General features: G+C 41.4%; 1 protein-coding gene across 1 annotated transcript; it reads left to right on the top strand.

Moving 5' to 3' along the window:
• The first annotated feature begins 21,693 nt into the window (after positions 1–21,693).
• Positions 21,694–51,421, top strand: LOC145410397 (folliculin-interacting protein 2). The gene is made up of 12 exons (XM_080280550.1): positions 21,694–22,329; positions 26,019–26,194; positions 27,649–27,911; positions 28,033–28,255; positions 28,482–28,623; positions 30,213–30,382; positions 31,378–31,501; positions 33,806–33,979; positions 43,336–45,218; positions 46,234–46,464; positions 46,712–46,859; positions 47,060–51,421. The coding sequence occupies exons 1-12, from the start codon at positions 21,694–21,696 to the stop codon at positions 47,318–47,320; spliced, it is 4,431 nt and encodes a 1,476-aa protein (XP_080136676.1). The 3' UTR covers positions 47,321–51,421.
• Positions 51,422–72,089: the final 20,668 nt, after the last annotated feature.

The raw sequence follows: 72,089 nt of genomic DNA, 5'->3' as shown, positions 1-72,089 counted from the left end.
AAGCGTTAATGTTTAAACGAGTCTATAGTAAGATGTCTGTTAGCGAGTGATGGAGTTTTGGAAACAGTTCGTTACACATCGTAAGAAAAATGACGCTAATAAGAAACGGAAGACCTCGTCCGCCAAGCAGGAGAGGTAAGCAAGCATTGGTGCAGTTGTAGCTTCGGTAAACTGAAGTAAATTATGAAGAGGAGCCAAGATATGACCTTTTGGCCAGGACCCAGACCTAGTCAGCTGCTTGTGACACCTCGGGTCATGTGAGCTGTAGGTATTTAACAGTTTATTGCTTTGCCACGTCACTTGTACTAAATTTATCAATTACAACTGAACAGTTAAGAGCTTCAGACAATGTGGAGTCAAATTCAGCCTCAACTTTTGTTATTTTATGTCATCATTGTTAGTTAAATGATATGGATCTGAAAATTGATTTTGTGAATTTTGTGGATCCATTTAGTTGGATCACATACTCTTCCTTCATGTAGTTTAGCATGTATTAAGATTGATATTTTTGTCACCACAGGTAGCTGTACTGTATGTTTCATTATTTCTCAATGATTAACATAGCTAGGCAATATTGACCATGTCGATAGGGTTGGTGGTGATAGGGACAGGTTCGATCATCGGTACCATATTTATCTATAACCCGACTGCTTAATCCCAGAGGTGGTGGTGCAAAACAAATTGCATCCATGAAAGAAGTTTTTATAATGTATAATTTTGAAGGAATTAATGATAACCTCCTCAGTTTAGCACCCAAATAGCAGGAAAGTTGCTGCCTGCCATGGTGAGCATTGAGGTTGATGTAGCTCCAGGGCCAATGCATCACCAGTCATTTTGTCCCAGTTAACCCAGTGTAACTTAATGTAACCTCCTGATTATGCCTAACAGCTTAACCTAATTCATTTGAACTTAACCAAAACGACTTTGAGACAAATGAGTTTTGGATCCGAATTGACCTGTTGACCCCAACAGGATGCCACTGCAGCCACTTAGTAAGGATGTTGTAAGTGAATTACCTAATTATCAGGCAAAATCCTTGATATAAACTTATTTGTTAATGGCTGCTCTCATAGACTTTGTCCGAAGTCAATGCACAACAGTATTGTGCTCCCCAGTTTGACGTACCAGTTCCTGGTATGGAAAGTGAAGCTTGGAATCTTTTGGAAGGACCCTAGTCAGAATGAGGAGTGAAAATGGCCTGTTGTAGAGTAGTAGAAATTAGTTAACTGAAATTAAGAACATGTGGAGTTATATCCCTTTCAGCACGATAACGTTCTCCATCGTCTTTACCTAGCCATTTGAGTCTAAGGAAATATATCTACATCTGTTCCATCTGTCTTTCTGTCTATCTGTTTATCTGTCTACCTATCTATCTAATGCCACCTAGAACTGAAGGAATAAGAGACCGTCTTCACTAACCCTTATTCAGTACAAATGGATTTCCTAAGACATCTCAAATCGTCTATGAATAATAAACGTAAGAAGTCCCCGTGCTGAAGGGGATATGGAGAGACTAGAGAAGCGGATTACCAAAGAGATATTATATATGGGGTGTTGTGGAGACAGGATGAGATGGAAGGAAGGGGTGGAGAGGTGTATGAATGTGGTTGGAAGTTGCACTAACAAAATGTCATGTAGCTATATCACAAGCTTCTTCAGTATAAGATTTGTATCTGCTTCACTATGTTATTTATTTATTTTTGAATTATCTTAATTTTTGTAATAATTAATTTTAAAGTGTTTTATTTAGATGTGTGATGTAGGTTATAGCCTATAAGAAATTTCCGAAGGATAAAACTGCCTCATTTTTTTTTTTTTTTTTTTTTTTGGTCAGATCGTGAGGATTCATTTGATAAGATTTCCGAAGGTGAACTGGAAATTGCATGCTTTTTGTGAACACTGCAAATATTTTGCTAGCCAAAGTGTGAGTGAATGCTGCATTTGTGTGTGTAATTCACCGGGTCGGTCAGGATCACCTGATGGTCGTGATTGTCAGCTTTTACCCTCCCGGAAGGGAGCTGAGAGCTCATATAGTCCGATCTAAGGGCAAGGCTGTGACCTTCACACATGCACACACCCGTCCCCTTGCTCCAGGGGGACAGTAACCACCCACTTCGTCAGTGAAACTTTTCGCAACCTGAGCGAGGCGCGAACTCCCGTCTACCAGATGGCAAGCGAGAACGTTACCACTGCACCAGCGAGCGGTGTGTGTGTGTGTGGAATTGCAGTATGCCCTCCATGTATGTGGATTTGTTATTTGTGATTTTTATTTACTGGTCAAAGTTTTTGGGAGGGCACCAGTTATTTGTGGATTTTTGTCATTTGCTGGCACATATGTAAGACTGTATATGCCTTTACTGTGTTCATTCAGTTTCCCGATTGTTGTGTATATTTTTCTCATTCATGCTTTTATACAATGATTGTTTTCTTGTTGGTGCTCCCAAGAAATTTCCAGTTAATCATACCATGGATTTTAACAGGAGAACTTGTTTTAATAATGATGGCGTGTTACTGAAACAAGCCCAGGAGCCCCAGCTTGCCAGTTAAATTGTGCCAGGTTAGGTTACAATATGTAAGGTTATTGCAGGTTGGGTTGTTCTATATCCAACCTTTGGTTGAAAAACATATCCAAAGCAGAATTAAACTGTCAGATGGTATGGATAAAATGCAGAGTTGCTGGCCCAGCAGTTGATTCTACAGTGTACAGTATTTTGATGCTGGAGAAGGTTGCCTTAATCTTGTGTCAGTGATGTTAGGTGGCAGATCCCCCCCCCCGCACAGTTAACTCAATTATCCGACGTAATTCAGCCAAGCCCTATGCTGGTTAAAGCAAAACATTGGATATTGCATACAATGTATAGTATCCCCCATCAGCTCAATATTCAGTGTTGAACCAGATATTGCGTTATTATCCATCTTAACCCTCTATCTTAAAAACTTTCCCATGAGTAAATGTTGAAAATTATGCATAAAATACAATAAAGTAATAATAAAATAATGTTATACAGTAATACAGGTCAAGTTGGCTATTGTCATTGAGCCAGTTGATACACCTTGACACCAGGTATAGCATAGAACCACTGGTTTTCTCGTTTCGGTATCGGATATTGCTTTAATAGAGTGAAGCCGCAGCGCCGGGTATTGCGACAGCAGATAATTGAGAGTTTATCATCCACATCCGGACCTAGTTTGATGATAAACTCTTAATTTATGTTAATTTTTATTATTTGGATTATAGTAAAACCTCACTATAATGGACTGAGGCCCAAGCCATTCGGAAAAAAGAAAGCAAACGTCCAATAAAAGACACATCTGGACTTCCAAGTGCTAACCTGGAGTTTTTCCGACATGTCAGACAGTTCGGATCACACCAACGGTTTTTCACTACCACTGGAGTATTGTACTGTATTATACATTCACTACAGTAATCAAATGGTATAATACACAGTACAGTATATAATAATACTGTACTGTACACTGATAAGCATGTCTTTTATTTACCTTATTGTGGTGAACATAGCTGAAGTGGTCAGGCAATGCAGACCGCTTCTGGCTTTATCGATCTTTTTTCAGTATTCTGTATGAGAATTTAGTCCAGTCAGCACCTGAAGTCTGATAAAAGCAAATTCCAGTGTACTGTATTGCAGTGTGTTATATTGAGGTTTTACTGTGGTTATTTAGCCTACCGTATATGTACATTTGGATACCGAATATCAAAATAATTTTCAGCATTTCATGAAGGCAAAATGTAATGCTGGTACAAAATTTAGGAAAGTGTTAGGACAATAAGAGCAAGAGCTTCTGTGTTTTTTATTTGAGGTTGATTTGGCTTATAAGTTTATGCATAAGAATGTGAGATTTACTTCATTCATTTATTCATTGCCAGACGCCATGTATCCCAAACGGGGTGGCCAAGGACTTAGAGTTAATTGTTTTGCAGGGAGGGGCACTAATCCTCCACCAACCCCACTTGACACGTAGGGATGCCAACAGCATCTGGTGTTCCCAGGCGGTCACCCGTCCAAGTACTTACTTTTAATTATTGCAGTTATTTAACTCCTTTACCCTGAGGAATTTCTCCCCTACTGTAAGTTGAATACAGTTACCTAGCATAAGCTGCAATATAATATGCAGTATGTCCTCAGGCCGAAGGAATAAAGATTTCCCTCACTCATAATATCATATAAACACAAGATCGTTGTGTGTCATAGGGTATCCGTTTCTATCCTTACACCAAGATACTGCAGCGTATGTGTACTAGCTCATGTGATGGGTGAACTGATAACAAAGATAAGGTGGATGGTGTGATTTGCAAGGTTGGAGGAGGGAGTGAGAGCATAGACAGACCTTAGAGAGATAGGATGGGACTTTAAAAAAAAAAAAAAAAAAAAAAAAAAAAAAAGAAGAAGAAGAAGAAGAAGAAATAGTACAGTAATAAAGGAAAAGGTGTTAGGAATAGGAAGTACTGTATAAACACTAACAGACATAAGTCTACTTAGTTACAGACATCACAACATATTCATGCATAAACACAACCAGTGCATTGAGTGTGATCATGGAGTATGCATACAATGATTAGTTGAATAGCTACAATGCTTGTAGAGAGTGAAAAGAGACAAAGTGTGGACATTTGTAGTTATACTGCATGTTGGAGTGTGTGTAGTTACTTTTATTGCATAGCATGCTTGTAAAGTGTGTGGTTATACAGTATATTGGAGTATGTGTAGAGTGAATTCTAGTGCATAGATGCATGGTACAATGTGTCAAAGAGGAGACTTAGTGTGTGTGGTTGTATATGCCTGTTAAATAAGGGAAGGGGTATATGGAATTGATGGGGTATGTGGACTTTGGCTTAGAGGCAAAATCTGTAATGCAGTATTCACATTACCTGTATTGTAATTATGCAGCACTGGTAAATCCACAATTTGGGTGCATCTCATTGCCCAAATTGCTTAACAGAGGAGACCTTGTAAGTGAAGAGGCAACTGAAAAGAATGCAATTGAAATAACAAAGAAAAAAGCAAACCATATAATAGAGAATATTTTAACAGACTGTTGCAACACTCCAGATCTTAATTGGTTGTTTTTAATTTTATTGGTGGCTTTGGTAAAAATACTGTAATTTGCTACCCAATTTGTTTCATATCGGAGTTACGACATACAGTATTAAGATGTACCGGTTAAGTACTGTACATAGACTAATCTTTATGTTCAAGAAAGTGGGGTTGCTAACAGTACTGTACTAACCTGCCCCCCCCCCTTTTTTTTTTTTTTTTTTTTTTTTTTTTTTTTTTTACAAATAAATTTTATCAATTTAGCAGTCTTCAGTGTAGTCAGAAAAATACCGCACAGTATACAGACAAGCTGACATCATGCCAAGGTACTGATTTGGCAGTGTAGGGACAGAAAACCAATGTACCAAGGAGAGAGTAAAGGAATGAGAGTGTAAGAATTTGAGTGACTGTTGGGAAGCAAGAGCAGAATAAAAGTGGAGAGAGAGAGAGAAGCATTGAAAGGGGGTAACATGTAAGATAGCTGGCAGTGTGACTTTAAGACAAAGAATTGGTGAATGGAGGCAAAAACGATGGAAAGAAATGGTGTGCCTGTTTGATGAGATTATTATTAAATAACACCACATCAATCAGAAATATCTTTTGGAAAGAGAGATGGAGAGAGTGGGCTTGTAGTATCTTACATAAAAAGCCAGATTAAGGAGAGATAGCTGTAGGTTAAGGTCAGTTGGAGTTTCTGCCAAGTTATTTTACACCTAGTCTCCCTCCCCTATTGCTGTTACTGGTATTTCTCCTCAGTTCTGTGGTGTTTTTTTCATATGACAGCACTCCCTAACCGCCTTTCAGCTCAGTTAATGGCCAAATGTAAGCCAGAACAGAAGACTTATTTGACTAGTAACCAAGTAGACTCATTCCTGTCATACAGTAATAAAGGGTAATTGAATTTCATGGAACTGTGACAAGAGTGTTCAAGCTCTGTGAGTGACCAGGTTCTGTCTGATGAAAGCAGATTGACAATAGTGGAAGAGAGTAAGGTATGGAAGCCGTATGTATGGGAGGATGGTATGTAGTGGGCATGTGGCATTGAATATGAAGAGATGCCTGAGGGTCATTATGTTGTGATGACCTTGCACAGGATGTGATGGGTGTCGGCAGTAGCTAATAGATTGTGTGATTGTTACTCAGCCCAGTACTATACTTGTAGCATAGTTCTGGTAGCTTAAATGCTGTGTGCCAAATATTGCTGTCCCATTAAAAGGTTGGAGCAGTAAAGAATGAGAAAGAAAGTCAAGGCTGCTGCATTATTTTGAGACTTGCCAAGACAACACTAGAGTTCTTGCAGCAGATGTCATAGTTGGGAGTTGCTAGTTTAAAATGTTTGTTTATAATCATGACTGAGTGTGTCATGTTTGGATAAAAGTAGGGTGATTGCTTGCTCTTCCTTTGCTATGACACTGACATTAACCATGTCACAGAAACTTTGGCCAACATCAGTTGTTGCTAAGCATGAAACCCATTATAACAGCCTTGCAAATACTCTGCAGGCTTTAGAATAGAATTATGTGGTTGCTATATATGGTAGCATTCAAGGTGACATGATGAGGGTGCAAAGTATAATTTGACATTTTGTATAGTTTCATCAATACTGGTACAGACCTTCATTTGCAAACTTTTAAGGACAGGAGCTTTTTTTAAGTACAAAGTACTATATATAATATTTATCATGACTTAATGACCATGGTACTAATGATCGAGTTTATTTGAAGCAGTTGATGCATATAATGTTATGTCATGCTCTGCCCATGTTTATAATGTACATCAAGGATATATTCCAAGTCTGACTTTTGCCAGACGCCTCAATCCTGTAAGGGATGTACACAAACAAATCATCTTCGTGTCACCCTGTCCCCCGCCATTTCACTGCCCTCCCCCCAGCTCACACCCCCTTCTCATATGCCTCTCCACACCATCCCTCTTTCTCATCTTCGGCCAAGTACTGTATGGAACATATTTGGCCTTGGTTGTCAGTGAATTTTACCATGTGAATTTTTTGAAGTACTGATACAAACCAGCTTTCTGTCCCAGTTAAATTGTAAGTAAGGGAAAAACTGTATTGTGTGATAGAGAGAAATGTAAAGTGTGAAGAAAAGAAAGGAATACTGACAAAAAGGGAAGAGGTTGAAGGTGGGAAGAAAATAGAAAAAATATTAAGAGGGAAGAGAGTACTGTAAATGATGTACAGTACAGCATATCATTTTGATGAAATTCTTCCATCCAGCACAATAATACCAGTTCATTGGTTGACATGCCATAGCCTCCTTAATATCACCCCCTATTATGCCCCCTCCCTCCCTCCAAAATAATAATTAAAACACGGTAGTAGAACTTAAAAAATCAGTTAACAGAACCGTGCAGAACAGTAAGTATGAGAAGAAAATATGAGCCAGCCACAAATTGTGTTATTTTCAGTTTTTCCTTATAGTGTATTTTTCCGTATAGGAAAGATAGAATCTTGTATAGGATAATGGAAACTCATAGGTAGCACAGTGTTAAAATATTAAGAGGGTACTGTATTGTACTGGGCGTGACTGACAGGAGGTCAAGTTAGGTTTCATAAATTTTTCTGTATACGCATGTTCACACCTTGGTTTGTTATTCTTACTGCCAGATAATTCTGTGCAGCCAAGTAGAGATGTATCGTAATGAAAGATCCTATGCCGTCTTTGTTTAATGTGAATAAAATTGTTTGCCTATAGTCAGGTTAAATTAAAAAGTACAGAACATTGTTATGCTGGAGGGGTTGGCCGCTTCTGTATGATATTATACTGGTAATGACCCCCCCAGTTTATATATACTGTATATATATGTGGATATGATAGGAAGCGTTATGAGGAACACACTGAGGTGGTTTGGCCATGTGGAGAGAATGGAGGATGAAAGACTGACTAAGAGAGTGTATGTGAGTGAGGTGGAGGGGGGAAGAGGGAGGGGGAGGCCAAGGATGGGATGGGGTGGAGAGGTATATGAGAGAGGGGGGTGTGAGTTGGGAGCAGGGCAGTGAAATGGCGGGGGACAGGGCGACTTGGAGGCGATTTGTTTGTGGCCACCCCAAACGGGGTTGAGGCGTCTGGCAGTATATATATACAGTATATATATATATATGTATATATACCTGTATACACACACACACACACACACACATTCTTTCCCTGTCCTCCTGCCTATGGGTGACTTTACACTGAGTGACAAACCAAATGGTTTCCTGTACACCAGGAAACCATTTACTGCGCTGGGTGGTAACCATATAACCAAATTTTGGCACCCAGTGGTCTAGTGGGTAGTTATTGCACTCCAATCGGATTGAACCGGTGAAGGTTTATATCCAAGGGGTGGTTGGGGTTGATTGCTCATGTAATGCCACTCAGGGATGAGTGAGGGTGGTCACTCATCTTAAATATCGGGACCAACTGCCTAGCCCCGGGCTCCTACGCTGCTCATGGGGCAATGTAGGATTGGATGAGATATACAGGTGTGTATATATATATATATATATATATATATATATATATATATATATATATATATAATAAATTATACTGGTAATTCTCCCTCACCTGGTAAATACCTCATAGGGAACAAGCACCATTTTAAACCCCTTTAATATAGTAATGCTATTTTTTAAATCAGTCTATCATCAGATGATTTTACTTATCTGGAGGTATCTTCTTGAAAGTGAATGAATGAATTTTAACAGCCAACATACACATGCCTAACACAGGCAGGCATCTTTGCTATGCTTGTTCAAGCTGTTTTTTATGTTCTACCTGGCAGTTTATCCACAGGGGCAGGGAACAGCACTTTTCCGTCATGGAGAAGTGTGCCCCCACCCTGTGCTGCGGACACATGTTGATGGGAGAGGCATTTGAAAAGTAGAATGAGTATCGCAGTTGGAAATTTGTTGTGAAGGCATTAGTCTGTTATGATTATGCATGATTTGTTATGGTTACCACCAGACGAGTTTATGCAGCTTGGGAAACACTTCTTGTGAAAGGGCTTTAGAGTATCCCTATTAATCACTTTAGTGTGAAATGATTTATTTCATTGTCGTGGCTACAAAACTAATTTAGTTTCGGAGAGACGTCACAGTGAAGTAGGTAGGGGGATCCAAGTGTGGGGTGTGATGGGGACATAAGAGGTAGGAAGTGGTAGGAGAGAGAGGAAAATTGAGAAGAATGTTGATTTAAGAAGAGTTTGAGTGAGAGGGGTGGAGAGGGTAGGTTAACTGAAGGGAAATAGAAATTACAAAGGAGGCGAGTGGATATGAGAAATGGAGAGGAAGTGAATGAGGGATGAGTAAGTGCCAGATGGTAGGGAAAAGACATCGGGAGAGGGGAGAGCGGAATGACAGGAAAAAATGGATACGTACAAACAGGAGGGGGAAAGGGCAAGCAAAACGGAGAGAGAGAGAGAGAGAGTACCGGTAGCTATTTAGGAAGAATGAACGAAGAGAAAGAGGGAGAGCAGGTGAGGGGGAGGAAGGGTTTGCCACACTAAAACCACATGATCAGGGAGTGAGGGGGAGCAGTTACAACAGCAGTGGGGCCAGGGGGGAGGGCTTGGCGTCAGAAGCACGTGCTGCCTCCCCTCCCCTCCCCTTCTCTCACCTTCCTTCCTTCTCTCTCTCTCTCTCTCTCTCTCTCTCTCACACACACACACACACACACACACACACACACACACACACACACACACACACACACACACACACACACACACACACACACACACACACACACACACACACACACACACACACACACACACACACACACACACACACACACCTGTTCGCTTCCTCACACCTCATAATTATCCCACCCCTTCCCCCTCATTTCGTCATGATTCCACTACTCACACCCTCTGCTGTTTTCCTTCTCCATTTTTGTCTCTTCCTTCCCCCCCCCCCTTACCTTCGTCCTTGTCACGTACGCTGCCCATACCCTCCGCTTCCCCCTGCGTTTTGTATCTTCCATTCCTCCTCCTCCCCCCTCTCCCTCTCTCTCTCCGTACATTTTTTTTTTTTTTTTCGCTTTCTTCCATTTCCCTAATTCTTCACATCTCTCCCCTTTTCCCATCTTTTGCCTCCTTTGGACACACACACACACACACACACACACACACACACACACACACACACACACACACACACACACACACACACACACACACACACACACACACACACACACACACACACACACACACACACACACACACACACACACACACACACACACACACACACACACACACACACACACACACACACACACACACACACACACACACACACACACACACACACACACACACACACACACACACACACACACACACACACACACACACACACACACACACACACACACACACACACACACACACACACACACACACACACACACACACACACACACACACACACACACACACACACACACACACACACACACACACACACACACACACACACACACACACACACACACACACACACACACACACACACACACACACACACACACACACACACACACACACACACACACACACACACACACACACACACACACACACACACACACACACACACACACACACACACACACACACACACACACACACACACACACACACACACACACACACACACACACACACACACACACACACACACACACACACACACACACACACCTTTTCGCCTTTCCCTACTTCATTCCTCTCCCCCTTCCTTTCCCTTCCCTCCTTTCCCCCTTCCTTTCCCTTCCCTCCTTTCCCCCTTCCTTTCCCTTTCCTCCTCTCCCCTCTGCGGTTCTCTCCATCCGGCTGTAATCACCTCATTATTGCTTCCGTCAACGAAGTTGGAGGAGGTTATGTATTTGCTTATGTTTGCTGTTTTCCCACGCGATATCTCCAAAAATTCTCAATGAATTTCAATGAAATATTGTTGAAGGGTGGGCTATGGGCCAAGAAAGAATTTATTAAATTTGGGGGTGGATTCGGATTCTGTGTATAATATCTCAAAAGTTCTCAGTGAATTTCAATAAAATTTTATGGAAGAGTGAGTCATGGGTCAAGGAACAATTGGTTAAATTTGGGGGCGGATCAGGGTCCTCCACACAGTATCCACGGATCCGGATCTGAATTCTTTTTTTAATGGCATTGGCGGAGGTATGTGATTTCTAAATGCTTTCTGGTTCATTCTTATTCAGTATTCACGTATAATAGGTAGGCTTAGTGACGGGAATTATTAATCAGTATCTAGAACTAGTCAGGAACTGTCGTTACTCGATTGCCAACATAATTGCCTTTCAATTAGTGTCTTTCCCGAGTCTAGGGTTTGAACCTGAGCCTTGGCGGACATTTAAGTGGGCGGTGGTGGTAGTATGTCCTTTCAGATGCTCGCTTCCCACCCAGTCGGTTTACTGGTGACATACATAATCTGACGCACACAAATGTAGTCGTTGCAGCATAGATTTTCGCATTCGTTTCGACTGTCACTGCCCCTCCGACAAGAATATCCTGTCGTGCAGACGACCAGATAATGACATTATACACATACAGATAACTAGCCGAAAAGTGGTAGATGTATTCCATGTAACTTTTCACGTGGTAAAGACGGGTAGTAATATTGGTATGCCTAAATTTATTGAATATCTGACGAAAAACTAAAATCTGACAACTATACCTGGAGTATCTGATTTTATTGAGCAGCTTCGGTAGAGTGCACTGGTGTGTGTATGCTTAATCTGGCGGGAAATTGGGAAATTCAGAATATGAGTCATGCTAGCGATGTTTGATCAGGGAGCACATGACTCCACTGCTTAATCTGATAACGGGGGTGCAGGTTGCGTTTGTGTTGCTGGAGTCTGGTAGGTGAGAGAGCATAACAGGGGAGCGGAGGAATGGCTGGGTGAAGAGAGGGGAGAAATGGATAAGGGATGTGGCTGGAGGGAAGTGGAATGGAAGGAGCAGGAAGGAGGAATTGCCAGAGAGAGAGGGGGGGGGGTTGCCTTCCTCATCCGTGTCATGTTGATAATGCGATTTTTTTTTTTCTTGTAAGTGACCGTTTCTCCCTCCCCACAAAAACACTGCTTGATGTTATGGGTGTCTGGATACCTAACCCTTCAGTTCGAGGACGTTTTCCTTGTATAGTTTTTGGGACCAGGCGATTAGTCAGCATTGAAATCTTGTATCAAAGAGATTAGACAAGGTTGACTAACTTCTGAAATATTTAAAATAATGTGTGTTTAGGTGACTATTTTCTTGTAGTCACTGGCAGCGACATTAAAACAACAATCCACATAATTACCTTAGCCATTAGCTATTTGTAGTGACTTTTGTTCTATTTCAGTATAACCCAAACATCATCTTGGCAGTGAGTCATTAGTGAAAACAATGGTGATGGGAGCTCATTAAGTGAACAGTAAATAAACGAACGTAGGCACCTCATTCCTATACTCGGTACCTCTCTGCCAGAAGATATAACCAGGTTCATCTTCTGTGGACATTTTGATTATTTTCCCCACACACACACACACACACACACACACACACACACACACACACACACACACACACACACACACACACACACACACACACACACACACACACACACACACACACACACACACACACACACACACACACACACACACACACACACACACACACACACACACACACACACACACACACACACACACACACACACACACACACACACACACACACACACACACACACACACACACACACACACACACACACACACACACACACACACACACACACACACACACACACACACACACACACACACACACACACACACACACACACACACACACACACACACACACACACACACACACACACACACACACACACACACACACACACACACACACACACACACACACACACACACACACACACACACACACACACACACACACACACACACACACACACACACACACACACACACACACACACACACACACACACACACACACACACACACACACACACACACACACACACACACACACACACACACACACACACACACACACACACACACACACACACACACACACACACACACACACACACACAGCTTTTCTCACCCTACCCTGAATTGAAAACATAATTTCAAGTTGCACTTCATAGCCAACACTGAAGTATATTTCTACGTGAACTTTCACCTAAAGGTTTTTCAAATATATTTCCTTATTCATCTCTTGCTCTGCACTCCGTCAGAAGCACATTTTCACATGCGCCTCACCGTGCGTTCCATTAAAAACATATTTTCACATACATTTCATGCTCTTCACACTCAAATCCTTCCATACCAAGGTTATATTCGTGCGTGGAACATTGGATGGGGATGGTCATTTCTTCCGTGACATGAGTGGTATTCCTCGGCCCCATAGATCAGTTACCCTTCATTTTGTCCTTGCCAGGTGTGTGCAGACAGGCTGCCACCATACGCCATGTATTATAAAATTTATACTTTAGTCCAGTACCTGTACATGTGTCCTAAGATTTTCAGTACTCAGCAGAGACACACATTTCCTAAATTTTTGTCATTGGAAAGGACGGATTTAAACCTTTACCCTGCCATTACTGCCCAATAGGTAGTGCCCATTTTCACATGGTGAAGCGCTTTGGTGAAGCTACTCCCTCATCCTCCGCCTCCACCATAACAGCTGTTCCTACTCCCCCCCCCCTCTTTAAAACATAATCAGTATAAATATATCTGCTTGTAAGATTATTGCCAGGGTAGGACTGATCGTACCGGGCATCATAGGCTTGATCTGAAATTACCTCAGTACATTTAATGTCTGTGCAGTGATATAGTACTGCAGAGTTAGCTTGATTCTTTATCGTGTTGACTTTCGTATGTCAAAGAGGTCAGTGGTTGATTGGAATCGACTGGCATTAATGAACGGGTTAAATGAATCTTCCTTTGACATGGAGTTATTTCATGGGATCTTAAGCTATCATGGACTGACACAAAGGTCCCTAAATAGAACTGAATGAAGCTGGACATGGGTGATCTAAGTAGTAATATTGTCTGTTGACTCTCTTGGCCCCCCCCCTCCCTCCCTTGCAGCCCAAGGGGGGAAAAAAAAAAGTCATACCGGTACGTCATTGACATTTTGCAGGTGGGTAACACGCAGAAGAGACACCGCCCACCCTACCGGCATTTTAAACCTTTCAGTCCGGTGACCTATAGTAATTTATTCTATCACCAGGCAATTAAATTCAGTTTAGGAGCATCATCATAGTGTAGGAGTTAATGAAGGTTGTCTCTAACCTCTCCAGTTTGAAAAGTCAGGTAAAAGCTAAGCAAAATATTCATTCTCAAGGTAGAGAGTCGATGTTTTGCACTTTGATTACCTTTTTTTTAGATACTTTTGCTGGCCTCAGACGATTTTATTTTCATTAAGAGCATTCAGGTTGTGAAGGGGTTAACAGAGACTGATTCTAACCCCATCATAACAAGGGGTTTATCGAAAGTTAAGACTTGTCAGGTTGTAAGGTAGCAAGAACAGTTTACAGGAAATACGCCATCGGATTGAGAGAAATGTTTGAGTGAATATGAATGGACCTCTGTTCACGAGACCTACATGGACCTAACTGAACCTGAAGTAGCCAGATGGACCTGTTTGTTCTAAGTTGATTTAATTGAACCTAAACTTAAAATGATGTGGCTGGACCTGAGACGAATCGTCGTAGGCTACGAAAGACCAGTTTTGCGACTGGACATGACAGTTTAGTCAGATGACGGGAAGAAGCCATTTCTGTTCAGTACAGTATTAAAGTATGTATTAGTGACATTTAGCCCTTTCAGTACCATGGTTTTTTTTTATGCCAGATAAAATCGTCAGGCGGTATCAAGACTATCGTGGTTCTAATGGGCTCAGCTGTGATTCGGCTTGTAACTTTGCTCAGTTATGAATGAAATGGCATCTTCTTTTTATGCAGTATGCTTACACTGATCGCCACTGTAACCACATTGCCTATGAACTGTATGCAGTAGGTAATATGTTTAACCATTAATATAGCTTTATTTTTTATTTAATTAAACAAGTACTGCCGCGTCTAAAAATGTACAGTGCATCCGGCGAGAGCATTTGTGTCCCTGTTACGTCACCTAGATACTTTTATGCCAACTGGGGCATAAGGTCTGAGAAAAGAACCGTGCCTATTAAGCTCCTACACCGGTACTTCATTGTATTCAGAAATCAAATTGATTTAGCTGATCACGTGGGAATTTCCCTCAAGTGAACACACAGTTCTTTGTAAACGGATGAAGATCAGAGTTACGCAGCCAGAGTTGAATAACATAATTTTGAAAAATTTACAAGGTATTTTCAGATAGATTTGAAATAGTTACCGTACTCAAGTTAGCTACAGTATATATAAAAAAAAAAAAAATCTAATGTACGGTATATATCAAACTTGTAGAGTAGCTTGCATAACAATAGTTACTAATTCATTTCGTACTGGAGATTGATATTTTATTGTGTATTAACATTGTTTAATTCAGTCAGATACTCGAAATGCATTATTTGACGTACGGTATGGAATCTAGTGTGCGACTGTTTGTATTTATTCTTTCCGCAGTCTTCCCCCTTCTCGCTCCCCTCCCCCCACCAGCGTCTCTCCCCACCCTCTCCCCCGCCCCATCACAACTGTCACTGGTCACATGATTATCCCCCTCCCTCTCCCTTTCCTCCTCCTCCTTCCCTCTCACCCCTCCTCTTCCTCCTCCTCCTTCCCTCTCACCTGCCGCTCCCTCTCCCCCTCCTCCTCCTCCTCCTTCCCTCTCACCTCCCTCTCCCCCCCTCCTCCTCCTCCTTCCCTCTCACCTTCCTTTCCTCCCCTCCTCCTCCTTCCCTCTCACCTCCTCTCTCTCTCTCTCTCTCTCTCTCTCTCTCTCTCTCTCTCTCTCTCTCTCTCTCTCTCTCTCTCTCTCTCTCTCTCTCTCTCTCTCTCTCTCTCTTTCACACACACACACACATACACATTCTCGACATTTTCCCTTGGGTAATTAAGTTTTCCTACGTTCCTCATGGGGCGAAATAGGATTGGGTGATGGACGGATGGATGTAATTGGGTTAAAGAAAATCACCATTGGGCTTCCTCTGGAGTGATGTAGGGGTTCCGAATTCTTAGATTTCTCAAGAGATTTGTTTTGCACATGGTACCACATTATCGCGCAACAAGGTTATTTATTTTTTATCATCATTTATTGTTATTATTATTTCATCAAAATATTCGTTATACATTCTCATGAAGTTCATAGCAAGGTATGTTTTCTAAGTTGAGTATGTGAACACTGTAGCCCACCAATGAATTTTGTCCATTCTCACGTGTAGGTTAACTTGTACGTATATGCTCTATGTGTGTATACGTGTATGTGCACATCTGTATGCCTTTTTGGACTACGTGTTTGAACGTTTAGCCTGTGGGGAGAATAGTTATACGGGTGCCCTTCCATGTCCGGACATGCAGTCATGGATTGTGTGTGTGTGTGTGTGTGTGAGAGAGAGAGAGAGAGAGAGAGAGAGTAGCAGTAGTAATAGTAATAGTAGTGGCAGCAGCAGCAGCCGCAACAGTAATAGTGTGTGTGTGTGTGTGTGTGTGTGTGTGTGTGTGTGTGTGTGTGTGTGTGTGTGTGTGTGTGTGTGCGCTATTTCTGTGAGCTCAGCAGGAGTCACATGAGGCCTGTACTTGGACCCCTGCCGCCCCAGTCCACCCTAACACATACCACTACTACCATGCCTACCATTATTACCACCATTACCATCACTGCCATGCCTACCATTATTACCACCATAATCATTACTACCATGCCTTCTGTTATTACTACCATGCCTACCATTATTACTACCATGCCTACCATTATTACCACCATTACCATTACTACCATGCCTACCATTATGACTGCCATTACTACCATATCTGTTACTACTACCATGATTTCTCCCATAGGCAGCATACTATTATTACCACATTAGGCTGCTGCCATACCACCAGTATATCATACCTGCCATTATTGCCTCTATTACCATTACTGCCATCCCAACAATTACCACCACCATTACTACCATAGCCTGCCTATCATTACTACCATCATTACTCCCATAGGCTACCTTCCTTTATTAATTGATCATGACTTCCATAATTATTTATGGTACCATTGTTACCACCTTTACCCCCTTATACCACTCTTCCTGCAACACCTAATGTTATTACGATCTTTACCTCTACTAGTGTTATATATATATATATATATGTGTGTGTGTGTGTGTGTGTGTGTGTGTGTGTGTGTGTGTGTGTGTGTGTGTCCAACTGTGGGCATAGGCTTTACAGCCTGCTCCCAAGGCCCAGTAATCCTCCTACATACCATACACCTCTACATGTCATCACTTCGGTGCTAACACCCATCATCCATATTGAATACATGCTAGGGCTCTCATACAGGACGGGTGTGTTGGTATTAGTGGGGGTATTTTTACGACATATCAGCGGGTCTTCTGGTAGATCGGTAAAGTATGCTTTTATGAAATTCAAATCCATAAACTGTTCCCTGCCCCAGCAGAGATTTGAGCCTGGGCCCATTAGGACTGCAGGCCACCTATCTACCGACTGAGCCACCATCTCTCCCATACCTATGATTATTATCACTTACCACTACTACAGTTTACTACCATTGTTGCCACACTTTTTTATTTTTTATTTATTTTTTATTTATTTATTTTTTTTAATGCAAGGAAGGAGAAACCAAAGGCCAGAAGCCCATAAGATTGTTCCCTCCAAGAAAAAACAAAACAGTATAAGAGAGAGCCAAATCTGTTCATTATTTCCACCAGTAACTCAAGTGGGGTTGGTGGAGGATTAGTGCCCCTCCCTGTAAAACAATTAACTCTAAGCCCTTGGCCACCCTGTTTGGGATACATGGCGTCTGGCAATGAATGAATGAAAAAACCACCACACCTTCTGTTATTGCCACCATTGCTGATGAGGAGCCTGCACATGGTGACACTGTGTACCCTGGGTGGAGGAAAACAGTTGTGGCACCCACCCAGGAGCCAAACATTTATTTCCCTGCAACTTGCTGTGGGGAAGGACCATGGTCCAATCCTGGGGAAGCTGGTTCCCTACATGGTGCATATATAGTACGGTACCTGTATTGTACAGTACTGCACTGCACCCACAGGACAGCCCACAGGAGCAGTTCCTTACATGTGGTCAGTGGGTCAGCTTGGCCAGACAGGCCAGGTTTAAGCAGCAGCAAGAACTACTATTGCCACTAGCATTACTACCACCACACATACCACTGTTACCACCATTCCTACCACACAGAGGCTACCAATATTACTGCCTTATTACTTAGGGTATGCAGCCAGAGCATGTGCCTGGCTCAGGGAAGATGGGCACCCCTGCCCTGCATAGTCTCTGCTCACCTTTGGACAAGGTGTAGCACCTGTTGGTCCACCAGAAAGGTAGGAGGTGCATGGTTATCATAGTCCTGGAAATAATTACCATGAGAGAGACATGGGGCCAAGACTCAGTAGCTGTCCTTGCATAACTTTCCCAGGCAGGAGATTCAACCACATTTACCTAAAACCTGGTGTCAGGTCCAGGCTGGCATATAACTATACACATCTCCCGTAAACAACTCATCCTCTTGGGAGGTTATGCTTCCTCCATTTTCCTTTCACCTTGCCATGTGAAAGGACAATGTTCCAACCCTGGCAAGGTACTTGTGGTCGATAGGTCTGTTCGTCCGGACACACTGGTCAAGCAACAACAACAGCAACTGTCAAATTAGTATACCTATTATTATCACCACCATCTTACCACACCTATCATTATTGCTACCATTACCTCCACATCTGTATCAGCTAATATAATTATTGTATCAAGTACCTTTACCTCAACCTCAGTTACCTGTAGTACAACTGTAAATCCATCTTTTGGGCAGCAAGAAGGGAATGGGACCTCATTAATAGGCTTCATTCTCTTTGGTTTGGAAGATATTTATATAAAATTATGGATGATCTAATGCAGATGTGTCGACATTAATTAGTCCATGTACTCTCTCATTCTTGTTCAGTGGTTGGAGAGAGAAATAAGCTTATTAAGAGATGAATCTAAATGTGAATTTAGCGAAGAGTAAAGTGATTGTCTTTGAGAGAGGTGAAGTCAGTGAATGTACAGTGAGGTTGGATGGTGAGGAATTGGAAAATGTGAGTACGTTTAAGGACTTGGGTAGTATGATGAGTAAGGATGTAGGTGTGGAGGGTGAAGTGCTTGAAAGGGTACAGCAGGGAAGAAAGGTAGCTGGTTCCTTGAAAGCAGTGATAAGAAACAGGGAAGTGAGCATGGAAGTGAAGAAGTTACTACATGACAGTATTGTGATACCAACTGTAACGTATGGAAGTGAAGCTTGGACGTTGTTGGAAGGGCACAAGTCAAGAGTGAGAGCAGTGGAAATGAGTTATTTAAGAGGAGCCTGTGGAGTCACATGGAGAGACAGACTGACAAATGAGGATATAAAGGAGCATTGTGGTGTGGATGTGGATGTGATAGGAAGCGTTAGGAGGAATACACTGAGGTGATTTGGCCATGTGGAGAGGATGGAGGGTGAAAGACTGACAAAGAGTGTATGTGAGTGAGGTGGAGGGGGGGGGAGAGGGAGGGGGAGGCCAAGGATGAGATGGATGGATGGGGTGGAGAGGTATATGAGAGAGGGGGGTGTGAGTTTGGAGCAGGGCAGTGAAATGGCGGGGGACAGGGCGACGTGGAGGCGATTTGTTTGTAGCCACCCCGAACGGGATTGAGGCGTCTGTCAATAGATAGATAGAAGAGATGAAGCCACTAGCTACAGTGTTATAGAGAAACCTTGTTTATATCTTCTAGGCTTTAAAATTTTAAGTCCCAGATGATAAATAATGTGAACTCTCACTTTGATAGAAAATGTAGTTTCACATGGTAAATTTTGCAGTTACTTGTAAGAGAAAATGTAAAGTTTCACTGGTTAATAGATGTATCATTGCTTTGTAACCACTGATAGTTACATCACAACTGAATATATGCTGTGGTAGTTTTCAGAGTACAAATCATATCAGCCAGGTAACTACTTGCATTGTACATAAAGAAGTGTCTTTTTAAGTAATGCATGAACTGTGTTCTGTAACTTGAATAACCATACTGCTACATGGGAACTCTTAAGTACATATATCTTTCTGTTAAGAAGGGTAGCCTAGCAGCCAGACTGAAGGGGTAATGTTCAAGTGGTTAGAGAAGTGGTTTGTTGTCTAAAAGTAATGAAAGTTTGGTCCTAGGTTGGGGCAGGGAACAGTTGGATGATTTTAATTTTGTTAAAATGGACTTTACTGATTCACAAACCCACCAGATTCAAAGAAAAACACCCCCTTTAATACATCACCATAATCTTGAATGAGCATGGCACAAATGAGACGAAGCAAGATATAGGAGAAGGATTATCTGTTGTACATTATTTGTAACAGAGAGAGAGAGAGAGAGGGGGAGGTGGGGGTAAAGAACTATAAAATGAGAGTTGTGTAGGAATTTGTTTGTTTGTGTGATGGCCCCTCTACCCCTTACCTATTTTTTCTTGAGGGAGAGGGGGGGGCTTTGAGTTGCATCAAGTGAGAGAGAGGGAGATTTATGTGATAGATATATTTTATACAAGGTGCATATCATCTATCTGAGGTATATGTAGCCTTGAGATATTTGTGTATAGCTACTTGTCTTAATGGTACATCAAGGTTTACAAAGGAAGCATGGAAAATGTATGGATATTGCCAGTGGGAAGTTAATGGACAGCAGATGTGAGTGTGAAGCATAAACATGCTGAGAGAGAGAGAGAGGTTTTGGTGTGTGTGCGCGCGCGTGCATGTGTGCACATGCGTGCAATCATCCACTCCACCCCCTCCCTTCCTCACGAGACCTGTGCTGGCCTGGGTGAGTGTGTGTGCCAAGTTTACCCAGTCACAGGGTCTCAGTTGCCCGCTGCACCTCACACCACCATCTGTGCGCTCCCACTCTCTCCCACCTAATGAATGAAGACATGTAGTGAACCAGAGACACTCATTTCTGGTACCTTGTAATGACTGCTAAAGATGTGAAGGATACATCCACTAACAGCCTATAGCGAATCCTATACTGAAAGCTCTTGTTTGACCTTGTACTGACTGCTAATGAATGTGATGGGGAAACACTAACAACCTGTTAACCATCCAGTGCCCTTCAATGATCATAAAGGGATACTCGAATGGCCTGTTATAATTGACCCTATTGTTGAGAATGTGAAGAGCTGCTGTAGGATGTGTGACTGATACTAATCAACATAGAAGGACTCAGTTGAGATTAGGTGGTTTCAGCAAATGGGAAAAGAAATGAATAAATAATTCTTGGAAGCAACAGAACATGAATTTCGCATATTTTTTATTTCCTGCACTAGAACTGCTCCGGTAAAAGAAGACTGTAGTAATTATTGTGTGTTGTTTAAGGAACTGAGTCATACTGAGTTGGGATGTGTCAGTATTGTCTGTATTGTGAGGGTAGCATGTCCAGGAGTAGTGATGTGCTACTGCCTCTGGTAACACGACTACACCAGGTATACCGCAAGATGTGCTGTAAAAAGAACAGAAATAAGATCCACATGACAAGAGCAAGTACAAGCAATATCCAGACTCAGAGAGCTCTTGAGGAAAGTGATGTGCAAGTATCAGATGTGACAGCTGAGAGTGATATCCAGACACAGACAGCCCTCAGTGGAAGTGTACTAAGTGTATGTGCTGTTGATTCCAAGCTGGAGGATATTCACGAACCAATTTTCCCTTCACTTGACAGCTCCCCGAAGGCAACAGCATCAGGGGCAAGAGAAACTGAGCCCCCATTCCCCCTGCAGAAGGATGGAGTTAGAGTTCTGCTTTTCCGAGACTGTGACACAAGGGGACGCAAGCTGCTATACGATTCCAAAACTGTTGTACAGGTTCCTCTCTCCGATGCTTCAACAACTGTCCCATCTTGTAAATCCATGTTCTTGGCCTCATGGGGTGTATCTGGGACCTCACTGGGGTCTGGGACAGCACAAACAGGGCAGGCAGCTGGGAAAGGTGCAAGTTACGTTAGTGCACAAGCTACCTCCTCTTCCAAGGCTGATGTGTATGCAGAAGTCAGCAGAGGATATGGTTATCAGGTAAGGTTTATTGTTTGTTTACCAGTATTACTATTGAGTTAGTGTGTGCTCCACCTTTTAGCTGTTGTATGGAGTTATTAACAATCAATCAGTCTCTCTCTCTCTCTCTCTCTCTCTCTCTCTCTCTCTCATTACTATTTTGTGAGCAGTAAACTCCACCTCCACTCACCTCCTTTGCTGCAATCTCTGCTGGTCACATCTTCGACCCATTAGACCGAGCATCCATTAGGTTATGTGGTTACCACCCATTTGTAGCAGGTAGTTTCTTGAGCTACAAGAAACAATTTTGGCTATCCATGTATATCACTGATGTCTAATAGGCCTAATGTGTTTAGTTTTTCATGTTATAGTAGGAGTAGTTGTTACTTAAGTGTAATATATTTTCTAGAGGGAGAAAAAAAGTATGACTGACCACAGCTACTGACCACAGCTAATTGGTGTCATCATCCTTGTACTACTGTCCTTATATCTCTGTAGTTGTTGTTCTTAACCTGGTGTGTGTCAGTAGACCCATTGACCACAAATGAGCAACTGTTTCTGTGGGGCCATCGTACAGGGTCAGGGATGTGATGTCCCTTTGTGGTAGACAGTCTCACCATGATGAGATACAGGGAAATAAGAGGAGGTTTGGCTCTCAGGTGGACACTGCAGCTTCTCTACCCAGGGCGCACAGCGACACTACGTGTAGGCACCTCATCAGTGCCTGTCTTTGCAGTTGTTGTCCATAATGACTTCATTTTCATTTTTAAAGGCTCCAACATGCTTGCTTGTGTCGGCCTTGGTCACCTAATGGCGGCTCTCCACGCTGCATGATCCATTGCAGCCTCCCTGTTCAGTCCCTTAACCCTGAGGTCACACTTAATGACCTCGTCCTATGTCTTTCTCAGTCTACCCCTCATAACCCCACCCCCAATATTAACACTTCTCACCATCCTCACCTAGTTATCATCCCCCATCCTCTCCACATGTCCAAACCATCTCAATCTACCTCTCCTCATCACAACACCAATACATTCAAGTCCCATCCTAACTTTCAACTCTTCCATCGTAAACCCAGCCCTTCCACGCCTTGGACACAGGGACGCACTGCACATTCACCTAATCATTGTCATTTCTGTACGTCTGAGCCGGCGAATATCTTCCCCCTTCACTGCCCAGGTCTCACTACCATACAGCATTACACTCCTAACACATGCTGCATACAAGCACCTAGGGAGAGTCCTCTCAATGTCAGGAGAGGCAAGAGCTCCCTGAACTTCTTCCAACCACTTCTCACCCTAGCCACAGAGCTAGCTCCAGCCCCACCTCCAGCACACAACATGTCTCCCAAATAACAGAACTCTTCCACACACTTAGTGGTATACTGGAAACTGTCAAGGGAGACTCCTGGATGGCAAGTGGGGGTCTGCCTTTGAAGCTGTTGATATTAAGCAGTATTCTTACTGATGTTGGTGACTTCTTAGCACTTCTTCCAGTGCCATTTATTTGGATATTTTGCCTTAATACAGTACCCTATTTGTCTTTGTCTAGGAGGCTGACGACACTGAAAAGTATGGCCAGTTTGTTTATGGTACCTGGACCACCTTTTGTGTTGCTTTCATAATTTTTGCCCTCTGCAATCACTCTTTGGTCCTTTCCAGTTCATGTTCCTTAGTTATTAATGAGCAAAGTGCTACCTCATCAAAACCAGAGTTTATCTGACAGTTATTAGTGAGTGAAATTGCTACCTTATCAAAACCAGAGTTTATCAGTTATTTCTCATTTCCATCAGTTTAGGCTGGTTCCTGAAGGTTTTCTGTCAGAGGCAGTGGATGACACTGGGTATGGTCAGTTAATATTTAATTGGTTTTTATCCTCAAGATGCAAATGCAGATTTCTCACCACAGCAAACTAATCAGAGAGAAACCAGGTTCAGTAAAGATGAAAGTTCTTTAAATCCAACAGTCCCCCCCTCCTCAGGTGGGAATTCAAGTGCGTGTTTGAAAATAAATTAGAGCTATCATATTCTAGTGCTAAAAATGAAAACTAAACCCACTTTACATTAACTTGTCTTATAATTTTACCCTTTTGCAGTTTATATCACTTCCTTATCATATCACTCTGTCAGGACTAGTACGGTACAGTAGTATTAATACTGTATAATCTGCTATTACAATTTGGCAGTCACGATGGGGAAAAGGCAATTTCAGTTTGGAAGGGCTGCGTAATGCACACCATTACTTTGTTTGTGTAGCTGAAAAACAGTTCAGTGGGCTTTGAAGTGTTCAGAAGGGCCACATAATGCACCCCAGTTACAGTAATGACCATCATTCAGTATAGATGATGGAAGTTCGATGGGCTCCGAGGCATTTGTTAAATCCAAAATCCATTATACTGAGGTTTGTTATTGTAAAGTTCTACTGTATCGTATAGTAAATTGTTCATACCAGGGTCTCAGATGTATGGTAATAATCAGAGTAGCGATTTAGGCACTCATGGTTAAGGTGAACAAATTATTAATGACCAGGAAGTTGTGAGGTGGGCAGTGAAAAGGTTGGGGGTTGAGGAATGAATCAGTAATGATTATGTGCAAATGTTAGAAATAGCTTTAGAAATTATAGTGTAGAGTTTGAGGTGAAGATAAGGGTACATCATGGATGAGTCCTGTGCCCACTACTTTCATAATGTTAATGAAAGCATTAGCATGACACTTCAGAGGGGGGTGCCCATGGGACCTCTTATATTAATAGATTCAGACATACAGAAATCACAGTGATTAGATGGATGTGTAGTGTGTCCTGGAATGCGAGGCCTGGGAGGATTAGGATTGCGAATGAAGAGTTGAGTATATTGATAGAGATGGTTTGGGCATGTTGAGAGGATGGAGAACGACAGTTGGGTTCAGAAGATGAGAAGTGTGAATGTTGATGGTAGAGCTGCGAGAGGTAAACCAAAGAAGACCTAGGACGAGGTCATAGAGTTTGAGCTCGGGGATGAGGGATTGAATAGGGAGGCTGTCAGAGATCAAGCAGCATGGAGAGCCACCATTAGGTGACCAAGGCCAATGCCATGTTAATGTGGGAAATTGGGTTAGGATGATGGTGATCTAGCCTTAAGCAGCATTTTTGTAATACCTGTAAAGTGTTTACTCCTCGAAACTGTCTGTGCCCTTTTAACAAATAAGACTGACTGTTACTATTGTATTACTGCCTATTGTCAGACAGTTTGACCTGGGAAGGAACTCGTGTCTAAAGAAGTTACCTGCCATAACAATTTCCATTACCCTTTTAGGTTTAGCGTTTTGGGAATGAGATGTCTGTCTTGGGCTGAGTAACATCATATGGTGGTACTGAAAATTGAGACTTTACAGCACTACAAGGCTTAGTGGAGATTGGTTATGGTTATCTGTTTGGTACACAAAGCCTTTCTCAAGCCTGATAAAATTATCTTAAGGTAATGAAAATAAATTAGAAGACCTCATTGTAGTTTTATCAGTTGACATTTTATTCCATGCATTGCCATGCAGTAATCTCAGCTTAGGAGAAACTCCTTGGCTCCAAAAGTATTCAATAACTTATCATAATCCTTTCTTCAAGAACTCGGTGCAAAAGAGCAACACCAAAACTGTATTAAATGTTTCATTTATCGTAGACTTCTGAAATCGTCCAGCTTTCTTGTTCTGCCCACATAAATGGCTCAAATCTTTTCAGTACCTGCAACAAGAGAGTGACACAAAAACAGTGGGTGACTTGGTGTTTGGAACGGTAGCACTGGCCTACCGGGGGTCCTGCTCAAAGCTTCACCTCCTGCAGGACCCCCATCGTCTCCTCCTCTCGCGCATTGCCCCTGCCCCAGCCTCACACCTCCGTCCTTCAGCACCAGGCAGGTTAGTGACACAGTTTGGCACAAACCACACAGTTGCTTGCAGTACAGTACTGTAGTTTTGTTTGTGTATATTTTTTCAACAACAAAACATGTCACACAGAGTATTTCATGTAATACTTCTTTAAGAGGAGCACTTCAAGCTACCCTTGATGTGAACTCAAGTACAAAGTCAGGGAGAGATGTTACAGAGATCTCATGTGGCTTACAGCTGCACTGAACAGTCAGTAGGTAACAGGACATAGTACATAATACTATAAAATGTGCCAACTCAAAAGGCCAACAAAATACTGGATCCCCTAGGGGAAATTATCATTCAAAATTCCACTCTGACAAGCCATTTTTATCAAAATATTAAAAAAGTTCTTAACTCATGTAAAAAATAAAATCTTTATTAAGAAGCAGTCTGTGTTGAAAGGATGAATTCACCACCAAATGGAGAGGGGGGGGGGGGAGGAAGGATTGCTGGAAACATAAATTTGTCAAAAACACAATGTAGGAGGGGTGACATACAGGAGAGGGTCACGTGATGATTGATATTGGTGCCAGAGTGTATCAGCTTAAGACACAGTTCAACCCTATGGATAACTGATGGCATAGCTGTTGCCTTGTCACAACTTTTCATTAACCCATTCACTGCGTCAGTGTTTGTTTACATGTACATGCTGTGTGTGGCAATTTTCAAATATTTAGAAAAAAATATTAGAAGAAAAACAATACTGTCAAAAGAAAGAGAAAAAAATCCCAAGTTCAATGGTATATAACACAATATAGCAGACAAAAAAATTACCTCTGAAACAGGTTCGTGAAGTAATAAATATTCCCTGTGCGGTGGTGCCAGGCGAACGATGTGTAATGGTTGCACTGTGTCATCAGTGTCAATTCTTGCAATCAGATAGGGTGTAAATCAGCATCTAAACCATCACTGTCATCATCTAACAATGTATCACTATCATCACTACACTCATGTAGAGATTTCATCCAATATTTGCTTGGGTTACTGCTAGCGGCAGCATGCAGAAGATTTCATACCATTACCTTCGGCATTTTGTAGGTAACTGAGCTAAGCTCTGCTCCTAGTAAAAATGCATAATCTATGTATGACAGTATTGTATAGGGTGCCACGAGTTGCTAGCTGATTTATTTTGTGCCATTTCTGAGGGCAGAATTTTTGAAAGCAGGAAATCATATATGATACAGCCACAGTCAGAGCCATTTGGACTCGGATATCATGTATGGTACAGCCGCAGTCAATGGGTTAATAAAGGTGTTAGGGGCAGTTTCACGTACTCTTCAGAAACTCAGAATGTATCTCTCTCCTCAGCTTCATGACCAGTGGAAATGGTTCACTACTGACATGCTTGAGTAAAAATCAAGGGCAACTTAAGCTGTTCATGTGAGGATGCTACAATGACCTAACAGAGAATTTTTTGTTTTAATTATATGATTTATAATTAGTGATCAGGGTATCGAAGCTGGATCCATGGGTAGCTCTGTCAGCTCTCTGGGTGAGGGAGTAAACCGTGCTGAGAGCCTGGAAGTACCCTGGGGCCCTGGCCGCTCCCTGGCATGGGAGGTTCCTCGTGTCTTGTCTTCCACTCTCAGTGAGGGTGATTCTGGGATTGGTGGCCCACCCTCACCATACTCTTCCACTTGTGGGTCTTTCCTGTCACCACCATCCCTTCCACCCACACCACATGGAACACCTTCATCACGGCAAGGTCAGCTTTCTTTCTCTTTAGAAGTGATTGAAATGATGTCAGAATTATTGTACTAAAATACTGTGCTTCCCATTATCTTTTTCCTTTTAGCATACATTGACCAAATATTATAATGGTTCAGGCTCTGGGAGTAGCCTGAAAAACTCTGGCAGCCTAAACAGTCTGCAGCGTCGGTTTCTACGCAATGTGACCACCTCACTGGAAGCTCTGGGGGAGGCAGGAAGTGGAGGGGAGGATGGTGGGAGTGGAGGGGTGCAGGGACAGCACCATCTCCGTCGTACCACCAAACTTGGCATTGCTGTCATCATTCAGCTTGGTGACAGTAGGAAGACAGAGCTGAACAAGTGAGAAAGTATTGAGTAACATTAATTTAATGAATATTTTGTGTTCATACCTACTGTATTAGGAGTTACTAGTATGCTGTCATACTGTATTTGTAATTTTTTGGCTTGTACAGTGAAGTCCTAATCAGACATCATTCATAGTAACATTACAAGAGATAACCAGTATTTTTGACCAGTAACAGAACACTTACTGTGGAACAACTTCATACCATCTGTGTCATTGCAGACAAATTGAAGAGTGGCTGTTCCTGCACATGGGTGTAGTGGAGGGTGCACTGGAGAGGCTACAGAGGGCACTGGACTGGGCCTACCTCCACCGTCACACCTTCGTCTCTGCCACACATCATGCTGTTGCTCGCCTACAGCAGGTAGGGTAGTGAGGCAGTGAAACTACATCACTTTGGTGCTGCTATTGGGTGGCTGCCCTTTCCTCTCTTCCTTCCTTCCTGTAATGTCATTCTTTCCATCATTCTTTCCTCTTCCTTCTGTCAACCTGTACACCAGGGAACCATTTACTGTGTTGTATGGTAACCTTGTAATCAAACTGTTGTGCCTGGTGGTTTAGTGGGTAATAAACCCGCCACGTCCCGGTAACGTATGGGTATTTTGCAACAGTTTGTCGCGCTCAGTCCCGACAACATATCCATATGTTTTGCGATTGTGAGGTTCGTCATTTGCACATTTTTCAAATTCTGCGTGATTTTTGGTACATACACGCGGGACACCTTGGCGGCAGGGACACTCCCATGCCCCGCATGACACCCCCCCCCACACACACACACACGCCATTGTCTCGGCAACTCACCTGTTAGCAGTGACCTGGTCTGTAAAGACTTGTCAAGCCACAGTACGAAATTCAAGGTGAGAGTGGTTCCCCGATCAGTGATGATGTGGAGGACAAAGAGTACATGATGCCAGACAAAGAAACGAGCAGAAGTGATGAGGAGGTAACGTCCCCAAGGAAGGTGCGGTATGTTGATGTGTTCAGTGAGTGAAAAAAATGCTTATATCGCCTATATTATTGTGTGAAAACCAATATATTCTTGTACTACTAATAAATTCATACCAAATGAGCAAATATCTATACCTGTTCTGAGTGGTTTGCAATAGTTACTGCGACCATAGAAAATGCGACACCCACAGTGCGGCTCCAGAGAACACAGTACCAGGTGTTTAAAAGGTCACCTGTATAGCCCATTTCTAAGACTGGTCACTCTCATCTTAAATGTCAGGACCAACTTGCCTAGCCCCGGGCTCCTATGCTCCTCATGGGGCAATCCTACGTTGCCCCATGAGGAGCATAGGAGCCCCGGGCTAGGCAGTTGGTCCCAACATTTAAGATGAGAGTGACCAGCCTCACTTATCCCTAAGTGGCATTACACGAGCAATCAACCCCAACCACCCCTTGGATATAAACCTTCACTGGCTCAATCCGATTGGAGTGCAATAATTACCCAATAAACCACCAGGTGCCAAAATTTGGTTATATGGATACCACCCAACGTAGCAAATGATTTCCTGGTGTACAGGAAACCATTTGGCTTGTCATTCAGTGTAGAGTCACCCACAGGCAGAAGGAAGAGGAAAGAATGAAGGAAAGAAAGCCAGAAGAGGGAGTGTAAAGTTACCCGTAGGCAGAAGGACTAAGAAAGAATGAAGGAAAGGAACACAGAAGAGGATGGAAGGAAAGAAGGATGGAGAAGAGGAAAGGGCAGACACCCGACCCCAATATATAGATAGATATGAGAGTGAAACTGGAGGGAAGCAAGTTAGGCCAAGAAGATGGAAGAGTGTGGTGAAGGTATGAGATAGCAAGGCATGTAGGTTGAGGCAGCATAGGAAATGAAAAAGAATCAAAATGAATGGGCAAAGTAAACATGTACTGTAGAGTGTCACAAAAATTTTTAAATTTTATTATTATTATTTTTTTTTAAGCTACTGTACTTTCCTTGGTCAGGATCTGGTTGACCTTGTGTGTGGTGCTAGACTTGGTCGACCAGTGTGGCTGGGGCTACTCGGTGCTGGCCGGGGTGTGGCTGGGCAGGGGGAGCGTCGAGCCTTGTGCAGCCTTCTGGTCGACACCCTTGCTTCAGTCCTTCATGCTCATGACACCAAAACCACCAATTTGTGAGTACTGTACCAGTCTGCATAATAACCCATTCACTTCTATAATGCCTTTTTCATTTTACTCTCTCTACTGCCAGGCAATTTATTCAGGTTTTTTAAAATAATTAAAAAGAGTACTCCATTAAGAGAAAAAAAGCTAATAAAGGCAGCATCAAACCTCATCTGTTCAAATAGGTGATCATAAGCTAAAGAGAATCACCCCAACATAGCAAGACATACATACATACATCATCTAATCCTGTGTTGCCCCATGGGAAATGTAGGGGTGCGGGGCTAGGCAAGTTGGTCCTGACATTTAAGATGAGAGTGACCACCCTCACACATCCCTGAGTGGCATTGAGCAATAAACCCCAACCACCCCTTGGATAATAAACCTACACAGCCTCAGTCCAGGTGGAGCACCTTAATCACGCACTAAACCGCCAAGCATCATAGTTTGGTTTTATGGTTACCACCCAGTGTAGTAAATGGTTTCTTGATGTACAGGAAACCATTTGGCCTGTCACACAGTGTAGAGTCACCCTTAGACAGAAGGGAAAAGGAAGACAGACAAGGGAGGAAGAAAGGAAAGGGGAGTCACCTGAGAGCAGCAGTAATTTAAGTGAGTGTATGATGAGCACCCCCACTTACTACTTAGTGCGGGCTGTAATATAAAAATAAATCATCACACATTGATGGGGATATTTTTATCTCTTCCTCATTTGTTTGTTTGTACTGGTATTTCATTCATTTACTGTTATCTGTTGCAACATTAATTGTCCTTGATGTTTAAAAACTCATTAAATGCTATACATAATGATAAAAGAGGCTATCAAAATATGCCCTTTTTTTTTTTTTTTTTTTTTTTTTTTTTTTTAATACCAATGCAATATGAAATATATAGGCCAGGCCTAACCTCAACACCATGGCTATATTTCCATACCTGGAATACAGAGTACAGTATTGATGAATGACAGTATGTCTTTTAAGAAAGTATTAGAAGTGTGCAATTTCAGTTTTGTGAGCAAGCTGCTGACAGCTGTGTTGACATATCATCTGGGCTGGGTGTCAACAGTGGCTCCCAGTGACCCTCCACCAACCTCCCTCACCCCTGCCACTACACCATCACAACCTGCATGGGTAAATAACCATTATTCACATACTCTTGTTAATTCATTGTGTATTATGTGTTCATCATATTATTTTTTAGGTTTGGTCATTCCCTTCAGTTGCAGTTTTCCAAGTTATGGTTAGTGCAGTATTAAAGTAAAGTGAGAATGTAAAAAAAAAAAAAAAAAAGAAAAAAATCAACAGTTGTCAGTTCTGTGAAATCTGAATAGTGAACTGATATTGAATACGGAAGCTTTAAGGGGATGAATTAATGTTGTCATAAATGTTTGGGAATGAGACACTGATATGGCAGGAGCTTGAAAAATTTTGAGGTAAAGAAGTGAATTATGTAGGTTGAAAATAATGAAGTCACATATTTCATTTCTTTATTAGATATTCCCAGCCATTGAATATCAGATTTGAGAAGATTCCAGTAAATAAGCAATGAAAATACAAAGTACAGACAGATTACCTAGAATATTAGTTACTGTTTTATAACAGGAGCATTGGGAACTCTTGTAGATATAAGAAGAATCAGCACTTTTCCTGGATCAGAGGGATTCCATTAGTAAATCCTCTTTAGGTCTGAGTTTGACATCCGAGGACAAGGTAATGGTGATGCAGGTGACACAAAGGTTACTTGGCCCAGAAGATAGAAGAGATGCCAGTTCTGTGGAATGTGCAGTAGATTTTCACTGAAGAAACAAATGATACACTACAGTGCCAGAGACATCATAAAGTAGGGGCACAAAGTTGAAGATGCACAGAGACTAAGTGAGGGGACATAGCCTAGTTGACCGTAACCTGACGAACACTGCAGTATTGAGGAGGCTGTGCTCAAAAGGGACTATAACAAAAGGCATCTCAGAACCAAGCTGTAACTGTGGTGTACGAGTATATGAGTATGGTGACCGACTAAATGAAGAGAGGTGGGGTGGGGGATGCTGTACCACATCATTGAAGGAAGAAGGCATGGCTCTCAGTATCTGTAGAAGACAGACCAAGAGGCTTTCTTCTGACCATTGTTACCCCTAGCTTCCTTGCATGAAGTTTCTTTTGGTTACAGTCCCACCTTTCTCAGGACCAAGTGGGATGGTAGTGACTCTAATGGTGTGGAAGGAGACCTCAAGATGAACTCCATCAGTTATTTGTAGGTAGATGCAGGAATAAAGTCCTCTTATATACAGTACCGGTGTGTGTATATATATATATATATATATATATATATATATATATATACAGTAAAATCTCAAATTTCGATGGACATATGTACCCAAAAACCGCATCTAAATTCAAAACATCGAAATTTAAACTGAACTTCTTATGGGAAAAATTAGTATGGGTCCGGGGCCTCCAAACCTAACTACCTAAAATCATGATTTTTTGCCCATACCCCCTGTAAACTTTATGAACTATAATTGTGGATAAGTAACTGTAGTTCTGCATTGTATTGCCATACTGTCAGCAAGTGTATACTTGGTGTATTTCTGCCCTTTCCTGTACTGCCATTTCTCCTTTGGCTGCAAAGTTTTAGAGGTGCCAGGCTGCTCTCATACATCACCACTGCTACCCAAAGAACCACTCTTGCTTGCCATTTTGAAACAGGTAAGTTGCGATGAAAATACAAAATACATACAACTAAATTGCAGTGAAATGCATGTCCACATAGGGTTAGGCTCATACTTTATCTTATAATTTTCCTTCACATCTAGCATTTTGGTTTGCATCAAAAATATTATCTTTGCTTGTTTTGGTTTGAGTCTGGCCCTGAGAGCACGTTACATACGATATTAGGTTAGGTTAATACTTTTGCTTATAATTTTCCTTCACTTCTAGCATTTTGGTTCGCATCAAACATATTATCTTACGTTGTTTTGGTTGGAGTCTGGCCCTGAGAGCATCGAAATTTGCGAATTTGCATAGAAAAGTAGGGTAGGCAGACCACTCCAAAATGCATCAAAATTTGATTCATCGAATTCTAAACTCTCGAAATTTGAGATTTTACCGTATATATATATATATATATATATATATATATATATATATATATATGACACGATATGTATGTATATACATGAAGGTTTGCTCACCTCTTAAAGTAGGCTTAGCTCAGTGAATGGGGGAAGGAAAAATACCAGACTTTCAAGGTGGAGTTAGAAGAGTAGATGGGATTCATTTGTCATGGAATTATCTATGCTATGAGACCTAAAAATGGCTAATCTTACTTCTGTTTCTTGAGCTCATTTATTTGAAGGATAATCTTGGTTCATTGCAGTAGTACAGAACATGCTGTAATTACAACTCTGCTATGTTGTCTTCAATTTTTTCGTTCAGGTTGAGCGTCTAGCAGAGTCCCATCCATACAGTGCAGTGTGGGCACAGCTGTGTGAGCTAGGAGGGACAGTTGGCTACCCCCCTCGCACAGCTCGCACCCTTCTACTGGGCTCAGACACCACATTACTGAACCAACTCCTCACTGTTTTATCATATGTCATTCGATGCTCACAGGTCAGTATAACCTTGATAATCACTACAGGTAGGCCACGTTAAATGAGTTGGATATATTAAGGAAAGACTGCTCAAATAGCAAAAGCACGCATAATAGAGTACATAACATATTGAAAAAATAGGTTTAGGGTTAACTGACCCCCACCAACCCAGGTCCAGGTAAATTTACGGAAGAGGAAAGACTAAAAACACTTTATACACATATATAATTCTACCATATGCCCTATAATAATGCACAGTTATGGTTAGGGAAGCAGGTGAAAGGAGGAAATAACATGAATAAAGCATGTAAACTTACTTGTATAGTATGAGCACTTGTGTGATTGAGCCACCCCTGTCTCTCCACCACCACTGAGACAGGCTATGTTTTCTCTCACTGAGGCACACGAGAGAAAACGGTGGTGGTGGCATTATGGAATGGCTAAAGGTACCCCTCCCCACTCTCACTTGCCTGAGACATCAGAAGAACCTCCACCTCCAGGGGCAATTACTAGTCGCTATATGAGTCTCTCGGTGCCTGTAACTTCAGGAGACCGTGTGGTTGGAGGAGACAGAGTGAGTGACTGGAGATGTGACAGCAGTCAAGGATGATGACGACCTGCTCCTGGCAGCAGATTTTCCTTTAACGACACCCACCCTTGTTGCTGGAGGTTGGAGTCTGCAACAGTGGCATTTCCTCGCGAGTAGTGGGTGGCTGTGATTCAAGTGGTGGCAGTTGTCTTGGAGTGAAGAACTGCTTGAGTGTTGTCTGTTGCCTCGGCCCTTTTTTGTAGGTAAAGCTCCTGATATGCACTCACCGCATTCATTAGCTTGGCCTTACACCCCAGACCTCTGTCCATCTGTGGGTCCCAGTTCACTGTCAGGTCAGCTGTGTCTTTGGCAGTCTGTGATGTCTGCCAGGTGCTTCTTGGTAAGCTCGTAGACTGGCAGTGGCTCTTCCCTTGGCACTTTATTTGCCTCCTGGTTCTGCTGCTCATCCAGGAGGAAGAGATCCTCCTCTCTGAGCTCCTGGGTGTGCAGTTCAAGGCCTACCACATCAGTGTCAACTGCCTCTTGAAAGCCAACCTCTTGTGCTTGGGTGAGCTATCAGCTGGCAAATGGCAGGACTTCTGCCTTTGGGAAACCCCGAATTTCTCGTGCCATCTTTGATCAGGTGACTCTTCCCACATCATTCATATTGGAGGATGTCACTTTCTCCCATGAGTTTGATGTTTTCAAGGGCATTCTTGATGGTGAAGCCGTTCCAGAACTCCTCAGCCATCTGCCTCTTATCCTCTGTCACCACCACCTACAAGTCCTGCATACACCTCCTTGTATAGTATGCCTTGAACGTTGTGATAATGCTCTGGCTCATTGGTTGTAGGAGAGAAGTGGTGTTCGGTGGCAGGAAGACAATCTCGGCATTAAAGGACACGGTCTCGATTGTTGTCGTATGTCCTGGGGCACTGTCAAGAACTAGGAGGCACTTGTTTGCAAGGTTATTTACTTGTGTGTATTGCTCACGTAATGCCACTCAGGGATGAGTGAGGTTGGTCACTCTCATCTTAAATGTCAGGACCAACTGCGTAGCCCCGTGCTCCCACGCTCCTCATGGGGCAATGTAGGATTGGATGATGGATGGTTGGACGGATTTCTTAATGGGCAAAAAATTGTAGTCCATGAAAATAGACTATGTCATCTAGGCCTTCACATTTGGACGCCACACAACCGGTAACTTCTGCTCAACTGTCCCAAAAGAGCACGTGGGGTTTCCAGTTAGTAGACGAGCAACTGCTTCAGCTTGCCAACGAGAAGGAGAGTATGATCCTGCTGGCTGTAATTCCTGGAGTAGACTTTTCTTCCCTGGAGATGTACGTTTAGAATGGCATTTTCTTCTAAAAGAGGCCAGTTTCATCCATAATAAACACCTGTTTGGGTGAAAACGCACCCTGACTTATGGTTGTGGCAAAATCCTCCTAAAACTGACGTGTTCTCTCAGTGTCTGCACTCGCTACCTCTGCATGCAGGTTTGCTCACCTCTTAAAGCAGGCAAACCAACCATCACTTGCCACAAAAGTCATACCAACTGGGGTAACATGTGCCTTCGATGGTGCACCGTGCCGCCTTGCACCCTCACCATGTGGCCTTGATCCCTCACCACCCTGACTCACACACACCACTAACATCTTCACCTACAGCAACATGTGCATCATGTTCAGCCTTGCACTTGCACCATAAATTATGTGCCCTTTCTTGCTCAAGATTCATTGATAGTGCAATATGGGCTGCATTCTGGTTCTGCAGCCACATCATTAGCAGCTGCTCCATTTTCACCATCACATTGTCACAGGAGCGAGTTGCCTGCAGCCATTTCCTGCACTTTTGCACACAGTTTAAGTATAATGCACATGGTGGAGGGCAAGAGGTTAAGGGCATAGCACAAGCTGGACATGAGCTCACCACTCTCGTGATGTTTTGCAATTTCCAGTTTCGTGGCTAAAGTAATATGCACACAACTACTCTTGGCAGGCACTGCACATGTGGAGGTAAGGGTGCACTTGGGAGGCATTTTGTAAGTTGAGTCCATAGCTCAATATCAGAGAACAATAAAAACTCGATAACAGACACATGCTAGGTACTTCCGACATCCATGGCGGCTGCTGTAAGTGGGTGAGCGAGTGAAGTGGGGAATGGGAGGACAGGGCAGGAGGTGGGGGGACTCACAAGCCCCTCCCACGCACCTCTGTGTCACCGCCCTGCTGAGTCTGTGGTGGGAAAGCTAAGCTTCTCAAATTTTCCACTTACGCCATATCATTTTCTCGCAACATCAGATTTTCGTGCTTACCACTGAATTTGAGTCTAAATTTCCCGTTCTTGTATCATCAGTTTCTCGTATAACAGATATTTATATAACAGGACCCACCTGTATATCCAGTCTTTCTACACCATCGTTACCTTATTCCCCTCCTGTAGTTGCCGTCTTGAGATCCTTCAGAGTATATTGTTCCCTCGCATTTAGATATTACAGGCAGGTCCCATTATATGAGCATCTGCTACACGAGAAACTGATGATACGAGAATGGACAATTTAGACCCAAATTTGGTGATGGAAGCATAGAATTCCAATGTTACGAGAAAATGATTTGGCGTGTGAAAATTTTGAAAAGTTTGCCATTTCCCACCACAGACTCAGCAGGGCCATGCCATACTGTAAAGGTGTATGGGAGAAGCATGTGACCTTCCCCTCTCCTTCCACTTCCCACCTCACCTGCTCGCTCTCTCTTACACCAGCCGCTGTGAACACCAAAAGTACCTCACGTGTGGCCATTACCAAAAGTGTTTTTTGTTCTCTGATGTTGTGCCGTGAGGTCAAAAAACTTACATAATGCCTCTCAAGTGCACCCTTACCTCTGCAAGTGCAATACCCACCAAGAGTACGTGTGTGCTTATTACTTAACCCCTACACCGCGGGCTTGTTTACCAATAACTTGCGTGTGCCGCGGGGTTATTTGGGCTCCGACAGACTCTCAAAAAATATTTGCCAAAAATCAGTTATTAGTCCTAGAATAATAAAATTACATATGCTTATGGCACATACCTTCAGCTTTCTCCTGGAATGATTGTTGAGCCTTCGACGGTTACCGTAGGACTTGTGGAGACCTCTGAAGTAGGGTAACGAAGTCTCCACTTTACACTTCCCGACAACCCGTAATATGATTACCACAGCCAGATACAAACACTATAAACACTATTCTACAATTTTCAAGTAGTTTGGGATCCATACTAAAAAAAAAAAACACTGTGAAAGCAATGGAAATTACGAGCGCGTCTGATCGTCGCACTGGCACTAGTTCGCTCATGGTAGTCTGTCATTTATTATTCATAAAACCCCTCACACTTTATATTTCTGTTACTATATAACACTTATATATATCTACAGTCTTTATCCATAAGTTTCCCTCAGTAGTATTAGTTTATTGTCACTGTAGGGATTCAATTTCTTTCAGTAAAATACGTAGCATTCACTTTCTCGTCCTGTATACTGGCGTTGAGAGTGAATGTCACTTTCATCTTCACTCTCATAACTCATAGCATTCAGACATGCTAGAGTGAAACTTTCACTTTCATTACTCCTAGGGTATATACTCGTATTCTTATAATACTACTCATTTACATTTCTATTTACGTTCTCTATTTTATTTACGTTATTTACATTTCTATTTTACAGTATTTACACTGTGTTGTGCACTGTCACTTGAAATAACTTATAAAACTATTTTCCATTGTTCACGTATATTTACATTCATTACTTTCACTTGCTGTTTACACATTATTTACACATTATTTACAATTCCACTTGCACTGTTTTACTCAATAGAAAGATCGTAGTCACTCTTTTATCAATTGTCAGCCCTTTACCTCTTTCCACACGAGGTTTAGTAGGGGGTAAAGGTCACAGAGCCATTTGCATGGGGGTGAAAAAAAGGCCTTGAAGTCAGCAAGATGAAACATACGTCCTCTCACTTCGGAAGATGACACTACACTGCTAACGCAGGGGCCAGGCCAGGCAGCCAAGAGGCCTGCTTTAGGGGTTATTCAGAGTTACCAATATTACTTCTTGAAACAGCTAAGTCTAGCACTGATATGATTGGCAGGAAATCTAGAGAATACATTATAAATTTGGTAGTTCCAGGTGAATGTAAATATCATTTAGGCTTCTCCTTCCCTTCTTACATGTATATTTATTACGAAATAGATTATAGGCCTACTTAGGAGATATATAATCAGAGCTACCAATGTTAAATCTTGAAACAGCTTTGTGTAGCACTGATATGATTGGCAGGAAATCTAGACAATACATTATAGATTAGGTAGTTCCAGGTGAATGTAAATATCACCTAGGCTTCTCCCTTCTCTCCTTACATGTATATTTATTACGAAAATAGATTATACGGCATATTTCAAGGGGAAAAAAACAGCGAAAATTAGCGAACGAGTGCACGTGAGGTGTTGTCAGGTGATAATTAGCCAATTCCAGGTGTATGGCACTCTCACTTACCTGATTTCTTTCTTGTATATATTATTTGGTATAAGAATACGACATAGGGCTTATTTCAATGGATGAAATCAGTGAAAAATTCCAGGGAAGATTTACTTAGCGTAGCATGGCCGGGCAGGCGAGAGGATAGGGTAATGGGACGGGAGTCAAGAACGGGGAGAAATGGCTAAATTGTCAACAATGGATGGGAGTACAGATGAGATTAGGAGTGCTGACTAGTGTTGGACATTGTCAGTACTGATAGATGATACAAGCCCCGACTTGAAAGCCCGGGTGAATTCAAAATAACACAGAATCACAAAAGCGACGCCCCGCGGTATGATCCCTTGCTCCCAAGCGTCACGAAAGTGACGCCCCGCGGTTAAGGGGTTAAGCCACGAAACTATGAATCATCACGTGTGTGGTGACCACATGTCCAGCTTGTGCCATGCCCTTAATCTCTTGCCTTCCACCATATGCACCATACTTGATTTGTATGCAATAGCGCAGGAAATGGCAGCAGGCACTGCATCCATTGCATGAGTGCAGGCAACTTGTTTCTGTGATGATGAGATGGAGAAAATGGAGCGGCTGCAAACGATGTTGTTGCAGAACCAGAATGCAGCTCATAGTGCACAATCAAAAAACCTCATGCAAGAAAAGGCACACAATTTGTGATGCAGGTGAAGTACCAGGTTGAACATCATGCTCATGTTGCTGTAAGTGAAGGTATTAGTGGTGTGAAAGTGAGCCAGGGTGGTGAGAGTGCAAGCCCACGTCGTGCACCATTGGAGGTTTGTATTATCCCAGTCAATGAGACTTTTGTAGCAAGTGATGACTGGTTTGCCAGCTTTAAGAGGCGTGCAAACCTGCACAACACTAAAATGCTCAGAGAGGCAGCGAGTGCAGACACTTAGGCAGCAGACCAGTTTCTGGAAAAGTCTGCCAGAATCATATGTTAGGGCGAGGTATTCACCTGAACAAGTGTTCAATAATGGACGAGCCTGTCCTCTTATGGAAGAAAACGTTATCCAAACATAGATCTCCAAGGATGAAAGCCTGCACCAGGGTTTAAGGCTAGCGAAGATCATCTTACTCTGCTTCTCAGTAGCAATGCAGAAAGCAACATTAAGCTGAAGCCATTGCTCTATCATTTACCAGAGACACCACATGCGCAGAAAGCAACATTAAGCTGAAGCCATTGCGCTATCATTTACCAGAGACACCACATGCGGTCATCGGGACTGTTCAGTAGAGGTTACCAGTTGTGTGGCAATCAGATGCGAAGGCCTGGGTGACTATACAATATTTTCAAGGACTGCATAATAGACTATTTTTTGCTCCTTGTCAAGAAATACACACAAACAGAATAACCTTGCAAACAAGTGCTTCCTTGTTGTACAATGCCCCAGGACATCTGATAACAATCAAGGGTGTATGCCCTAATGTCAAGGTTGTCTTCCTGCCACCAAACTCCACCTCTCTCCTGCAGCCAATAGACCGAGGTATTACCATAGCATTCAAGGCATACTACACATTAAGGCATTTGCAGGACTTAGTGGTGGCAATGGAGGATGTGAGGCAGACAGTCATGGAGTTCTGGAAGGGCTCCACCATCATGCATGCCCTTAAAAACAAAAAATTTATCATGGGAGGAAGTAATATCCTCTAATATGAATGGTGTGGGGTGAGCTTTGTCACCGGAAGCAGCACAAGAATTCTGGAGTTTCCCAAGTCTCTGCCATTCACCAACAGATTGCTACCCTGGCACAAGTGGCTGTCTTTCAAGACACTGATGACATTGATTTGGCAGACCACTTAGAATCGCACACCCAGGAGCTCTGAGAGGAGGATCTCTTCCTCCTGGATGAGCAACAGAATCAGGAGATGAGCAAGGAGCCAGGGGAAGAGCTGCCACTAGCCAAGAAGCTTACCACAAAGCGCTTGGCAGACATCACAGACTGCCAAATGCACGGATTAATAGAGTCAGTGAGTGCATATCAGGAGCTTTGCCTATAAAAAAAAAGGCCAGGGCAACACAGAACACTGGCAGTTCTTCACTCCAACATGACCACCACCACCTGAACCATAGCTGTTCACTAGTCGTGAGGAAATGCCACTGTTGCAGACCCAACCTCCATCAGGAAAGGTGTGGTCTTTAACCCCTTCATTACCGCATTCCCCCCCCTCCTTCGCTCAGCTACCCCCCCTGCGAAAACGAATTTCCCCCAGGTGTGGCTCTTTCGTGGGGTAGTATTTTTTTTTTATCATTACATCGTTTCTATTTCCTTTATATTATTTATTTTTGTATTGGTAAGTAGATATTGACCACAAGATGTGTTTATGATATGTTAAAATAATGTACATGACAATATTACATATCTAACCAACTGATTTAGTAAACACAATATACAGATAAATGTAGTAGATAAAGATATAAATCAATGGATAGGGAGGAGAATAATGATTGTATTAGTTACCTTGTAAGTTCGAAGAAGATCCATGAAGAATGAGGTAGGAGGAGGCAGGTCAAAAGTGGGTGGGGGTGGGGTGATGCGCTTCAAGGCCAAACTGATACCAGAATCAGTATCACTTTCCCCACTTCTATCGCTTACTTCACCGTCATTCTCGGGCATGTACTCCTCATCAGAGTCGCTCACAGTTATGTCAGATTGTGTTTCGTTATCGTCAGACACTTCTAAGTCACTATCCAAGTCAGATTCATTGTCGTAGGACGCCATGGCACAGTAGTAAATCCAGACGCACTGACATGTGCAGCTGCTTGAAAATCACTACGGCTGCTCCCACACACTTTCCCACGGTACCACCACTGTTGCTGAGCTAGCAACAGTCCCCTTACCAAGAAGAATTATCTGGCTATATCACGTGATATAGGGCAATTTATATACAGTACTAAATTCAAAATATATGGGGTACAATGACCTATACAACATATCTGAGTCATTTTCATAAAACTATGTCCCATGACAGGGGAGTGTGGCATCAGTGACAAAACTGCCATATGTCACCACACATGGGATCACAAAGCACCCAAACTGAGGAAGAGGAAGCCCAATAGGCCCCTATAATGCGATCGTATTCGGTTCCGTTGCTGAAATTTCGAGTACAGGGGTACACATTTTGGAAATTCGGTAAAGAAGGGGTTAAAGAATAATCTGTTGCTACGAGTATGCCCTCATTGTCAAGATTGCTGCTTCATCTACAGTCACTCTCTCCTCCAACCAGAAGGTCTCTTCAGGTCACAGGAACCCAGCCTCCAGTCTCCCTGGACCTTGATGAGCCTTTAGAATTGCCCCTGGAGGTGGAGGTTTTTCCTGATGTCTCCAGCAGGTGAGACTAGGGAGGATCTTAAGCCACCCCATAACACCACTGCTGTTTTCTCTCCCTTGTGCCTCGGTATGAACAAATGTAGCCAGCTCCAGTGGTGGTGGAGAGACTTAGAGGTGGCTTAACCAGACAGTTCATGTTTCATTCTTTCATTCATTGCCAGACGCCATGTATCCCAAACGGGGTGGCCAAGGGCTTAGAGTTAATTGTTTTACAGGATGTACTACTTTAAAAATAAGTTTATATATATACTTTATTCATGCTGATTCTTCATTCCATTCCTCCCATACTCATATATGCATCCCTACGTGTCAAGTGGGTTGGTGGAGGGTTAGTGCCCCTTCCTGTAAAACAAATAACTTAGAGTCAAATGGCCACCCCGTACGGGATTATGGCGTCTGGCAATAGATAGATAGATAGATTAGGCATATGGTATTATTATAGGTGTGTATAAGGTGTTTGTAATCTTTAATCTGCATTATATGAGTTTTCGCTATCCAAGCAGTCCTTTATTGACATACACCACTCGTAAAACGGGACCTGCCTTTGATTCTAGCTCCTTCAAACTAATCTTTAATTGTGAAAATACAATTAGCTCTTACCATGAGTGAATAGCTCATACCAGTCATGTTCTGCTTTATGTAGTATCTGAAAACATCACATGAGGAGTCATGTAAATGTGTAATAGCAATAACTGGTTCCAGTCTCTCCATTCCTTGACGTTTTCATCGTTTAAGCCCAGTCGAAACTTATGTAGGCTTATACATAGACACATACTTGACATAAAGAGCCAGTCGGTGTAAGACCCTAGATACATTATCAATAAATGAAGTTTTTCCTAGGCAGACAGGTGAAGAAGTATGAAGCACCATATCAAGTGAGTGGATGATGGTTGCTACCACTTAACACCTTGACTGAAATGAAATAATATGAAGGCACAGTATTTTGTGCACATCTCTCCTTATATACTGGTATATTTCATTGGGAACAGGTTGTGGCGCAGGATCTCCAAATTAACCTAACTGAAAGCTGCGCAGATCCACCACAGCACCAGCAGTTGGAGTACTCACGCACCTCCTCCATGGCATCTATAATCACTATTGTTGAAGGAGGACGCAAGGATTCTCAGCGAGATTTTTCATTCCGAGAAAGTTCCACAGGACAGAACTCCCTCGTACATCTACAACGGGAGTCCAGCATTAGACGCAGCTGGCGAAAGAATAGGGAAGGTCGGGGTGGCAGGCTAGTACCAGGTGAAGCAAAACCAGAGGGTGGTGATGGAACAAGAGGCAGTAGTCATGTTACCGGAGATGAAGCAGCATGTCTGACTGATCCCAATCCTTCACAAGGTTCAGCGCAAAAAGATGTGGACCAAGCTTCAAAATGGATGCTCAACGATGGTGAAGAAATTGATGTCAGAGGTGGTGTCAAAATGCCTTCAGAAAATTTTGGTAGTGAGGACCAAGCCAGTAGCAGGAAATGTACAGAATATGCTTCCATTTCTCCACCAGCTGAAGCAGTTTCAATAAACTCTTCTAGTTGTGGTGTCAGAACTCTGTCTACATGTAAAACATCAACAAATCTTGCATCTTTAGTTGATGATGATGAATACTGTTTAAACATTCCAGACTCTAGTTACAGTGAAAGTGTTTCTATAGGGGGTAAAAAGGGAGCTTCTGAACGTTTGTACCCAACATTACATGACTTAGATGATCACAGAGAAACATTTGGGCCAGTGATTTTAGAACCTATAGTCATTGCAGAAAAGGTGCAAAAACTATTTAGAGGACCATCAAAACAAAGCAGTCTGCAGGAGCAGAATCGTGAGAAGGCAGTGTGTTACCAAAGTTCCCAGCCATCTTTAACTCAGGGACCTGATCACTTAAGTAAAGATAAAATACAAGACAGTAAAGCACAGTCAGTAATAAGTGTCACAACTCTGCCCAGGACCAAAAAGTCACAAAATACTGCTATAGGTGTAGGATTCGTGTATGAGTGTGCACAAGTACATGAAACTGTTGGTAATAAGAACAAAAAGGGAAATAGTGTTAGGTTAAATGCATCAGGAATGATTTCTGGTGAAGAGGTGAGAGTGCCAGCCAAAGATATTCACCCAGAGGTTGAAGAGGGAGGAAAAGTCCTTGTGATTGGTGGTGAAGAAACTGGCAAGCCAAAGTGCATCAATCAGGGACCACAACTGAAAAATACAGGGCAAGGTACTGCAAACACATCCAAGAAAGAGACTATTCTACCAAGTACAATAGGATTTGAGGGTTTGAACAAAGCAACAAGTAAAATAGGTGACAGCAGAAACCTAGTGACATGCTTACCTTCTCCAATTGATACAAGGAAACTTGTGAGGATGCGGAATGTAGGAAGAGAATCAGCACGAGACTTGACAAACTTGGAGAAGGAGCAGGTGTTCTACCCATCCTTAAGCCAGTTCAAACAAGATTCAAGACTGACCAATGGCTGTGAGTATACTGATGACCTTGACAGTCTCATAAAAAAGCACCGCAGACATCATAGTGATCCAACCAATGGTCTGTTTGTGACAAGGCTTATGAAGCCTGATGTCACAGACTTATTAAATTATGTTGCAGAAGAAAGCATTACAGACAAGAGAGACTCAGGGATGGAAATTTCAATTGAAGTTCCCTCAATACCCCATAAACCAACAAGGAAAACTAGCAAAGATCAAGAAGAGACAAGCAATGAATTATTGGATAGTGTGAAGGATGAGGATGGCAAGAAAACTGAAGACGAAGTTAAACGTGAACCCAGTCAAGAGAGAGATTCAGGTCTGGAGTCCTCTGGTGAAGTAAGCACTCAGCCTTATGTCAGCAAGGAACCAGTCTCCATGCCTATGCCAAGGTATGTTCAGCAAACTTTATTAAATGTTTCTAAAGTGGCTGCTGTAGTTCAAGTGAAGTTTTGAAGTAGAATGAGTTCTTAACTGTACAGTACAAGTTATATTCTTTATAGGGCTATAGTAGACCCTCAGTTTGTGTGACTAATGTATCTGGGAATTTTTACCATGCAAATTGTGCCACTGAAAACCATGTTATATGTTTTATTTGGTTACTGTAATTGGCATGATGAAATCCAAAAATTTTCCCAAAGCCCCCATTTGGCCCTCTTGAAGATTGTTAACACTTTCTAATCATACCTAACATTCAGTGTAGTACACATGCAACCTCTAGGAACACCATTTGGCATAAAAAGGGGTTAATTTCAGTAAACATTGTAAGTGGTGATCACCTACCATGACAGGACAGAGCAGTGTTTGGTTGTTCGGGAAGGGGGTATCGTCAGATGACGACTTACCTACCTAAGAGGTAGGTGAAAAACTGTTTTGATGGCATAAAGTAACAAAAAATACCTAGTTGAAAGAAGAAAAGTACATACTGTGACTTGGCAATACGGTGAGGGAGACGAGAGGCAGGCAGCAAGCAGTGTACAGGTATGTGTGCACATGTGTACGTGTGTGGAGCCAGCTGATCAAATGTAAACAGTTGATTTCACATCCTGTAATTGTAGGTATGTTGAATTTAGACCATTTGTTTTAGCAAAATCCTACAAAAAGACAGTTTTGAACTTCCATCTGTGTGGTCAGATAGTGCAACTCTGGTGAGGATGGCTGCGGATAGGGGCTGATTTCGGGGATTTTCCCATGCATTCCCCCCCCCCCCCATTTACTGAGCTGGGTCAGGGTTCATCATTCTGCTCAAAACATGTTTAGCATAAATCGAGGGTCTGTTGTATTGGAGGTTCTTGGTTGGTTCAGTATATAGTAGGTTGTTACATAAGAGAAATATTTGCTTTTGCTCTCTTGACAGCTGTTTTACTATATTTATATGCTACTATCCTTTTTAAATATTTATGTCAGGTGTTGCTGCACAAGCATGACAGGATCATCCACCAGCACAGTAAACTTGGCAGGGTCACTGCTTGGGGGTGTCCAGGACCACTACTCTTCTGTGTTTGTCATGCATGGTACCACTCAGACACACCACTGGGAGGATGCCCTTAGGCAGGATCTCTACACAGCAGCACACAGACCCACACTAGACCAACCCATCGCAGAGGCAGTGGCAGTCGTTGCAAATACAGATTCTTGGTAAGTTATATTGTTACAAGTTTTTCACTGTGTTAAATATTTACTATTACATTTCAGCAATTATCAACATACAGTGCATAGATCTCTCTATTTAGTGTGAAGATGCAAAGCTGTTTTGATCAGTCTTGATTATAGGCCCTAGTAGATACCATAGTAGCAAGGCCATCTTCAGGATTGTAAACCATTTTATTTTTGAAATTTAATAATTAATCTCTATAAAAACTGAACTTGCATTTGTAACCTGCAGGGAGGTACAGGTGGTATCATCACATTCCTATGTGGTGGAGCGAGGGGCAGGCTGTGCAGCTGGGATTGAGGTTGGGATGTCACCTCTTGTTTCTGCCATCACAGATTCCATCCTCCACCTCACACGACTCAGACTCGACCCAGTCTATGTAAATATTATTGTCTATATATTGTTGAATGAAAAATTAGAACTTTGTTGCACTAACCTTGGATATTAAATTTGTGTATACTGTACTTTTGGCAGCATTCAACAGTGATTTGTATTAATCTTTAGTATAATTGTTTTTTTCCATTTCATCTTCAGAATTGTCACTGGTTACCAACCACAGATATTCATGTCCTTATACAGATTGTACAGCACCTTGAAGAACGTCTCTCTGAACTCTACCTCAAGTCTCAGCTGCTGGCCTCATATTTGCTGGAGGGGGCAGAGTTAGGAACTGAGGCAAAGGGAAGGAATGGAGTCGCTGGTGCCACACTTACCCCATACCACCTCCCTGATCTGACTCGAGCCCTGGGACTGGACCTGAATGACCTACCCCTATTGTTAGCTGTGGCATCAACACACACACCAGAACTCACTCGCATGTTCGGCCTGTCTTTCAGGTAACTGGTTTCACTGGAATTTTGACAGTTGCTTGATAGTGTTATTCCTTTTTTATCCTGAATACTCTTATTGTGGTGGAAAAATAAAAGAACTTATACCACTGTAAGAGAAAATTGATGAATAACATACTGTACTGTTAACCTTGTGTCACTGATAGAAGCTATTATGCATAACTGAACTTGGAATAAACTGGTCTGATCAAAGTGCAGGATATACTGGAAATACATTAACCACCGAGTTTTATGAACTGAAGTTATTACTGATACTTTACAAGAAACAGCCAACTGTACCCATGAGCATATATTTTAGCCAAAGAAAAAAAGGGTAGTTAAACTAAAGTGCCAATTTGTGTGTGCAAGTGAAGGAATGGTAATGTTAAGTAGCAGTGTGGAATGGTGTAATGACAGGTGAAAAGTCCAGTGTCTGCCAAGTCAAAACTTGAGTTTGTGACATTGCATGTTACTGGAAGTAGAAATGGTTATGATCATTTATTTTAAGAAGTGCATATCCTGTAAAATGCTAAACAACCAGTAAATTGCACTGGGAACAGCAGGCTCTTTATGAGTGTTTTTCATAATGGGATAAAGTATATCCAAACACATGTCTTGAAAATAACATAAGCACATTTTTGCAAATTTCTTTATAATTTACTCAAGCCTTCAGCAAGTATCCTGAGTTTTTTTTTTTTTTAATCAGATGGAAAGCCATGCATAGAAACAAAGAGAAGCCAGTGTCTCTACAAGCTCAAAATTTAGAATTGTGTTTTTGTGGTGGGTAAAAACAAAAGACTAAAAAGAACGAAGTTCATAAAAAGTTTATATTCAGAATGGAAACATATATGACTGAGTCTGTTTCTGAAAATGAAAACAGCACTTGGTGCCATCACAGTTCATTTATGAATAAATCAAAGATATATGACTGGAGAGATGTTCTGTACACTAGTTTAAGATTTCAGTTTGAGAGTTCTTCCAGCAATACTTAAGTGCGTAAGCATTTCTGACAGAGCTTGATATGGAAGTTCTCGTCTCAGGGTTTGCAAAGAAACAAACTTTCCATGTATCGTGTTTGTTTTAATGCAGTTGTATGTCTGTCACTATTAATAGCTGAAAGCTGTGATACTGGCTGTGATCACTTGTCGGTGTTTTGTTTTTGTTCCTTGTTTAGCAGGATTCAGGATACAAGCATAGTTGACTGTGGGGAATTAACTTCCTTCAACTTTACTTACCCCATTCGGGATAATATATACTGTGTGTGTGTGTATATATATATATATATATATATATATATATATAAACTAATACTGCTCAGTTATTTCTTGTCATTTATCCAGTTTCTGTATCATACAGGCTCTTTGAGAACCTGAAAGACCTTGCTCCCTTGTTGATATCTAATTTTACCCTAGCACTTGACAATGTGGAAAAAACATTTTTATCTCTGGTGAGATTACACAAGAAAGGTGCAACCTAGCAGCTACTTATAAACCAATACCTTATTTAAACCCTGTTTTAATAAAATCAACCAAAACAAATTCCAATCCAGAGATAGTATACAGTAGAAAAAACCATAAGCATGTAGAACTATTGAAGAGTGCACAGTAAAATGAGCAGCAGTTACGCAATCCAAAACTTCAAAATCATGGCTACACCTCCCAGTCAGTAAACTTGACATACATTCTCCCCTCCAAGAAATTCTACTGGTATACGAAAAACTGGAACAGCAGGAGGGGCAAATCCTCTAAATGGGGTAGTGCCTTACTTCCCCATACTTTTTGTCTTCAGAGTTATTTTGCTATTCCTGCTGTACTTTGTGAATGCATCTGCATGGGGGGGGGGGGGAATTCAGTGAAACAAATATTTATTCCTTGCTTGACCAGTGGTACAAAGGGTGATTGCAAAGTTTGTACCCTAAGGTAAAAGATGAGCTACAGGTAGAGTTTTCACTGAATCTGCGTGCAGTTCAATTTGCTGAATGACTACTGCACATAAGAAGTTTCAAATTATTAACCAGAATTGTTGTTCTGTCATAGACAAGTAACAGTGGTTCCTGAGAACACAGAAGACATCAGTCATTGTGCAGTCATCCACTACCTTGGTCTTGAGGCTTAACACCAAAGGAGGTTCATGAGGATGTGGTGGCCACACTAGGGTAGGATGCCCCCTCACAGAACATGGTACAGAAGTAAGCTATCAAGTTCAAATATGGCTGATAGAGGCTGGAAGATAATCCTTGCCCAGGAAGGCCAGTCACCATCATCATCACAGGAGACCATTGCCAAGATTCATGCCGTGCCAGATCAATGAGTAATGGATTGTTACATTGCCAATGAGCTGGGGATCTCCCAGGAATGCATCCATGCAGTCATCCACAACCCAGCACAGTGGCAGTGTAACACTTCATTACCTGTGAATCTGCCATGATGATGTCACGATTCTTGGTGATGGTCTCCTTTGTGGTGGTGACGACCTTCAAGGACAGGGTCGTCTTCCAGGGTTCTATCTGCCACATATGAACTCAGCAGCCCACTTCTTTACTATGCAGTATGAAGGGGCATCCTCCCCTAGTGTGGTACCATGCCCTTGTGGACCTCCTCAGGTGCTAAGTCCTAGAGCCAAAAGTAGTCGACAACTGCACGAACGCCAAGTTTTCCATTTTTGCAAGAACTGCTAACTTTCAAGGTTTAGCCAACAGAAAAACAACTGTGTAATTCACCATACTTAACTGCACACACTCTGAAAACAACATAGCTTATCTCCATCTTCCATTGGCAACGAACCAATCAATCACCCCTCGTAGAAGTATCTGAGCAATTGTGGTATTATACCTCCTCCTGTCTCTAGCAGCCATGGAGATCTGTGTGTCATGTACCAGTACACCATGGTAAATTTAAACCAAAATAAGGGGGTCTAGCACTTTAAAGTGCTTTTGCAGTCTCAGTACTAAAATTATTTGCTCTTCACATCTTTAATTGTACCATTATTTCTTAACAGACAGGTACTTACTAGATAACCAGTACTGTACTCTGTATTGGACAGATTACTTACTGTTTTTCCAAAGAATTCTGTATTGCTAACAATATGATTCCAACTGCTTGTAATAACTTGCTGCCAAATTATCTGACTTATTCGTACTTTGCTACTTTTCTTTACACAGTCATTTGTACTGTATGGTGCTTGGTTACCCAGTACCAGTAGGTGGTGAAGCTTTAAACATTTAACCCTTCAGTCCAGTGATGTAGTTTTTGTTATTCTTGCAACAACCAATTATATTTGGGGAGACTGTTTACACACTGGGAAGTTTAATGGAGACTGTTTGTAGTCCCTTCTCCGTGATACATTTCCCACAACTTAAATAAAATCATCCAGAGGTAGCAGAAATAAAAATACAATATACATCCTTGTAGTGAAGGAGTTAAATGATATTGTATCCTGATCTAGCTAAACCTTTACTTACTAGTAGTTAAGAATGATGGAGTGACGAATTTATTTATTCATTCTGGTGATTTACTCAATCGTGGCTCTCTGAGTACTGATGACTCCTCTTTTCCTAATACTATCTCTTGCCTTCTGCCAGCCTTCAGTATTTATGAGTTACATAGTATATTTCCAGTTTATTTATAAAATGTATTCCACCATAATTTGAATGGAATTTAAATTCTGTGCACTGTTTTGAAGTGATCCCTAATGATAACAAAATACCATAAATGATAACATGAAACAGAACTGCTCATATTTTGACGACAGCTGGCTGATTTATCAAAATGTGAAATATTGCAGTACTGTACCTTGTTTTATCATGAGTTAAGAGTGCTTCATACTGTATGGCCATTATTCAGCAGGTCTGAGTGCCTTACATGGGATTTTTACTAAGGTTTATCTGAACCTGAGAACTTAAGCTCCTGCTCAATTAATATTTTTAATGAAATGAAATTTGGTACTGTAGGTAGGTAAATTACAGTTCAGCAGTTGCACTTTGAATGGAAAAATAATTTTACTACTGATTTTTCATGTTCCAAACTTGGCTATGTTTTAACTTTCCATCTTGCCATTAAAATAAGTGTTTTTATAAAGTTTTGTAATATTTTCAGCTAGTCATTAATAAAGAAATATATACAACATAGTCCCTGATTTACCTGTGGGGAACTTTATGAAGCACATGACATCACGAAGTATGGAAACTACTACTCCTTGGGAGTTATGTACACAGTGGCTAGTGACTAGGTAACTAGCCATGCTATATCTACTGTTAAACAGAACTACACCTGCATTTTGCCATGCTAAGGTTCCAAAGACAAAGTCTTATGTGATCCTTGTTGTGTACAGTGGATTCTTTGTTGTGCACTGATATCAGACTTGCAGCCATTAGACTGTGATCCTTCACCAGGAGGTGATAAGGATGAACATGCACTACTACTTATCGCTTTTCCTTACCACATACCTCCCTACCTGACTCCCCTCCTTCCTACCTACTTACCTACCTCCACCACCTACAGTTTACATGGAACGCTAAGGTGCAATAATGGATATGCTTATATTTACTGCAGTAATTTTTTAAGTGAGGGTGCTCACCATCCACTCACTTGATGCAGTGCTGCTCTCAGATGTCTGCCTTTTCCTCTCCTCCATCCTCTTCTGTCTTTCTTTCCTTCATTCTTTCCTCATCCTTCTGCCTACGGGTGTCTTTACACTCCCTCTTCTGTCTTTTCTTCCTTCATTCTTTCCTCTTTGTTCTGCCTATGGGTGACTACACTAAGTGACAAGCCAAATGGTTTCCTGTACACCAGCAAACCATTTACTATGCTGGGTGGTAACCATATAACCAAATTTTGGTGCCTGGTGGTTTAGCAGGTAATTATGGTGCTCCAGTTAGACTGTGCCTGTGTAGGATGGTTGGGGTTTATTGCTCACATAATGCCACTCAGGGATGAGTGAGATTGGTCACTCTCATCTTAAAAATGTCAGGACCAACTTGCCTAGCACCGGGCTCCTACGCTCCTAACATGGCAATGTAGGATTGGATGAATTTTATTATATGAAAAAAGTGAGCTCCTCTTGTGTAAGGAAGCATATGCATGTCTTCCAGAATCTGGCAACCTTCTACAAGCCTGGACATGCAGCTACCCTTCACCAGTAAGCCTATGGCATCCATTACGAGTGGAAAAGCACATGTGCTTGCCACAGCTGAACCCTCTTTTGGCCACTGTTACAGACAATTGATTATTGGGTTCCAGCTGTCTTAAAACAAGCCCAGGAAGGTGACTTGCAGAGATGACATTGCTTCAGTCATCAGTCTATACAAATCAAGTACAAAAAAAGACAAAATCATCCCCATTACTGGTGTAGTCAAACTGTGTTTCACTACATCAAGGACTTCATGGATTCAGGGACTCCGTTCTCCTCATCCCCAATCCCAGGTCAGAAAGACCAAAACTGACCACCCTAAGGGCAGAGAAAGTTACTGTCTAGCAGATAAACACAAATCCCTGACTCACAGCCCACCAAATAAAGGAAAACAGCTCACGGATGCTGGGACATGTCACTCATTGCACAATACAACAGATCCTCATTTTACAATGAAATGGTATGTAGTGAATCACTTGTATGACGACTAAAATATCCCCCCCCCCCCCCCATTTTTAAAAGCATTCATTTTCCACATGAAGCCTCACTGGTCAATGTACAAAAGCTGTTTTCACTTACACAATTGCTGACACGCAAGCTTATTCCAAGATTGCTTTTGAAATCGGGCACAATTAGATGTGTGAGCGTCAGTGATGGTACAACAGTGTGGTGTTGGGAGTTCAAGCAGCAAGTAAAATTAACTACCAGTCTGAGTTTATTTATTTACTTATTTTTATAACTGATGAAGAATACTTAACTTCAGGAAACTGCATCATTTTTAACTGATGAAGAAAACTTTACAAATAGTGCAGTATGTGATATTAAATGAAGTGATAACTTTTTGTGTGTGAAATACTGAAACTTGTGACTTAGAAATTGTGTCTGGCAAGGATGCTACCCCAATAGCTTATTCAATTCCTGTGAAGAGAAGCTTTTGAAAGCTGGCAGCTGACTCGTTGTCTAAGTGCATTCATTAGTAATGATGTATTTTAAATATATATATTTTTTATCATAACAGTTACAATACGGTAACCATCTGACGATAATACTGCTCAAATAAATTATACATATTTACAGTATAGTTATCTGCACAGATTAATTTAAAAACGAAGCCTTACAAAGCCTATTAAATCACTTAGACACATGCAAAAATTTCAGTTCTTGGGACAAATAAAAATTCAGGGAATATCATATTTCACTGGAATTCCAGTGTTTTATTGGGTCAGATTTTACATAGCTGTAGTAATGACATGCAATTTCCCTTAATTTACCTGAACATGAAAAAAATCATTAACTCTTCAAACTCTGTCCAAAAGTGTTGATTTGTCCCAAGACCTGAAAATTTCACATACATCTAAACGATCTGACAGACTTTGTAAGGCCTCGTTTGTCACATTAATCTATGCAAATAACAATACAGTACCATATGTATATTTTATATAAGCTATCTATCTACTGCCAGACTCCTCAATACTGTAAGGGGTGGCCACAAACAATCTCCTCCATGTCTTCCTGTCCAATGCCACTTCACTGCCCTGCTCCCAGCTCACACCCCCCTCTCTCATATACCTCTCCACTCCATCTTTCCATCTCTTATCATCACATGGTTACTGTAACCTTTACAATAAAAATTATTAATAATAAATCATTACTAATAAATGCACTCGGACAACCAGCCAACTGCCAGCTTTCAAAAGCTTAAGGCTCTGTGCTTCTCAGATGGGATCGAATAGGCTTTAGTGGAAGGCGTGGTACTATTGAGGGCACCGAGGGCAAGTTTAAAATGGTAAGAGTTGGGGAGATATTAGGTACCTGGTCCTTGGCCCCCCTCCCTATCCCCAATGAACTTATGTTATAAACCCATGTTATATCAACCTTGGTACACAATAAATCATTATGCCATAAGAGTTCACTTTAAGTAACCTACTGCATACTGAGGTATGACTGTAAACAGATAGGCTATGTATGTATGTGTGTATCAAGCATAAATTCTAGGGATGTGTGTAGGGAATATGCCCCCCGTACTTCTGGCATTTGCCTGTACTGTTGTACTACTATGATTAAAATGGGTTAAATAAAAGTGATTTTTTATATTTTAATTGCTTAAACTCATCTAGCAGTAATTCCACTTGGAATCATGCCCCCAATCCCCATTTTGAAAGTGCCAGATCCAGCCCTGTGTATGTGTGTAACTATAAAAACTTATTTTAGCGTGCCCCGAAAGTCTTGCAGCCTGCACTTATATACCCAGTACTGTATTTAGTTTAGTGATGTGGCCCAAGAAACAAGGTTGTGCATCCCTGATCTAACACATTATTCCTCTCAAATGGTGCTACTTGGATGCTATGACATAGCACACCTAAAATCAATAATATCTTACAATATACCCATGATACCATATGCAATCATTTCTTCAAGCAGTGTATTTGCAATTCTGATTTCTTTTATCTTACAATATACCCCTATTATCATATGTTTCTTGAAGTATTTGCAATTCTAAAGTCTTACAACTTTTTACAAATAGTACAAGGCTGTTAGATGCCTGCTGGTAAAACCTGAAGGATCATTACATGGCATAGAGTGTGCTACCATGATAGGAGCAAATACAGAAATCAGAGGAGGGTACTGTCTATGAAGTCTGCTGGGTAAAAACACTGCAACCTCCACATCTCTAGCTGCATCAGAACATGGTACTATAACCAAACCTGTGGCAGTTGTGCCATCATAGCAGTGCAAATGTGAACTCAAGACTTGGAATAAAAAATCTCCAAATGCTATGCAGGATGGACCGGAGCAATAGGGATATCTACAAAGTACAGTAGAAGGATACAGAAGCTGACTGAAGATGGCATGGAAGGGTGAATTCTCTTAGATGCCTTGTCCAAGGGACTAAATCTACCTTGGTAACAGAACCACTGGTAGGGGAAAGTGAGACACAGCTGTCATGGACAGCTGTGTCTGTCACTGGATTAGAAAGGTTGGTACAGTTTTGTCAAAACTGCCCTTTCATTAAGAAGAAAGTGACCAAGGTCTTGCATGTAGTGCCTTACCTGAAGCTCAAAAGGTTAAGGACAAGACAACACTGGGCCCTCAAAATATATCCAAGGGCAAATTGTTAATCTTTCTCCATTCTTAATTTTTACTGGCTGGATCAGTCAAACGCAAAACAGGATACGCTGTGGGCCAAAACAGCTCTCCTGCACTGCCCAGAACTGACAAACTTGCAACAGACATTATGGAAGGGAGGGGGGGGGGGGGAATTGACTTCCCTGATTCTGACCAAAAGGGGCTGAGTAGGATCCAGTTCACTGGGAAAAGATAACATAGCTTTTGCCAGTGTTTCAAAGATATCCAATCACTCCATTTGGTATCTAAGTCTGACTGGATACGAGTGGTAGCAGCTGCAGGGTGGTGGCAGGTCTGGGTGTTGTACGACCAGGGTCAACGCTAGGAGAAAATACCAGAAAGTCATTCCTATCCTAGTCTTCGAGTGACTAAGCCTGAGAAGCCATGAAGGGAACTATGCTCACCCATATCAATAGCCTAGGCTAATGTAACAGAAAATATCAAATTTCATGAGCACGTTACTAGTTCCCACTTACTGGGAAAGTGAAAAAAGGCTAATACTGTAATGTAAAAATGCTTGCTAGGAAGGTACGTGAAATGCTTAGCACTACCCAAATCAGACAGTATTACTGAAAATGGAGGCAAGGAGGCTAGTAGTCCACAGAGCTAATATCCTGAAAGGAAGATCCAGCTCCTACAAACTATCTGCTGCCAAAGAAAGTAATTACTGGTACACAAGTGCATTTTATTGTTAATGACTGTAATATGGTACCTTTCCTCTAGGCAGCCAAAAATGTAAATTCCTTTGATGTGGCAGTCCTGCTTCAGCACTTGCCATAGATGGATTTGTTACACTTCCCCATCCCCTCCACACAACAACTTTTAGCCACTGAAAGGGCTAGTACAGTATGTAAAAGGGTGACCTGTAGTATTTATTTGCGAATTAAAAATATTCGTTGAACTCAGTGCTAACTTGTACCACCACAAGAAAACATTCACCAACAATCCTCTGCCAGTAATGTGCTGCCTTCCATTTTTCTCATTCCTCCCCAAATGACACTGCATTCTTCCTTGTAATATTCTCTTGTTGTGTGCTTCATACTGTTATCACATATATAAAAATCATGTAACACCTTCCATTGCCTCAACTCGCACAGAAGTGTCAGCAAACTCTTGCTCATGGTTGTACATACTTGTGTGCAATTTTCTTGGTAAACTGTGAATGATAAACACAACTATGTCACTGAAATGAGTGGAAATATGATGTAATACACAAAAATTTTTCATACTGAATTTCATGTAAATTAGTGCCACCTGATTTTTTTGTTTAAGTTAGGTTATTATTATGCAATCTTCATGATTATACAGCAAACTTTAAATTATCCGTTGCTACAACATCCGGCCAAACACAATATCCAGCGCTTTTTGCTCGGCTGTATGAAAACACCATCCGGTGAAATTAGGCAAAATCGGGCTCAGAAACGGGTAACAATTGGACCTCTGGCTCAGACATGGGGCCCAATTGGTGAGCTGGCAAACCCTGCAATGCACTTGCCAATCACGATGCACTGCAGGAGTGGCTCACCTGGCATGCTGAGCCTACCATTGCTCTCTCAGTCTCTTCCATGGAAGTCCTACAGTGAGGACGTTTCTGTGCACTCTGCTCTTGTGACCCATGTGGTGGTTAAACCCTAGTGCTGTGACTAGTCCATGGCCTCCCATGCCTTGTTCATTGGTGTGGTGCTGCGACTAACCTCACGGCCCCTCAGAGCTCTGGGCTCTAGTGCCCTGACTACTGTATAGTGAGAATGAATTTGTGCATATCTATCATGTTTTTGCCAGCATTGGTTTGTTTCTGTTGGCAGGATTACTCAGAGAGTTATGAATGGATTTTGCTAAATTTTTTTTGGAGGGGTAGGGTATGGCCAAAGAACATAATCCATTAGATTTTGATGGTGATCTGGATCACCATTCAGATCCAGGAATTTTTTTAAAGGATTCTTTACCATCGCAGGATAGTAACAATTTCAACATTGTTCAGCCTTGGCAGAGGTTTGCAATCTCGGACTGCCCTCATATGTACTGTAGCACTATACTATGTGTACTGTATTTTGTGTTTGATTTTAATCTTTTACTGGTGGGCAGTATTGTAGCCTAGTTAAGTTGTTAGGATAGTGGGTCAAAATGGACAGTGATATATTGTCTGGCTCAATGTCAAATGGATAGCTGATTGGGGGTACCTCTACAATATATGGCATTCTGCAATATCTAGTGAATGGGCTGACTGAACTATGTTGGATAACTGAGAGTCTACTCTATATGAATACAGCTGATAATGCCTGACAGCAGTTTTAGCAGCAGGAAATGCTGAAACCTGCTCTCTGACAAGTCTTGCCTGATTATCCGTTCTCCCATCTGAGTTTAACAGAAAACTATATATATATTTTTACCCTTGTTTTTAAATAACGTATGAATGTTAGGGTTGCTGCTAAAATAAGATAGATGGGTGGGTGGGTGAATGAATAAATGGATGGACTTATGGACAACAGCATAAGGAGGCTAAGCTTTACCAGATTATCTATTCAGTCCAGAATCTGACGCTAAACTAATTTTCTTTTTGTTGGACCCTAGTGTTAAATTAGCCTTTTCTCAGAAGGTTTGGCAGAACATGCAGTTCAAGCTTACTGCTTTTATTTTTACTCTCTCCTCCCACGCTGCATTGTCCATCTTAACCCTTTAGTTGCTGAGAGTTACCGTACTGACGCGTATAAAATCGTCTGTCATATGCTTTAAGTTCTGGACAGGTTTTTAAGTTGAATCTTGGCTGATTTTTCCATGTTTGTTGTGCCCTGAAGTTTCCATCGTACGATACAATCATCAAAACATTTCCCTAATCATAATATAAAGTAGGTAGTTCGCAGCCAAATGATTATTGGAATGCAACCCAGCAGACATCTCGAAAATAACCAGTATCGTATGCACAGATCGACATGCTGGAAGTTACTGTTCGGCTCAGTGCACATGCGCCGAGTGCCCTTTTGGCTGCTATGCTCATTTGCATGTTACCTCAAGTATTGTGCCATTTACCAACATTTTATGAAATACATGTGTCAGGAAGATAGCTGGATGTCTTATCGACCTGTACGTAACTACTGGTTTGGTTAGGTTTGGTTAATTTAGGCTAGAGAAGGGAACGGTAGCTTCCTGCATGTCACTCCGTGCATGACACCTGTCTACCGGTAAGCCAAACCATGTTATCAAAAACATAACATTCAGGATCTTAATGTAAGTTAGACAGCCTACCTGAAGGATCCTATGTATCATGTGGGCTGGAGTTTTCTCTTTAAGTTTGCTGTCAGGCACTACTTCAGCCGCCTTTTCCTTCTCGCGGAACACGATAGCTAGACCTGCGGTATCCATGTTTGCGTCCATCGTCGCGGAGGTAGTAATCTGTGGATTCTCTGGCCTTTTCCCAATAATAGTTCATCATTTCCATGGTGCAGTAAGGTCTTCCCAAGAAATAATCATGGTGAATGGTAATACAACGGTTCTCACTGGCACAGGTGACCGTGATGTAATCTTCCGTCCACCAACACACGCATGACGCCTCCAAGTGCATTCGTAGTTCATGAACTTATTAAAATATTTATGATGGTCTCTCAGTTATAACATTACTTGTATAATACACCTATAAAATTTATGTATGTATTTTTCTGCAGTTTTTGGGTAAAAACATTATTTTTTTAACATTTGCTACCCTGACATTCATATTAAAATACTGGCCGGACCCCCTAGGACTAAATTTCTGGCTTTCATTCTCAGTGTGAATTAGGTGCCATTATTTCTTCTTACTCGCTAAGGATAAGGCAGAATTATGCAAAAGTTACCCCCGAAGTTACAGCCTTACTACAGACTACTGTGTGCAACATCGCTACATTACACTGCGCAGCTAAACAATATCAATGGACACTTGGTTTCCCGTCCTTATTAATAATAATATCCGGAGGTTTACAAACACTGGTTGCTACAAAGTTCATGTATGGGGCTCATCACATGGTTTTGGTGGAGTCAAAAACTCTTTTCGTCTCAATTCCCCTCCTCATACTCGCTTGAAGTTCAACACGGAGCTGCAAATAAAGTTTTTATGTCCATACAAGACACTGTTATTCATCGTTTGTCTTTCTGTCAAGTGAAAATCAATATATTCTCCTTATCCATCGGCAATAAATGAAAATAAACACATTATTCAAAACTAGCATTCGAAAACCTACGTCACCTGTATGACGTAAAAGAAGCCTATTTCAAATTTTAGAATGCCGTGTCCATGAAAAGTTTATTTAACCTTTGCTGCAAACAGTGCACTACTTTGCATCACTGAATACGCCTTTTTAACTTCAGACATGACTTACGATATAGCTACCTAGGATAAAAAATCCTGACCCCACAAGAACTGTTATTATTATTATTATTATTATTATTATTATTATTATTATTATAAGGTTTTGGTGTCGTACTACTTCTTGGACAAGTCTGGCATATTATTTTAACTTTTTAAAATAATGGTGAAGTATTCTGTTCAAGTATACTTGCTGCTGAACTAAGAATTCCAACCACGCATTATTCTCTCTCTCTCTCTCTCTCTCTCTCTCTCTCTCTCTCGTTTTGATTTTTGTTTTTTCTTTTCTCTCTCTGGCCACAAGTCACCTACTCGGCCTCTTATTTAAGTGATAATGGCCTGTCTTCGATTCGGATCGACTGATTCACTTTTAGAGAGAGAAAGGGGGGGTTCAAGTACACAATAAGTTCTAGAAATTCCCTGAGCAAAAATTTAATGACGCAACGAGCAGTTTTATCAGTTCAGTATAGGAATTACCCAGTGGCTTGAACTGGCTGCTCATTTATACGATGTTCGTCTTCGCTTAATACTCCTTCTCCTCTTCCTCCTTATTGTTATTATTATTACTACTACTACTACTATTATATGACGTGGTTTTTCTAATGAGACATAGTTTCAAGTGCCGCGCTACTCTTTAAACTTTTATGCATAGGAAAAAAGGACTAAAAGGTTACAACTCGGCAAAAAAAGGTTACACACACACACACACACACACCAGACAAGTACCAGAACAGCTGATTTCGTGATGCTTAGATAAAAGGAATAAAAAAACTAGGGGTCACAGGCAGAGGGAAATACAGGCTGAGGCAACATGAAGGCCTTGGAATATCGGTTAGTTCTTGTTGTATTGTGAGACGGACAGAAAAACCGAGAAAGAGTTCGTTGTCAGATACGTGCAATGCCGTAATGAAGGAAGATGACACTTTAGAAGAGTAATGGCCACTGAAACAGAGTGGTAAAGAGATTAAGATGTAATAGTGCGCCGGGGAGAGAGAGAGAGAGAGAGAGAGAGAGAGAGAGAGAGAGAGAGAGAGAGAGAGAGAGAGAGAGAGATTGAAGGGAGTCAGTAAAAGAAGGGAGGAGGAGTGATGAAACGAAATGTGTTAAAAAGCTGTATATGGCAAGCTTTCCAACCCAACAACCACCCCAACACTCAGGGTTACACAAGAGGGGGGGGGGGGCAGAGAGAACCTGGAGGAAGCGGAAAAGAAGAGCCATGATGGGGATGAGAGTGCGATTCTCTGAGATTCGAACCCGTGCAAACCCGCTCTCACAACCACAGGGCGGTTCAGTATCAACAGTGGTACGGTCACTCCTCAAGGTACCTCACATAATAGACGTGTCTCGGCTGCACAAACTCCTCACGCTTTTCACGATAATTCCTTTCATCTGCAAGAAGGAGAGGTGTGGTGGAATCTGTCACGTAGGCAACTCTCAATACTGGTTCAATAATCTTCAGGTGCACAGTCAGTACCAGTGCTTATCTCGAGATCTTTTAACAAACTCGTGAATCATTTGGATGACTAAAGTTCACATTTGGGCATTTTCAGCTCGACGGGACGAAGGGTAATACAATAAGTGGTTTGGAAGATTTCGTGTTATATCTTCCCTAGCAATTAACTCAGCCTGTATAAAGTAAAGTAACTCGTTGTGTGAGGAGGTCGATGCCTCCTATATCATAAAGAAAGCCGTTGGAAGTGCCACAGATCTTGTCTGGTCTTGGATAAGGTGTTCCTCGGGACAAGCTCGTAAGGACAGCCTCCCTAGCCTCCGCATTAGCACCGCTAGACCTACTGTGAGAAAAGTGAGAGCATGGTGATTGCGAACAAACCTGAAATAACAAACATTACAGAACAAACCTGATAACAAACCTGACTATTCTGACGACTACTATACTAGGGAAAAGAATGGAAGAAATATGTAATATCCCCTGCCATGCTGTCAATAACATTCACAAGCATAGAATGTCGTGTTCGTTTCTGTCTTGTGTCGAAAACGAACCACTTCAAACATCTCATGTCATCCCGTCATCTCTGCATCTACCATGGTATGTATTGCTACTTGTGACTTGACACCTTGGAGGGCATCTACTGTAGCATTTCCTGGCTTTGTTTGCTTGTTTTTTTTTTTTTTTTTCTAATAGGGTACGTGTTCCCTGGTTTAAAATGGAAAATTAGAATCATGAGTGACACATCCTGTAGTTTACTATCTGAATATATATATATATATATATATATATATATATATATATATATATATATATATATATATATATATATATATGTATATATATACACACACACACACACACACACACACACACACACACACACACACACACCTATCCTTCTACCAAGCTATTTACTAACCTGTCCACCTAACTACTTGTCTGTCTACCTATCTATCTACCCACCTCCATACGTATCCATCTACCTACCTGCATATCTGCTTATCGATCCATCTACACACTTACCTAGTGCCTACCTATCTACTGTATTTATCCATCTATATGTCTGTCCGTCTGCTTACCTGTCTATCTATCTAACTACCTAGCTTCCTATCTACCATTTTTATCTATTTTCTTAACCGAACCCACCTCGATCCCATCAGCGCAGGGCTGGTGAGAGGTAGTCAACTGATGTGCCCCGGGGAACCACTCCACACCGCAATTGCTGCCCTTTCTTTCTTTAATAACATCAATTGCACAGACACACTCGCTGCTACACCCTCCTTTCCCCGCCTCCTCCTCTCCACCATAATTTGCCGGGGCCCATGCAATCCTCTTCCACTTTTACCTGCACAGTTCACTTAATTTGGTATTGTTATTCTTTCGACTTCTGTCTTTTCCTTTTTTGGAGGGTGAGAGGGTGTCTAGGTCTACTTACTGGATGTTTTCTTTTTCCTTCCTCCCCCCCTCTCTCTCTCTCCTTTTTCCTGTTGCTGGGTCTACTCATTTGATTCTCTCTCTCTCTCTCTCTCTCTCTCTCTCCTTTTTGCTGTTGCTGGGTCTACTCATTTGATTCTCTCTCTCTCTCTCTCTCCTTTTTGCTGTTGCTGGTTCTACTCACTTGATTCTCTCTCTCTGCTGTTTCTGGGTCTACTCATTTGATTTTTTTCTCCCCCCCCCCTCTCTCTCTGGTGGTGGTGTTATTTCTAGGTTTACTCATGCGATTCGCTTTTGTTTTCTTGTCCTTTTTGTTCGGTTACTATACGTCGACTCACTCGATTCGCTTTTGCTTCGCTTCCCCCCCCCCCTTTTTTTCAGTTTCATATCTACATACTTTTGTACCGCCAGATTTTAGTTATTTTCCATCAATCTACTTATTCGATTCATTATTTTCCTTCGTTTTGCCACCCCCACCTTTTTTCTTATTTGCTTATTCGCTTCGTTTTTTGTTTCCATCCACTTTCACTTTTTTTCAGATCTGATTATCTAATTTGCCTTTTTCATTTGTTTTCGCTGTTTCTCTGATATGTTGACCCACTACCAGATCACTTTTTTTTTTTTTTTTTGCAATGTTTCATCAGATTTAACGTACCTGCGTTTTGGGGTATTAAGATAAAGGGCACTGAGTCTTCTTTTGTATTTTTGTCAGTAGGAGTAGGTTATTAATTCGACATTCATATTTATATTTACATTAAACATTGGTTATTGATGATGATGATGTAAGGCGCGAGGGAGGGAGGTGGAGGAAGAATTAAGAAGAGGAGGTGGGTCCTTCCCCCCCCCTCCTCCCTTAAACATCATCTGAGATATGAAAGTTTTGCCAGGGGATTTATGACACCATCGTTACCATCACAGCATCACCATCACCACCACACCACACCCACCACCACCAAGACACAAAATACCACGTTTACCACACACCTATCATCATCATCACCACATTATGAACAGCACACCTGATACCGGTACTACATTTACCACACACGTATCATCACCACCACAAGCACCACCACTACTACCACCACACCCACCACAGCAGCACTAACACAACTACAATTACATCACACTACAATCACCACACCCACTACCACACCAGCATACCAATTAGCCGTCCTAGAGAAAGTGGTGTAAGTTAAGACACACACACACACACACACACACACACACACACACACACACACACACACACACACACACACACACATGCACGTGGGCCACTGGTTAAAACACTACACGCACCATCACTTGTCATCACTTTCTAGACCAGGTTCAGCAGTATTCAGTATCATTATAGCATCACCATCATCATTACCACCACATTCATCGTCATCATTATCATTGCCATCGTCGCCGTCATATTGTCATCGACAGTAGTTCCATTATCTTTGTCATTGTAGTCCTCGTCATCATCATCATCATCATCATCATCATCATCATCATCATCACTGTACGGTATTCATCTTACTGTAGTTATAAGATAGGAATGAGTCTCCTTGGGTACTGAGCAAATTAACTCTATCAAGCGAGCTGAAAGGTGTTAGGATCTTAAAAATGGCTCTTTAATAAGTTTACATCAAGTGCTACGGTAACCCCTTCACTACAAGTCTTTCTCAGTTGTTCTTGCCTCTTCCAGACGATTTTATTCAACCTGGGAAAGACATGTATTTAAAAAGTTAATGAAGTTCGAGAAGTTTCTTAGCCTGAATAGCACAAATCTGAGGGCAACAAGAATAACTGTGATGTGGTTTAGTGAATGTTAGGCTGAGGATGAAAAAAGGATAAGTTAACGAGCAGGTTACTATGACTCACAGCTGAATAAAGTCGTCTGGCGTTGGTGGAACAGAATGCTTTAGTTTTACCGACCATGAAGACGCAAATGGTCATCGCATTAACACCGAGGCGAAGACGTAAATGGTCATGGCATTAACACAGAGGCTCATATAACAAATTCTCAGCATAAAATGATCGCATGACGTCAACTGGAATACGAAACTGTCCCGTTCATGAGAGAGTAAAGAACGGCAGCTTCCCTAACTGGGTATTTTTAACTCGAGGTTCAGATTAAACAGACTAACGTTCCCCAGAATACAAAACCTTAGCGTGCCAATACCGGTGTAAGGATTGAGTCTAGTTCAGTGGTTCAGAGGAAGATTTAGTTTAAGTAAAACATTAAAAAAGAGGTGTTTTAAATACTTGGGTTTAACTGGTTAGACTAGATAAAGTTTAATAAAATTGGGTTAAATAGATCTATTGTAACAGCCGGCTTGCACTTGCCTGACAAGATTGGGCAGTTCTACTATACGTTTAGGTCCTGTTTAATGGGTTATGAAGAGCACATGATCCGTAGGGACAAGGAACACAACTTTCTGTCCCCCGATAAATGACCCGCTCCACGCTATGTGTCATGCACGGGCATGTGTGGAAGGCTTTGGAGTGAAGGATGAGAAGTCGATGCGGAATGCTGTGCTGAAGTGACTGTGTTTGAGAAAATCTGTATATTACATCATCGAGGAAACCATAACAGCGTGGGAACATTTGAGAACACACGAAAGGACATGCTACCATAACTTCGCAAACGTCCACCCTCGAGATGGATTGAATCTCAGGACAAGTGGTTGGCGCACGCACTAACCACCTGAGGCTCAGTTAAATATCTGAATTGCTATCTGAAAGTCACTGTTTTCCTATATCCAAGTTGTCACCATCGTCTTTCTGCTAAGTTGAAATGAAGTGCCTGATGCCGGAATGTAACACTGGAATATGCAGTTTCTCCCTTTCCACTTTCATTTCCGCATTGTTTCAGTTTTTCCCATACTTCGTGTTCGTATAATGTATCATCCATTGTTGTATTATGACTGCCATGAGGTTTAAATCAAATTTCAGATCTTCCCTGCGCTTTAAAAAGTTGAAAATCATGTTGCACTCTCGAACTCCCGGCTTTCCAATGTGGGTTTGTTTATATTCACCGTTCTTGTAAGTGCATTCAGCTGCAGGCGCATTCTTGATACTGATTGGTTGCCTCAGCGCTTTCTCTCTTTTTTCCTTATGATTTTTCCTCGTCTCATTGTCTTTCACCATGTTCTCTGTCATTATTCACTACTTTAACCCTCTCCTTTCTGTTTCTCTTTCCTTTCAGATGTGACTACGGGGGTGGAAAGTGAAAAGTGTGAACTGAAGTGCCTAGGCTATTATTGTAGTAATAGTAGTAGTAGTAATAGTAATAGTTGCAACCCCAGGCTCATGTGAACCCAGTGGACTGCAGGCTTAACTTCCTCTTCTCCCGCAGTCCACCATCCTCTTTTCGGGGAGTAGGGAAGTGGGTGAGAGACGTTTGAATAACCTGGCAGTAGAGCCGCCTCGTTATATCGGTGCCACTACGTGGAGGCTTCCAACTCCAACGCCAGTGAACTACAGGAAACACAAACGTTATGGCTGTATTCTAGGTGACAAGAGATTTCGAAACACGTTTTTCTTAGCGATTTGTTATGCATATTTCACCACGGGATTATCTTTTTATGTTATATATTTCTTGGAACGACCTGCTTTGCCTCAGTAACTTGCAGAACGTAAAAAAAAAAAAAAATGTAATGTGCAAAAGAATATGACCCTTAGGCTGAAAAATTATCTTTAAGAGAGAGAGAGAGAGAGAGAGAGGAAGGGAGGGAGAGGTCATTACACTGTCGAGGCGGTGAAATACCTGTGGAAGGGGCCATAAAACACTGCCACTATCGGGCTGGCCATGAGTTGTACAATGACTGCAAAGTGGGGAGGGCGCCAGGCAGCAGTTGGGAGCGTGTTATACCCGTAGTCGCAGCTGTGGGCGGTTTTGTCATAAAGTTTCACTGCAGTCTCTCCACTACATTTAATTATCGCCGTCATCATCATCATCATTAGTATTACGATTATCATGGGGCAGAATCCTGAAACAATGAAAGAAAAAGTATTAAACTGGGGAGAACTATCGATAGCATGCCAGGAAAAAGGGTCTACATAATTATTACACACACACACACACACACACACACACACACACACACACACACACACACACACACACACACACACTGCAGGACATTGCCCCTAAAGAAAAATCTAAATATGTCACTGCATTAGACAGGCAGTAAACTCTCAAACCGTAGTCGAGTTTATTTATTTATTTATTTATTTTTGCTTTTCCAGAACAGGTTAAATTGTTGGGCTGTTCTGTTAGGTTGGGTCTGATTAAAGTATACGTGGTTCTATAACTTCTTACAGTTCGGCAATATAAAGACGAAGTTATTGCTAGGTAATCTATGAACTGCGAAAAGTAAACAAATATGCCTCCATCTGCAAGCTCATCCCTGGCCACAACGGACACGGTATTTTTAAGTGACTGTACAAAAAAAAAAAAAAAAAAAGAATGAAAATAAAAACCTAACATAGATGGTAGACCAAGCAGGTGACTCTCGTTTTCTGTGCGTCGAAGTTTGAAGCGCTGACTCACTCATTCTCCTCAGGGGGTATATTGCACCAAGATTTCCACCACAACATTACGAAAGATGGCGAGTAAAAATAAAGGAAATATAAAAGAAAGACGATACAAAGTGAAAAGTGGCAAAATTCCCTTAATGTTCAATTTAAAAATCCCGTTATCAGGGGAGCAGTGACCCAAGACTAGGCTACTCAATTGCTCCTCTCTGAGTGGCATAACGTGTGTGTGTGTGTGAGACAGAAAGAGAGAGAGAGAGAGAGAAACATCCTTCCTTTGGGTATAAACTTTCATAAACCACACACGGTTGGAATGCCTTAACCCACTGAACCACCAGGCACGCTCCTTTATATGGTCACCACAGAACCTATTACAGTGTTTTTCTGGGCTACAATAATCCATTTGGCCTGTCAGTCAGCACAGAGTCACTAAGGCAGCTCTACACGATAACCCTATTCCTTATACATGCCATAGCAGATGATTTTTAAATATTTTTCGTTAACTTTTTAGCCTTTACAACATTTTTACTTATTATTTTGAAAAGTTTGTCAGGCTGAGAACATCGTATTAGTAACTTACGTAAATCATTGCTCACTGCTTCATTACTTATCGCAATGGGGTGGATTAATGTTTTTGTCCCCAACACCCCTTTGTTCACGTCGCTGATAGAATCCGATCATCAGTATTTCCCACAAACTCTTCATTGCATTCCTTGACGACATTTCACCTTTTATTTATCCCATCACCACTGAACTCTTCTCATTTTTCAAGTATCTTTGCTTTTTATTTCCGTCATTAACAAACTTTTGATTCTTGGGTACCTCTCTCTCTCTCTCTCTCTCTCTCTCTCTCTCTCATCTCTCTCTCTCTACAGCCATTCCCATAATCTAGCTTTGTAGGTAATTTTACTGAAGAAACTTATATTCCCGTCCTCCTTAACTAACTACACTTTTATTTGACCTTAAAAGCACTTAATAAAAAAATAAAATGCCACAGACAGAGACCCCGAGGAGAGATTATTCAAGAGTAAAACAAGAAATTCTGATCGAGGAAAATAAATTCAGGAACTGTAAAGTAAAAGAATTCGATAAAAGTTTAATAAATGTTGTGGAGTAAAATTATTGGCACCAGAGAGAGAGAGAGAGAGAGAGAGAGAGAGAAGTGGTGTTGATTTTCCTTTAACAATTTTTTTACTGTTGAAGCGGCCCTGTCCGTCTGTCGCTCACTTTTTTTTCTTTTTTTTACTGAAACGAGATGCATAATTCTCCTAGACTTTGTCGATTTTAGCGAACTCTGAATACTGTAGGGCCCTGAAGTTCCCGCATCCATCTATCTATCTATTAACCTATTCACTAGTGCTTATTATCTTTTCTCTCTCTCGTATTTATCTATCAAACGCTCCTCTCTAGTGCTTATTTAAATTGGTACTATGCATGCTACAAATATTCAGCGTGGGAAACAGTTATTAGGTTACATAAGAGGGGTGTACTGATAATGACTACCTGCCATCTTACGTAACGAACATGACTACAGGCGATCTTAAGCAATAAAAATAACTAGTATTAAAAATAACTAGTAATGCTATAAAGAGGAATGGATGAAAAAATGGAACAGTGTATGAGAGGTAGATGATAGCAAGGTGTGAGTACTCGTTTTCTGTTACACATACTAGGTGTTGAAACGCTAACTAGCTTATGTTCACCCACGAATATGATTGCCAGGCTGATTGCATCTCTCTCTCTCTCTCTCTCTCTCTCTCTCTCTCTCTCTCTCTCTCTCCTTTTTTCGTAGTTTACTTTTTCTTACAGTTTAATATTGGTTACGTTCCCTCCCCCCCTCTCTCCCTCCATTTTTACTGTTAACTTTTACATTTTAGTATAGGTTACTTTCTCTCTCTCTCTCTCTCTCTCTCTCTCTCTCTCTCTCTCTCTCTCTCTCTCTCTCTCTCTCTTTTCACTACTACAAGGGAGCTGTCTTGAAAAATATAATTTGATGGTAACAAGATTGAACCCCCAACTTAGGTCTTTGGAGTGGTGGTTAGCCTGTATTTATGGTGCATGATAAATTTCGACATATGCGGTATTATGGCAGCACCTGTCGTACTCTTGTGTCATTGTGGTAATAAAAAATGTACCGTGGTGGTGGTGGTGGCTGTGGTGGTGGTGCTGTAGTAGTAGTTGTAGTAGTTAGTAAGTAATTTAAGTGATACTGATGATAAAACTCATAATTCCTGTACCTGTCATCTTACCTTGTTGTAATATTATAGTGATAGTCCTGTAGTAGTAGTAGTAGTAGTAGTTGTAGTAGTAGTAAGTAAGTACCGGTAATTTAAGTCACACTGATGATAAAACTCACTATTCCTGTCCATTACCTGTCCTCTTTCCTTGTCGTTGTAGTGGAAGAATGTGAGAAACTGCAATAGTATTTATAGTCATCAATCACAGTAAGTCATAATAATAAAAACCATTATACATTTATCAGTAACCCTACATATATGATCACTCCATCAACAATTACCAACATCCAGTGACACCTAAAAAAAAAAAATATTAACGCGCCAAAAATGCAGCGCTGATGACGTCACATATCAGGGCGACCTCTTGCATCACCAGCACAATCTCTCGCCTCCTCTCACTATCTTTATCTTCTCATCATCTTGCATCACTGTACCATAGCCTCTCTCCTCCCACTATCTTTATTTCCTCATCTCGTTTGATCACAGTCACAAATACCGCGGCATTAATTAGAAGCCCAGAGTAAGAAAGTGTAAAATATATATATATATATATATATATATATATATATATATATATATATATATATATATATATATATATATATATATATATATATATATATATATATATATATATATATATATATATATATATATATATACGGGTATATTTGATGAGCATTAAAGTTAGGTGCATAGCATGCGTTCTCTCTCTCTCTCTCTGTCTCTCTCTCTCTCTCATTTTGTATATGCAAATCTTCAATGTTTTCTTACTTTACCATGCTCTGCTATTACGTGATTTAAATATAACATGTCATAAAAAACGCGAAACTAAAATATTAGTAGATGTATGAAAGTTCTCTGACGTTACTGTAAAGCGTAAAGTAGCTGCAAGACCTGGAATATTAGCGACAAAATTATTGCTACTGGGTACAAAGTTTAATGAAGGTTGGCACTTATAAGACGCGCGCGCGCGTGTATATATATATATATATATATATATATATATATATATGTATATATATATATATATATATATATATATATATATATATATATATATGTGTGTGTGTGTGTGTGTGTGTGTGTGTGTGTGTGTGTGTGAGAGAGAGAGAGAGAGAGAGAGGTGAGGAAATCGCTGAGGTGACATTATCATTCTTATTATTATTATTATTATTATTATTACTATTATTATTATTACCCTTGTTGTTAGCTCCTTTTATACGAACACAGGAATTACCTGTATTCTTATTTTCATGATAGCTATTACCATCGCTGAGAGTGTTGTTTCACGTAATTATCAGTGCTTAATGACTTAGGTAATTACGACAGAAGACTAATGCGTGTAGTCATTATATTGAGCCTTTAACGAGGCCTATCACACACTCACCCTCCTCTTACCTAAGGCTTGGATTGCCACATATGCTGTTCCACTTTCTGTATCTCTTTATTTTTATTTATTTAGTTATTTTATTTGTATCTGCTTACTTTGTTAATTTTTCTTCCTCGTTTTTCATTTTTTATGCTTCTTGTACATCCATTTTTTTTATTTTCATTTTCTTCTTATGATTTTCATTATTATTATTATTATTAAGTAGTTGTAGTAGTAGTAGTATTGCTATTACCAAATGCTGTAAAAGTTAATACTCTACGTAGTTTATCCCACAATTCTCAAGATTATAGGTAACACAGTTAGTTGCGTTTGTGTTTTTTGTCTCATTGTGTGTGTGTGTGTGTGTGTGTGTGTGTGTGTGTGTGTGTGTGTGTGTGTGTGTGTGTGTGTGTGTGTGTGTGTGTGTGTGTGTGTGTGCTGCATATGTGCATGAGCGGGTGCACGTATGTGTTAATTTTCTACGGATAGTACCTCTCAAGTTCCGTCGGATGCACGCACACTAACATGCATACGTACTCATGCATTCACACACACACACACACACACACACACACACACACACACACGTTCTCTCTCTCACGCTCTCAATCTACCTACAATATCTGTCCATCACTGCATGTACAGTGTGTAGTCTGAACCCCGTGGGAGAGGAAGTACGAGGAAGAGGCGGCAACCACCCAGCCCTCCCGTTCACTGCCTTGTTAGTATTGTTCTCTTGAAAGGTTTATGAGAGTTCTTTGCGCTGTGCCTTGTTCTTTATTTGTATCTCTCCTTCTTCTTTTTCCTCTTCCATTATCATCATCATCACCACCACCAGCACCACCACCGTCATCATCATCTTTTCCATCATCTTCATTTTCGTTATCATCATCATCATCTTCATTTTCTTTATCATCATCATCACCATCATCATCTTTTTCAATTTTTTTATAATCATCATCATCTTCATCATCATCATCTTCTTCATCATCGTCATCATCATCATCATCATCAACATCTTTTTCATCATCATCATCTTCTTCATTTTCTTTATCATCATCATCATCTTTTTCGTTCTTTTTTTTTCCGTCGCTTTTTTTCCGTCGTGTTTCTTTTTATGTTTTCTTTCTTCTTGTTCTGTTTTTATTCTCATCTCGCTCGTTGTAATCC

Source organism: Coenobita brevimanus, chromosome 85 (assembly GCF_032717465.1).
Source record: "Coenobita brevimanus isolate Jiangsu-jjx chromosome 85, ASM3271746v2, whole genome shotgun sequence".
In the NCBI taxonomy this organism is placed as follows: domain Eukaryota; kingdom Metazoa; phylum Arthropoda; class Malacostraca; order Decapoda; family Coenobitidae; genus Coenobita; species Coenobita brevimanus.
This window is presented reverse-complemented; position numbering and strand designations above follow the sequence as displayed.

Bases quoted from the DNA above. Each gene is read 5' to 3' on its own strand.
- LOC145410397 (XM_080280550.1), top strand. From the start codon at position 21,694: ATGTCCAGGAGTAGTGATGTGCTACTGCCTCTGGTAACACGACTACAC. The intron at 28,624-30,212 runs GTAGGGTAGTGA...TTCCTTGGTCAG, and splicing joins CTGTTGCTCGCCTACAGCAG to GATCTGGTTGACCTTGTGTG. The intron at 46,465-46,711 runs GTAAGTTATATT...TGTAACCTGCAG, and splicing joins GTTGCAAATACAGATTCTTG to GGAGGTACAGGTGGTATCAT.